Consider the following 69,484-nt stretch of genomic DNA (forward strand, 5'->3'; position numbering starts at 1 on the left):
TTCTCGACCCAAAGTGGTAAAAAAAGTAAGCAACGTCATAGTGCTGCCGAAAACATGCCGATAACGAGACCTCAACGCAGTTACTTCCATACATATCTTTAACGCATTTCGAGCGGCCTCAAGTTTTTTTTTTTTTTAAGGAAGTAGCTCAAGGCCAAAAATAAATGAAAAAAAAAAGTCTGCAAAGTTTAGTTTAGTCTCCGCTATCACAGACATTATCTGGTAACACGTAGTTGATAAGGATGCACGCGCGTGCGCGCGCACACACACACACACACACACACACACACACACACACACACACACACACACACACGGTATAGAAAAAAAACAACCGATTGAAAAGTCTCGGGCACAAAGGGTAGCTCAATATATTCTCGCGGCTCCCCAAGTCACTCTGCGTGCTCCTCGCCGCCAGGATGAATCGGTGCTCTTTCTCGCCGTAAACAGTAGCACTAAACCCTTAAAGGAAGAAGTTATGGCAACGACGAAGAACAGTCGCGGCGATAACTTGCAGCAGAAGAGTTAAATAAGCAGCCGTTCTCTGGCTCCCCGCCCGGACCAGCGTTGCCAAATTATCGTACTCATCGCATTGCATTTTCGTATTCTGACCGATAATTCTAGCAAAAAAAAAACAAAAAAAAAAAACTTCAATATTTAATAGTTTTAACGATAACTTTAATTTTCTATCGTTATTAGTGTGGTTACGACAGTCTTGGAGCCTAAAAATTATAAATGCAATGTTGAGAGTACGACAGTTTGGTAAGGCTGGCCCGAACACTTCCCGCGGTCACTGCTACTAAACAGCGTCTCTTGCCCGAGTCGTCGTTTCTCTCGTAAAGGGTTTTATGAATGAGAAATATGGTGAAACTAAATATCAGGAACAGTAATGGAAGAATAAAGGAAGATTAACGGCTGGGTGAAAAATGGACATGACGGATGTAACAAAAAATTATCCCTTTCATGCGGGAGAAAGATACACAGACATTTATGTACTACGTATGTATGGAGTGGTGTTAACTCCGTAGTAGAAAAATGGCTTTGAATAATAAGTCCTGAAAGATGAATCAGGAAAACGGTGAATCAACACCGAGACAAAAAACTTGAATAAAGTCACACGTTCAAGGCAAGAAATCAACGCTGTTAAGGATCTCGTCACCAGCAGGCAGTGTGACGGTCGCTGTGCACTCATCACTACACAGGAAAATCTTGGGAAATGTTAAAAAAAAGAGTAGATTGAAAAATAAGCTCATCTGGGGTCACGACAACGATGATGGTGATAATGACGATAACTATGCTGGTGCTGCCGCTGATTATAATAATTATGGCAGTGCATAAAGATACTCATGGGTAGAGAGAGATAACAAGGGGCCTGTACACGATACTTCAATAACCTCTCTGTTAACTGGTCTGCACAAACTGCGGACAGGGAAGGAACTAGATTATTAAATTTTGCGCAAGTTACATTTCTTTATCAAACAGTTACCGCGCCGACGCGAGGAAATAACATTCTGGATTTAGTCTTCACGACCGACAGCCACCTCATAATCGCGTGTAAGGTAGGCGAGCCATTTGCAACCAGTGACCGTAACATAATCAGATGCGTTTTAAATATTGAAACAGAAGCACGAGCAAACTCGCTCTTAATACCTAATTATAGTAAAGAAAATTTTATGGACCTAAACAGAGAATTGGCTTCAGTAAATTGGAATCATTTGCTCAACAACGTCAGCGTTCAAGAAATGTATAATCGTTTTACTGCACAAATCACTGCAAGTGTAAATAAATTAATTCCACTCAAGCCACGAAGGACTGATAATCAAAAACCGTTGGGGAGGAATAATTACCTACAAAAAATCATCGTCGAAAAAAGAAAACTGTATAAGCAATATAAGTTGTCATATAATTCACAGGATCATACTAATTGCATCAATGTCAAAAGAGAGTGCGAAAGGAAAATCAGAAAACAGAAACGCGAAAATGAGATGAAAATTTCACTTGATGCCAAGAAAAATCCAAGGTTATTTTTCAGTTACATAAGAAACAAAAAAACTTAAAAATAATATCGGCCCACTACTATTAAGTGGCAATACGATTCGTGATGATAAAGGCATGGCGTCGGTCCTAAATTCAACCTTTAGTAGCGTATTTACAAAAGAGAACATGACATCGATTCCAGCCCCGAAGAAAATTTTTCAAGGCCCTGAAGAACATAAGTTTGCATTGACCGAAATTGATATCAGCGAAGTGCGTGCGTACCTGCAGAAAATAGATCCAAATAAATCTCCGGGCCCCAACAATTTATATCCTCGCGTGTTGAGAGAATGTAGTCAACAGGTTGAATTACCCATAACATTAATATTCAACAAGTCATTAGCACAGGTCAGTGTGCCTCTCGAGTGGAAAAAAGTCAATATTACCCCGATCTTTGAAAAAGGAGATAAAAAAACAAGCCAGTAATTATCGTCCTATCAGCCTTACGTCTGTCCTAATTAAACTCTTCGAAAAAATGATCAGGGATAAAATGATCACTTTCCTTGAATCAAATGATATGATAACTGATAGTCAGCACGGATTTCGTAGTAATCGGTCTTGCCTTACCAACCTATTAACTTTTTTCAATGATGTTTATACATGTTGGGACGCCCCAAGCCCATATGACGTAATTTACCTAGATTTTCAGAAAGCGTTTGATAAAGCTCCTCACGTTAGGCTTATTTCTAAACTGCGTTCCCACGGTAATAACGACCATCTATGTGTGTGGATTCATGACTGGCTCACCGACAGAGAACAACGTGTAGTTCTTAATGGTGAAGCATCGGATTGGCAACCCGTCACCAGTGGCGTGCCCCAAGGTTCGGTCCTGGGGCCAACACTATTCATAATTTACGTGAACGACTTAGAAACTGATACTCTATCAAAAGTAGCCAAATTCGCCGACGACACCAAATTAGGAGGTACGGTAATGAACAATGAAACTTGTGAAAAGATTCAATCAGACTTAATAAGACTTGCCGACTGGAGCGAAAAATGGCAAATGAGTTTTAACGCAGATAAATGTAACGTAATGCACATAGGTGAACAAAATCCTAACTTTAAATATCAGATTCAAGGACATGAGCTCAGCGAAGTAAAACAAGAAAAAGATCTTGGTGTCATTATCAGTAACACTCTTAAAATGAGTGATCAATGTTCTGCAGCGAGTAAAAAAGCCAATATGATGTTAGGATTAATATCATGAAACTTTGATTATAAATCACCCGAACTTATGAAGAGATTATATTTAGTATTTGTATGACCACACCTAGAATACGCCGTTCAGTTCTGGTCACCGAACTATATCGAAGATCAAATTTTGCTAGAAAAGATACAGCGACGAGCAACCAAACAATTAACAACACGCGCACATAATTATAAACAACATAATTTTTAAAGCTCCACAGTCCTTCAATACTTTCCGTTTACGATATTTTTTTTTTTCAAAGGGCCTATAGCTCCTCGATCAGTGCCTTCCGATAATTACAAACGCGTGCACATAAATGAAGAAAAAACACCTATATCAACGCTCTTATAATTCTTCAGTACCTCCAATGCTTTCCAAATCCGATGCCTTTCTATTCAGCGTCCATAGCTTTTCCGTCCCTTCCGATAAGAGGCGCACCTTATGGCCCTAAACTTCAACTTCTCCGCGTTGGTCACCAAACTTTACGCGCTGAGTCATGGACGCCGGCGCACTTATCGAGTCACGGGCGATACGATCAGGCGGTCTGCGCTGGCCGAGACGAAGGAACGGCGGCTTGATACGGATAAAATAAATTGTCCACGGTAGTAATTTCCTGCAAGACTTGTGACACACTCCAGGAGACGGCGAGCACTGAGCCAAGGCAAGATCAATTTCACGTCCTCTTGAACTCATATCCTGACGCGGGATGAGGAACATAGTATCTCTCAGGAGGTTGTAGTAGTTGTTTGTTTTTTTCAGTCTCATAGCAACGTTCTCATGTCTGTTACCCATTAGACGTCTCGCGCAAGATCCCTTTCACGTCATCTGGCTTCATATCCTGACGTGGCAAGAGGTGTCACTATGGCTGGTGTGTTTCTATAAGGCTTTAATTCATCAGTGAAGTCCTTGTGTCCATTATCCATTAGGCGGTTCAAACTCTACAGGCACCACCGCACGAGCCAAAGCAAGATCTATTTCACGTCTCCTTGACCTCATATCCTGACGCGGCATGAGCAATGTATCACTCTGGGGTTGGTATTATAAGACACTTTCGCTTCTAACATCAGCTATTTCTAAAGGTCAAAGAGGGAGGCAATTAAGTTCTAATGAGTGTTTTTTTAGGTTCATGGTACAGAAGAAGGGACAAACTACCATCAGGTCAAAAAACTACTCCTGGAAATGCCCAAAAGTCCCAGAAAAGCCTTGTCAAATAGGTGAACTAAGCGACAAAATGTTTAGTAATACGGCCCTGGATGTCATCTACTGGTTTCTTTCAATTCCGTCATATCATCAGCGACGTCTTCTAGTCCATAGCAAAGGATAGGTATAATGGCCTATCTATTCAGGAAAGGCGATGTAACATAGACATTGGCAGGAGTTCCTCTTCAAACCGAGTCATCCGCTAGTACAACAACCTTCCGGCAGAAGTAGTAAGCGCAGAAACAGTTAGTTCCTTTAAAGATCGCATAGGCCGCCACTTCCTTGCAATTTTAGGAGCAGTAAGTAGCGAGCTTTTTTTTCATATTATTTTCTTCTTCTTTATTACGCCCTTGCACTGTCTCCTCTGCAGTAAAAGAAAAAGAAAAAAAATATAAAAAAAGATTACCAAACGAATTAAGTGCTTTCATTTGCCCTACAAACATGAAGTGCCTGTCGAAATTAAATCACTAGAGCGGGTAACCTCGACAAGGCCAAATGACTTTCTGTTGCCTGGCTGTCCATGTGTCCACGTTTCCTCCCCCTTATCCACTTTTTCCTTTTGCCTCTTCTTCTAAATTACTATCCGCTTTCTCATTCCCATCTCACCACCACCACCACCACCACCACCGCCTCTTGAATCTCATACCCTGCGTCTCCTCCTTGCTTCCTCTTGTCCCTCTTGCACTCCTCCTCCTCCTCCTCCTCCTCCTCCTCCTCCTCCTCCTCCTCCATATTCCCGCCGGCCAGCACCACCACCTTCGGGCCCCGGCTGTCCCTCACCGATGTCAGCTGAGACAGGCCGAGGGAGGCAGGTTCGTTTCAGGCCCGTGCTACAAGACTCCTAGCCGTGTGTGGGAAATGGAAGTGGAAATGGAGTGGACTCAGAAGGAGGAAGGACAGGCGCAGAATCGGGAGGGAGAAGACAAGGAGAAACTGGAGGAGGAGGAGGAGGAAAATGAGGAGGCACAAAAGGAGGAGAAGGAAGAGCCAGGATATGAAGAAGTCAGGTGATACGGAATTAGGAAGTGAAATACAGTTGCTACTTTTCACGAACTAACGAGAGAGGATGAAACGAATGAGAGGATGCAAATACAGAAGCGACTAGGTAACACCATAAGCAAAAACTAGAGAGAGATATATAGCGCAACAGGCACTGATGTATAGCGGCAGTAGGAGGGCTGACTGATGAAGACCCGAGGACGAATTGATAAGAGAAAGAAAAGTAAACGAAGGGGAGATGAAAATTGAAGTGTGAATAATGGAAGGGTGCGGGATAAAAAGAAGACGGAACGAATGAAAGACTGAAGGACCTCTCTCTCTCTCTCTCTCTCTCTCTCTCTCTCTCTCTCTCTTGTTTCAGCAAAATCTTCGAAAAAATCATGGCAACAAGATTAATGGACTATTTAAGTGAACATTCATTATTGTCAAACCATCAGTATGGCTTCAGACCCAAATATAATACAGAATTAGCAATTAATAAGTTATGTCATAACATTTACAACAGCATGGATGACAAGCATTATCAAATAACTGTTTTTTGTGATTTCTCTAAAGCTTTTGATACCATACATCATCCTATTTTATTAAAAAAGCTTGAAGTTTATGGAATCAGGAAAAACTAATGATTGGTTTAAAAGCTATTTAAGTAATAGACAACAGTACACGGTATTTAATAAAGCATTGTCATCTCATAATAAAGTTAATTTTGGCGTACCACAAGGTTCCATTCTTGGACCGCTATTGTTTTTATTATATATTAATGATATTACACGAAGCACAAATAAACTAAATTTCTTACTTTATGCAGATGATACTACATTATTCCTTTCAGGATCTGACATAAATGAAATGACAAAGGTAGTAAATCAGGAACTAATTAGTGTTGCTAACTGGATTAAAAGTAATAAACTTACACTTAATATTGATAAAACCAGCTTTATGGTATCGCATCCCTTAATGTCACAAACTCCCAATTTAATGATTATTATTAACAACATACTCATAAAGCAGGTCAATGAAGTTAAGTTTTTAGGGGTTACTTTAGATAATTTATTGAAATGGAAGTCGCACATAGACACCATAAAGACAAAATTAAGTAGAATATGTGGAATTATGTACAGGACTAGGAATTACATGAACACTGAATCTCGCAAGCAAATTTATTTGTCTCTGGTTTATCCACATTTACTTTACTGTTGTGCACTATGGGGAGGTGCTTATGTAGTAACTTTTATTAATAGTCTTTTTGTTGAACAAAAAAAACTTATTAGAGTAGTGTTTTATTGCCAAAGGTTTGACCACACTAACCCTTGTTTCACAAGTCACAAATTACTAAAACTCCCGGATGTAATTCACCTGCAATCATGTTTATTTGTATACGGAGCCCTTCACACATTTCCAGTACATGAAAATTACTTTATCTCAATAAACCAGAATGAAGGCAGAAATAATAACCTAAGAATCCCTCTCTATAGAACAAATCATGCCCAACAAAGTATACAGTTCCGTGGATCCAAGTGCTGGAATACACTTCCTCAAGTTGTCAAAACATCCACTTCACGAACCATTTTCAAGGATTCGTTGAAGAAAATACTCCTGGATGGTTACTTTCAAAATTAAGTCAGCATTGTAATTAATCATCTTATGTAGTTTTTGTAGTTTATTACTATTAGTATTGTTATGACATTATTATTATTATTATTATTATTATTATTATTATTATTATTATTATTTATTATTATCATCATATAATAACGTGAATTATCGTACTGTGTTGTATTGCATTAACTTATGATTCTATAATTATTTTGTAATTTTTTTTTTATTATTTTTATTGTAATTATATTATTTTCACAAGTTATTATTAAACATTATTCTTTACTGTTTATAACTTATTATTATTATTATTATTATTATTATTATTATTGTTATTGTTATTGTTATTGTTATTATTATTATTATCATCATCATTGTCATTATCTTGTATGCTTTTTCATGATTATATGTATCTACATGTATAGATATAAATATCCAGTGGTGAATGTTTATACCTGTATATATCAATAATTACAATCATAATGATTTTTTAGGATTATTATAAGTATGACTATTATGACTGTGTATATGTGTATGTATGTGTATAAGTGTACATGTATGTGTATGTATGTACATGTATGCATATGTGTGTGTATGTATGTATATGTATATATATATGATTGGATATATATATTTTTTCTTACTGTATTTATTAAGTAATAGTTATATTTCTTGGTAATAAGTGGCGGCTGGGCCACAGCACAGTTCTTATGTACTAATTATTATTTCAGGTCCGTTATAGAGCTTCGGCTCAATGGACCTTGCCTGTTTGTAGTAGTGTTTATTTTATTGTTTTTCCATGTATTGCAAAGTGGCCAATAAATCAAAATCAATCAAAATCTCTCTCTCTCTCTCTCTCTCTCTCTCACACACACAAAAAAAAACAAATAATACTAAGATAAATATGAATGTGTAGATAGAAAAATACAAAAAATGACTCAAATTCAGTAAATTGCAACTAAATACACACACACACACACACACACACACACACACACACACACACACACACACACACACACACACACACACACACACACACTAACATAATACTAAGATAAATATGAATATGCAGATAAAAAATACAAAAATGACTCAAATTCAGTAAAATGCAACTAAATAAACACACACACACAGTGGATCCTGTGGAGTGTAGTTGCAGGCACCACTCTGTGTGGTGCCCGTGGCCACGCTGATGCGCCGCCACACACACACACACACACACACACACACCTCAACACTCCCAGACGCCACAAAAATCCCACGATGAGGAAGAATCTTATCGCCCACACATTATCATACGTCATACAAGCTCGTTCCCCCCAAAACATGCTCCAGAAATGAATACGCCACACTAGAAAACCCTCGCCCCTCGAACCAACAAAAACACCACCTTTTTCAACGCTATACTCCCCTTCCCTCGACCCTCCACCTTCGACCCTCCCTCCACCTTCCCTTCATTTCTCCACGCCATCAAAAAAAACGAAGCATCCATAAGCGTGCGCATATTTCCACACATTTCTAGCTATTCATTGCAAAAGTGCGTGAGCCGTTTGTATTTGCGTCGCTTCTGCAGCACTGTTGGAAATTATATGAGGGTCAGAAGCGTCCATTACCTCGTGTGCAGCGGCAATGAGAGTTAAAGTGTCGTTGATGATGGTGATGGTGACGGCGGTGATGTTGTTAGGAATGATGTTGTTATTATTGTTGGTGGTGGTGGAGGTGGAGGGTGACGGTAACTCAGGTGGTGGTGGCAGCAATGACGGATCTCATTCTTACCAACTGTCTTGATGCTTTTTTTTGGTTTGTTTTTTGTTTTTTTACAGCAGAGGAGACAGTTCAAGGGCGTAAAAAAAAAAGAAAACAATAATGAAAAAATAAGCCCGCTACTTACTGCTCCTGAATTGCTTACGTAGAAGTGTTTGTTTGTTTTTATGTCTCGCCCATGGCACCGTTAGGCTTGCTTGGTAGGCCCGTTGTGGCGCAGGCAAGCGTTTATAGAAGCGCCATCTTGCTTGGTTCATGCTGCCCCCGGAACTGATTTTTTAACCTCTTTTCTTTAACGAGAATCTAGAGTTAGGGTTAATAGTTGGGGTTCAGGACAGCACGTGGGTAGTCTTAGGCCACTCAGCGGTGACTGAAAAATTGCTAGCTTGTATACAGCGGCGGGCGGGACTCGAATCTGCATTCTCCTTCGACCACCGTCTCTTAGTTGAGCTTGTGGTGTGGTAGTGATGGTAATGACGGAGGGACATGTATCAATGTAACTCAAATGTTAAGATGTAAGACTCAGACAAACACAGACAGACAAAATTAAAAAGATGCTGACACAGAACGAGACACAGAAGAGGAAAGATGTCATGCAATGTGAGGGATAATGATGGCCAGATTGCGACGAGAAGAAGAGGAGGTTTTTTTTTGTGTGTGTGGAGGGAGAGAGAAAGGTTGGGAAGGTTGGTAGGCCTGGTAGGGGAAAGGGTTAGGGGGTTGGTAGGCCTGTTAGGGGGATGGGTTAGAGGGTTGGTAGATCTGTGAGGGGGAAGGGCAGCACGTTCCCCTAATGGAATGGCTGGCTTGATGCACGTGATGACACACTAATGACAGGGGCATCCTAACTTTGTGGCTTACTGTGAAATTTGGTCTCTCTCTCTCTCTCTCTCTCTCTCTCTCTCTCTCTCTCTCTCTCTCTCTCTCTGCTTGTGTGTGTGTGTGTGTGTGTGTGTGTGTGTGTGTGTGTGTGTGTGTGTGTGTGTGTGTGTGTGTGTGTGCAGCTTTACTCAGGCTCACACGCAACAGTGAGTGCGAAACGAAATCGAGGAAACGCCGAGAATAACGTTCTCTGGACGGGATACGAACGTGACAATAGACCCCTCACTGAGCCAGAGAATAAGACTAATACTGTCCGCTGCACTAAAGCCTCCAGTCAGTCGCACGGGTGGACGGGTGACCTCAGCCTTGCGCTTCCTATCTCGCATTCGCTGATGAAATTTCTCGGATCTTCAGGATTGCGCTGTGACGGGACGCCGGATTGGAAGGAACGAAGAGAGAAAGGGTGAAGGGAGAAACGCGAGGGGAAGGAAAGAGGGAGGCTGAAAAATGCGAGAAAAAAAATATATAGGCGAGGGAAACCTGAAGGGAAATGGCGAGATGAGGAGATTGAGGGAAAGATAGGACCAGGCCGGGGATGTGCGTCGGAAAAGTTGGAGCATAGCATCACCAGCGACACCAAAACAGGATGAGATGACAGCAGAGTAAACACTGACTACGGACTACATCAGCCAGAGACGAGGCGAGCGTGCCATAGCGAAGCAAGCAATAACACTCTCCAGTTACTGATGCTGGAAAGCTTATATAAATCAAGGAATAGAGAGCAGAATAGAGTACAGAAAACCGCTACGAAAACGCCGTTGACTCGTGGAAACTGCAGAAGTCCTGACTGCGATTGGACAACAGGGCATCGTGGAAATCAATTAACTACTTAAATAAAGACAAAACACCGACTATTAAACTTCATACGAATACCGGGAAGTCTTCATATAAGAAAGAGAGTTAGGCAGAGAGATACCATATCCCCTAAACTGCTTGCTTTGAGGATGTTTTCAAAAAGTTCCACTAGGCAAATATAGGAATAAACAAGAAACCCATACCTTCGTTGTGCCTGAAGAGAAGGCTTGTTTACAATCAGTGCGTTCTCCTCGTCATGGCATCTGGATCGGAGACGAGAACATTCACCAAATCTCTGGAAAGGAAATTGACAAATGAGCAAAGAGATCAATGCTGGAAATCACAATAATGGACAAAAAGATGAGAATGAAAATAGAACAGACAGAAGTAAAATAATAAATCCAATTAAGATCACCAAATGTCAGTGCTCAGGACATATATGTAGGAAACACGAAAATGGACAGAAAGAGTGACAGGCTGGGAAATAACTGTCATAAAAAGCCGCAAGGGAAGACAGACTCAGCAGATGGTGTGATGAAATTAATATGTTTACGTAACGCTTGCTTCGAAAATGGACACGGGAGGCACAGAACAGAACCTAATTGAAACGCCTGTGAGACCTGTCCTACTACTACTACTACTACTACTACTATCTCCACCACCACTACTACTTCTATTACTACCACTGATAATAATAATAAGACAAGCGAGGCCATCAGTTACGAGAGAGGGTGGGTAACCAAGGGGAAAAGGGAGAGAAGGGGGAAGTCTGTGGGAAGTTGAGGTGGTAGCAGGTGGGGTGAGGCGGAGAAGGAGGATATTAGGGTATGAGCAAAGGGGGGAGAAGGATAATTAAGGAAAAGGAGAGTGAGACGGTGAGGCGCGTAATTGCGAGTAAGTGCAAGAACTGGCCTGGAAAACGGAGGAGAGGAGGACGGAGAAGAAAAACGGTGGACGAGAGAGAGAGAGAGAGAGAGAGAGAGAGAGAGAGAGAGAGAGAGAGAGAGAGAGAGAGAGAGAGAGAGAGAGAGAGAGAGAGAGAGAGAGAGAGAGAGAGAGAGAGAGAGAGAGAGAGAGAGAGAGAGAGAGAGAGTGAGAGAGAGAGAGAGAGAGAGAGAGAGAGAGAGAGAGAGAGAGAGAGAGAGGGAGAGAGAGAGAGAGAGATACTGACGGAGAGGGATACAGAGAGAGAGAGAAATACAGATAGAGAGAGAGATTGAAAGTGTGTGGAAAAACGGTAGACAGGAGAGAAAGATGTAGACAAACAATCAGGGAGAGAGAAATACAGATAGGCGGTGGCTGAGTGGTTAGCGTGCTGGGCTCACATTCACCACGCCATGGACAACGTCGGTTCGAATTCCCACGCTACCACCTGGGATTTTTCAGTCACCGCCGAGTGGCCTAAGACTACCCACATGCCGTCCAGAAGACCACCCATCAACCCGAACTCTAGAAGAAACCGTCCAGTGAATCAAGAATGAGTTCTGGAGGCAGCATGAGCCAAGCGTATCTGGCGCCACTATAAAAAAATTGCCTGAAGAAAGCCTACCTGCGCTATAGGCGGGGATATAAAAAAAATAGGAAGAAAGAGATTGAAAGTGTGCGTGTGTCTGTGTGAGTGTGTGTCTGTGTGTCTGCCTCAATCTTTCCCCATGACCCTTTCTCTTCAGACGCGCCGCAGACACCATTAATCTCAGGTTTATGTGTTACCACACACTCTCGGAAGCTTTATTGGGCTTCTGAGAGCACGGCGGGGCGGGGTAGGGCGAGAGGATGAACGAGGAGGCAGCAGCAGCGACTAAGCCAAAAAATGAACCATGTCAACCGTTAATTATATAGCCCTGATCGTTTTGTAAGAGTCTGCCCTGAGGATTTGGTGTGTGTGATCGTTGTGTAGAATAGAAGAGTACACAGATTCTTTTTTTTTGGGGGGGGGGGGGGGAGGGAGGCGGGGGGAGATCGATTTATCATCCGGTAATTTTTTTTTTTTTTTTCTGTTGTTTGTTTTAGTTGTATAATATTTGGTGTGTAATCTCTGTGTAAAATAGAGAAGTACACATTCTTTTTTTTTAGTGGGGGGGGGAGGCGGAGGGGCATCGATTTATCATCCGGTAAGTTGTTTTTTTGTTTCTCTTCTTTGTGATCGTTGTATAAGATTTGGTGTCTAATCTTTGTGTAAAATAGAAAAGTACACGGATTCTTTCTTTACTTTTTTTTTTTTTGGGGGGAGGCGGGGAGATCGATTGTTCATCCGGTAAATTGTTTTTTTGTTTCTGTTCTTTGTGATCGTTGTATAAGATTTGGTGTCTAATCTTTGTGTAAAATAGAAAAGTACACGGATTCTTTTTTTTTTTTTTTGGGGGGGGGGGGGAGGCGGGGGGAGCTCGTTTTTTCCTACGGTAAATTGTTTTTTTTTTTCTGTTCTGTTTTATCGTTGTATAAGATTTGGTGTCTAATCTTTGTAAAATAGAAAAGTACACGGATTCTTTCTTTACTTTTTTTTTTTTTTGGGGGGGGGGGAGGCGGGGGAGATCGATTTCTCATCCGGTAAGTTGTTAGTGTGTTTCTCTTGTTTGTGATCATTGTATAAGATAAAATAGTAGCATTTTTTTTTCTATATTTCCCCGTCGATTTCTCAGCCGGAAAGTTGCTATCTGACCACGTTTTTAACACCTCTCAGCCTCACTGTTTTTCTTCTTGTTTGGTTCACCTAACGTTAATCATACCGCCCTGATCACTTTGCTGGAGTCTGCCCTGGGGATTCGGTGTTTGTGATCCTAGTATAAAATTTAAAAGTAGTTGGATTGTTTTGTTTTGTTTTGTTTTGTTTTGCCGTCGATTTCTTTCTCATCCTGTAAGTTGTTTGTGTTTCTCTTATTTGTGATCGTTGTATAAAACAGAAAAGTAGCCGGATTTTTTTTTCTATAAATTTCTCATCCGCTAAGCTGCTATCTGACCACGTTTTTTAGATTTCCCAACATGCCTATTTCTTTTCTTCTTCTATAGTTTACCCTGCACAAGATTCGCAATGAGCAACATCACGAATAACCAAACGAACTCCAACTACTCTGCCTATGTTCGTTCTGTGCCCAACTACAACGCGTGAGGCTGAGATTGATGCTTTAATAACTGAGGCTCAAACGTCAAGTCTGTAAATGGACATTAAACTTCTCATTACCCTGTTCAAGGCCAGCGAAAGCCAACAGTGCCGTGGAAATGTCAACAGTACCATGGAAATACATAAACAGTGCCATGATGTAGAGGCCTGATAATCTACCTGGAGACAGAGGAAAGCCTTAACACACACACACACACACACACACACACACACACACACACACACACACACACACACACACACACATTATTCTCAAACTAAATCCCCCACCCTCCTCAAGGTCGTCGAACAAAAAGTGATAATGTCGCAGCCGCCACGGACACACCTCAACCCCCTGCCTCGCTCACGCCTTACTGTCATCAAGCCTCGTATGTCATCAAGGCTCATAAGACCGAGACGGCGGAAGCGAAAAAGTATGTGGCCAATATAAGGAGAAAGACCCGATGGAGGTGGAGGTGGTGGTGGTGGAGAATGGATTGAGGGGAGAGAAAGAGGAAGAGTAGAGGGAAGGAGATGGAGGTGTAGGAGCAGGAGAGGGTAGTAGGAGGGGAAGGAGGAGGAAGAATAGGAAGAGGAAATTGAAAAGAAGAAGGATGAGTAACGTCTTCCCCGACAGACTGTAACGTATCACAACGAAATGTTCCTCTTGTGCTTTGGTTGTGCTCATAAGCCTTCCCCTGACTGGCTGGATTTCCGTCTGACTCTCATGGTGCTTGTCTGACAATCACAAATACACTCGTACTACTTGTTTTTATATTATTTGTCTCACCTCAAGTTTCAGACAAGGCAGACAGTTCAAGAAGGGGAGAGTGGAAGAAATAATATCGGGGTGTATGCATTGTCAATCAGGGAAGTGGATAGTGGTTCTAGTTGGGGTTAGGTTCACAGGAGCTGCCTTGTACACCGGCCTCTTGCAGACTCATTATGGTTTTATGTTCTTATAGAAGCCTCTGAGTAATGTAAACGTGGCTGGATATGTCCGTAGAATTTACCGCGTCCATAAAAAGTTAACGCTCCTTCATATGAACAATGTTTTGTAACCATGGAAAAGTTAACGACACTCTGGTGAAAATCTTGCTGAAAATCTATCTTTCTGCTGAATAAGTCAGGCACTAAATATGGCAGGAGATCCACCGAGACTTTCATTCCGTTTATCAGAATTTGTAGCGTAGGCTCAAGAAAACTACTAGAAACTGCGTAGCGATCTGCAACGTTGTATTTCCAAGGAGAGTAGATGCACGATAGACGCTTTTTTGTTTCCATTTATTTTTGCTCTTTAGTTACGTCCTTCACTGTAAAAAATAAAATGTATAAAAAATAGTTTTTTTTTTTTTTTTTTTTTACGTTGTTGCCTATTGTGCCGGTAGGCATCTTCCCGGTGGGGCCTGATGGTCGGCCCAAGGCTTCTTCCAGGTGGGGCTTGATGGTCGGCCCAGCCCGTTCTGGCACAGGCGAGTGTTTATAGTGGCGCCATCTTGCATTGGCTCATGCTGCCCCCCGGAACTCGTTCTTGATTCCCTTGGACGGCTTCCTCTAGAGTCCGGGTTGATGGGTGGTCTTCAGGACAGCATGTGGGTAGTTTTAAGCCACTCGGCGGTGACTGAAAAATCCGAGTGGTAGCGTGAGGATTCGAACCCGCGTCGTCCATCACGCGGCGAATGTTGGTCCAGTACGCTACCAGCTCGGCCACCGCCTACCCTAGATATGGATGTATGGATAAAGAGCCCCTTTTTTTTTGTTATTACAGTAAATGAAGCAGCTCAAGGGCAAAACAAAAAAATAAGTGAGGAACAAATGCCCGCTAATCACTGCTCATATAGAAGAGTGTATAGCTGTATGTTTTATGAATATGAGGCTTGTATGGAGCAACAACAACAACAAAAAAATACAAATACAAAAAAAATCGTTGGAATTACAGAGTCCTTTTTGGATGCATTATGTTTTATGAATATGAGACTTTATACGGAGCAGGAAAAAAAATAACTGGCATAAAAACAACGAAAATACAAATACAAAAATTTTCGTTGGAGTTACAGAGAGTCCTTTTTGGAGGCATTATGTTTTATGAATATGAGACAATACGGAGCAGGAAAAAAAATGGCATAAAAACAACGAAAATACCAGCAAAGACAAATATTATAGATCTTTTTTGAGGAATGCTGACAAGTTTCTCATCTTATGCGCAAACACAAATATGGTCGGAGCACAGAACATCGAAATACAGGAAGGGAACCCAAGTGTAAGTCTATATGGGAAAAAGGAGGAGGGGACGTTGATACTCACACGAAAAGTAAGGCATGTGATCGAGGTAGTGGCAGTGGAGGCTTTGGACTGGGTGAGAAAAATGACGGCGTGTATGATGGGCGAGGGATGGGAACGCGGGGCGGGAGAGCAGGTGAAGGACGCAGCTGGCTGGTTGGCTGGTTTAGACATAAGGATCGCGTCCCCACTTCATCCGCGAAGCAATGTTTGAGTTACATCTATCAATCTGGCGGGCCATCACTCATTCCTTCTGTCGCTCACTCTCTTTCTCTTGCTCCCTTTTACTCTTTCCATATCAAACACTTCAGTCACTCAGTCTCTCTCTTCTTTCTCTCTTTCTCTCTCTCTTTTACTCTCTCTCTCTCTCTCTATGCCAACCACTTCAGTCAGTCAGTCAGTCTCTCTTCCTCTCTCTTTCTCTCTCTTTTACTCTTCCTATCTATCAATCTATCTACCTCACAGACACGTACACACACACACACACACACACTATCACCTCCCACGTACAAATATACACCAAAGGAACACACGAAATACCTCAGTTAGTGACATTAGCCGACAGCACCGCAGACAGGCCAGGCAATCACCACCTCCAATCACCAGATCACCAATCGTAATGTTCACGTCACCGACACACTTACGCTTCTTCGATTCACGTCTCGCCTCGCCCCACGTCAATCAACTCCCGCCCTCTCGCCTTTTATCGCCAGGTGAAATATTCCGAGTTACAAGGAGAGGGAAAGGACTGGAAGCTGCATGAGTGACCTGGGAGTAATATGTCCCCCGGCTGTAAATGTTTACCTTCGCTCCCAGGCATAAAAGTGAATGTTTTCTCCTTGTTTTCCTGGGATTTTCTGATACGTGTCATTCAGTCGTTGCAATGCACCTTTTCCAATACACGCCCTGCCAGTTTTCTCTTAGTCCCACACACTCTTGTTGTTTCATTTGTTTCCATGGCCGATTGGTTGCATGGTAAACTTGTGTAATATTTCTTGTTTCCTTTTATATATCGAAATTGACTTCTTATAGAGGTGTGTGGACTGGCAGATCTTTTTTGAGGAGTGCTGACTATATAGTGTTTTGTCTTCCATGTGCAATACCAAACAGTCCAGTTCAGCAAAAGTCAGAAACGTTTTCATCTGAATTGCGTAAAGACAAAATCAGAAACGAAAAAGATTACCAGACAGACAGACAGGCCGACAGAGAGACAGGAAGATAGACAGACATACAGGCACGCAGGCAGGCAGGCAGGAAACACACACACAGGAAAGAAAAATTGAGGAAAGGATGAAAACGCGAAGTATGAGAATGTCAATAAAGGACAAATCACAACAAACAAGAAGGAAGAAAAAGAAAGAACGAAAGAAAGAAAGAGAGAAAGAAAGACGCAGAAAGAAAGAAAGAATTTAATAAAGAAAGCCAGACAGAGAAAGGAAGAAATAGAAAAAGAGAGGAAAAAAGAAGAAAAAAATGTGAAAGTATGAAAGAGAGAAAACACGGAAGGGAAGGAAACACGAGAAAACAAAAGGAAAAATACTCAAAAGAAAAGCAGAAGAGCAAAGAACAACAGTGGTCAGTTCATCCCCTTCCTGACAGATTACTAAGGAGCGTGGCGGACGAGAGTGGCGGAAGGAAGGATCTGAGGGAGGACAACGAAAAAAAGAAAACTTGCATACAGAAGGGATGAAGAATGTGCCGCAGAGGGGAGCCGAAGGAAGCGCCTCACCAGTAAAAGAACATCACATTGCTTCGCCTAAGAAAAAGGATCCTGAACCTCTTACTCCCCTCCGCGCCGCTGTCATCCGTTCATAGTCTTGGAAGGGGAACGAAGGATAAGGGAAGCTAAAAAGGATAAAGGAAAAGCGGTCTGAGACGTCATGGCGGTTTTGAAAGTGTAGGAATGGATTGTCTGCTACCGTTGACATCAGAAGAAAGGGAGTAGTAGTAGTAGTAGTAGTAGTAGTAGTAGTAGTAGTAGTAGTAGTAGTAGTAGTAGTAGTAGTAGTAGTAGTTGTTGTTGTTGTTGTTGTTGTTGGTGGTGGTGGTGGTGGTGGTGGTGGCGGTAGTTATACTGTTGTTGTTATTATTGTTTTTTGTACCGGTAATGGAGGTGGTGGTGGTGGTGGTGGTGGTGGTAGGAGTAGTACATGTGGTTGTTGTTATTGTTGTTGCTGCGATGATAATAGTGGTGGGGGGGTTGTTACTGTTATGCTGGTGTGGTGTGTGGTTGGTGTTCTCTCTCTCTCTCTCTCTCTCTCTCTCTCTCTCTAAATCTCTCTCTCTCTGCTCAAAACAAATATATGCATCAAAGGCTAAAAATATTAGTTACGTGACTTTGTCCCTAATAAAAAATAAAAGATTTGTCCTCAGTGGTAAAAACAATACCAATTCAGGAAAAAATATCCCATACACAATCATTAGTTTCATAGTCTGTTTTCTCTCTTCTTCGGGAAACTTATATCTGCTCAAAGGAATATATTAATGGCAAAACTATCGAGGTTACGTGAAAAAAAAGATTTATCCTCAGAAAAAAAGCAATACAAATCCAGGAAAATAATATCCCTTACACAATTATTTTCATAGTCTGCTTTCCTCTCTTCTTCGGGAAACTTATATCTGCTCAAAGGAAAATATTAATTACGAAACTACCAATGTTACGTAATTATGACGGCAGGGAATAGAGATAAATGTTTCCTGCCAAATTATGTCTGCTGGAAGGAAAATATTAATTGCAAAACTACCAATGTTACGTAATTATGACTGCAGGGAATAGAGATAAATGTTTCCTGCCAAATTATGTCTGCTGGAAGGAAAATATTAGTTGCAAAACTACCAATGTTACGTAATTATGACTGCAGGGAATAGAGATAAATGTTTCCTGCCAAATTATGTCTGCTGGAAGGAAAATATTAGTTGCAAAACTACCAATGTTACGTAATTATGACTGCAGGGAATAGAGAGAAAAGTTTCCTTCCAAATTAGTCATCCGTCAGACCACTCAGCGGGGGTTGGTAACCGCCGCGCCTCCCCCACGAAAAGGGTTCTCCCCCTCTGACCCGCGGCAACACACCCTCATCAGTGACCGTGCCAGCACCAGCGAGTTTGTACATTTTTCACTCCACACTTTTTGCATATATAATAATCGGCATACATATATTGCAAAAAAAAAAAAAAAGATCATAGCAAATAGTAAATAGAAAAAAACATGATCCGAGGACAAATGAATAGGGAGAAAACACTGGAAAAGCTGAGATATATAAGTAAGTGAGTGGAGATACAAATAATTCTCTGATAAGAACACACGCATCCAAACTTAGGATGGATACAAAGCAGCTAAAGAAACAAAAATAAATACAGAGAAGAGGAGAAATAAATGATAAAATGAGTGTCTCCAAAATACCTTCATATACAAATAACTCTCTAATAAAAACACACGTATCCAAATTTGGGATGAATACAAAAGAGATAAAGAAACAAAAATAAATACAGAAAAGAGGAAAAATAAATTATAAAATGAATGTCTCCAAAATACCTTCAAATATGAATATGTAAACGCGGCAAAGTCGAAGAATAAACAAGTCACTGGACCGAGATTAACGTCATTCTCCTTTTGTATCAACTCTCCACCGTCCCTTCCTCCTCCCCTTCCTTCCATCCTTCCATCCTCCTCCCCTCCCTCCAGCGTACATCCCCCCCTTCCTTCCTCCCCTCTCCCAGCCCATCCACACTCTCCCTCCCCTTCATCCAGTCCCTCCAAATCTCCCTTACCTCCATTCACCGTCCCTCCACCCCTCCCTCCCTTCCATCGTCCCTCCATCTCTCCCTTACCTCCATCCACCGTCCCTCCACCCTTCCCTCCCCTTCGACGCCGACACACACACACACACACACACACACACACACACACACACACACACACACACACACACACACACACACCCCCCCCCCCCCCACACACACACACTCACGGCTGTTATATAGCTTCACTTCCCTGTTCCGTGACCCGCGACGCTTGCAAACAGTAATCCTAAAAAACACTGCTTACGGCCCTGCCTCTTAAGTGCCTCTCCGGTGCTTGCAGAGAGACAAACAGACACAGAGATTTAGATAGATAGAAAGACAGTAAGAGTATAATACGTTGACAAGACAGACACAGGAAAAGACAGGACATACATGAACACAGAAGAGGGCAGAGACAGACAAACAGACATACAAGCAGAAAATGGCAGGACAGAAAATGACGTAGACAGAAAAAAGAAGACAGAGAAAGACAAAAGGAGAGACAAACACACAGCAAAAGGACAAACACAGAACCAAAGACAGACCAAAAAAGAAAACTACAACTAAGAAACCCCCCAAAAAAAAAAAAAAACAACCGACCCAAAAACAACCGAGTAGCGGGCTTTTTTTTATATTATTGTTTCCTTTTTTTTGTGCCCTTGAGCTGTCTCCTTTGTTGTAAAAAAAAAAAAAAAAACGGACAGACAGAGAACCAAACGAAAAGACAACCAAGAAACGCAGACACAAAATGACACACACACACAGAAAGACACGGAAAGGACACATACGAGAACCCAGAAGTAAAACAAAAGACGCTGTAAAGATAAGAGGTCGTAACTTTAACAACTCGGGTCGTAGTCTCGCCGTGAATTAAGGAGGGAGCATCGGGGATCATGTTTCTTAATGGTCCCTCTAAGCGAGAAAAATGAGAAAAAAATCATCACTCCCACAAATCATTTCATAATATATATCAGAGCATTTGTGATCAGTTTATGTATTATCTATTTTGGGGGTTTATATCTGGCACAAATTTGGCCCGTCGCTGCTACACGGTAAAGCCACAAATTTGGTCCGTCGCTGCTACCGGGTTAAGGAGGAGCAGCTGCCGCGTCGATCCGTCAAAGTAAGGCACTCGAGGGGCCACTAGGATTACAGGCACGAGGCGAGACTGAGGTGAGCAAGGAGCGAAACACGAGCCTCTGGAAATGGAAATGACACTAGCGGAGACGAGAAAAGAAGGAGGAGGAGGTGGGGAGAGGGGTTGTGGGTGTGGGTGTGGGGGTTGTTGGGGTGTGGGGGTGAAGACGGCAAGAAGAAGAGAGGTGAGTTTAGTAGACAAAATCTGTATCGGTTTTATATACGGGAAGTATCTTTTTTGAGGAAACGAAAAAATTAGAAAAATGATATATAGAAATAACGTTATGTGAACCTTGCAAAAAAAAACAAAAAAACAAGAGAGAGAGAGAGAGAGAGAGAGAGAGAGAGAGAGAGAGAGAGAGAGAGAGAGAGAGAGAGAGAGAGAGAGAGAGAGAGAGAGAGAGAGAGAGAGAGAGAGAACGGCAAGGTGTGATGTCAAATGTAAGAGACAAATGGCAAAAAAAAGAGAACAGGTGAAGAGAAGATTAAGGAAACATAGAAACATGAAAGATCAGGCAACATAAAACCCGTTGACTTATAAGGAATTTGTCGGTTTAGTAATTTTATCTATCAGCCAAGTACTTAAGTGACTTGTGTAACTAAATAGTGCACTTTATGCCCATACTTACAAGAATGCTTACTTAACTCCTGCCACGGTTAAGTAACGGTTAATATATTGTTTTCAAAGTATATGATCGTTTCACTACATTCTACCGCAGGAACTTGTTGCAGTGGCGGATGACTCGACTCGATAAAGAAAAATCCAAATGTTTGTCATCCATCACCTCGTCATAAATCTACATGCAGTTGTAGCTCTTGCCAGGGTAATAACGTTAATCAGTTTGAGACGTTCTTCCTACAACAGCTGGCTTTTTTTTATAGCGGGATTTTTTTTAGCGGGATTTTTATAGCGGGTTTTTATAGCGGGGTTTTTATAGCGGGCTTTTTATAGCGGGCTTTTATATAACGGGCTTTTATTAGCGAGCTTATTTTGTTTTTGTTTCCTTTTTTTGTACCCTTGACTCGTATCCTTTGATGTAAAAAAAAAACGTATCAAGAATCGTGTCATATTAGCGGCGTGTTACTGAATTATCTCAAGCAATTCAATGTCCTTCCCACGCACAAGCCCACACGAACCCCCCTCCCTCCTCCCCTACGCAACCCTTCCTTCCCTTTACCCCAACCCACATAACCTCACCCCCCAACACACAACTCCGCTCTCACTCCAACACACAACCTCCCACACCCACCCACAACCCCTCCCCACGCCGACAACCCCTTCCCTCCTCCTTTTCCTCCCTATAGAAAGTGACGGGGAGGAAATGGAAGCAGATGAGTTGGAGGAGGAGGAGGAAGAGAAGGCAGAGGAGAAGGGGAAGGAGAAGGAGAGGAAGAAAGAAGAGGAAGATGAGATGTTGGAGAAGGAAGAGGAATGGATAAGAAGAAAAATATGAAAGAAAACAAGGAGAAGGAAGAGAAGGCAGAGGAGAAGGGGAAGGAGGAGGAGAAGAACAAAGAAGATGAAGATGACATGTTGCAGGAAAAGAAAGAGGAAATGGATTACAAGAAAACTATAAAGGAAAACAAGGAGGAGGAAGAGAAGGCAGAGAAGGAGTTGGAAGAATAAAAGGTGACCAGAAGCACAGACGTTGTAAATGCTAACAGAGCGAGGCGGGGGCGTGTTGATACAAGCTTCGACGGTAGAAAAAATAACGCGCAAAAATAAGAGGGGAGAAAAATATAAAAAAAAAAAATCCAAGAGTTATACAAGACCACACCTCACGGCAAAAAGATAAACACATTCACGCAAGACGAAAACAAAAAGGTAAAAAAAAACAGCGAAGTCAAAAAAAGGTAAAGAAAGAACTCGAGGGGAAAATAAGCGGAAGGAGAAGGAAGGAAGGAAGGGAGGGGGAAGCAATGCGCGAGCAGATAAAAAAAAAAAAACGCATAAGAGGGTTTGAAAAGGAAAGAGGAAGGAGACCACAAAGATGAGATCAGAGGAAAGGGATGCGGAAAGAGGATTGGTAATGTGGGCGACAGGAGAAAAATAAGATAGAAAGCAAAAGAGAAAGAAAAATATAAAGACAAAAGCGAGGATATTACAAAAACAGAAGCCCAGAAATACCGCTTATGATAGTGAAGAAGCGGAGGAAGAGGAAGGGAAACGAGACATAAGAAAAAAGATAAATAAAATAGAGGGAGTAACGAGAATCAAAGAATAACATAGACAAATAACGAAGATCTAACAAAAACAGTCCCAGAAATACCGCTTATGATAGTGAAGAGGCTGAGGGGGAGGAAGGGTAGGGAGGGAGACGAGAAAGTATAAGAGAACAAGGAATCCACGCATCATTGGACGAAACAAAGCCAGCGGGAAAGAAGCGGAACAAAACTGGTGATTGCGACGTGATGTAACCTAACGGAGGATGGATGCTGGAGGAGGAGGAGGAAAGAGGCTTGTTATAGAAAGCTCCCCGCGGGAAATGTAACTGAATACTGAAATGAAGAAAGAAAGAGGGAGAAGGAGGGAGGGAGAGGGAGAGACAGACAGACAGGTGGACATATATAAGCAGAGAAGGAGAGATAAATGGAGACAGAAAAAGACAGACGCAGAGAGAAGATAGACCATACAAAAGAAAGAAAAAAAGAAAAAAAGAGAGAGAGGGAAAAAGTGAGACAGACAGACGGACAGAAAGACAAAGAGACAGATGAATATACAGAGAGCAAGAGAGACAGACAGACAGAGAAAGAAGAAGAAAGAAACGCAGTAGAGAAATTATACCTTGCAAAAAAAAAAAGAGAGAGTGAGAAAATAAACCATGCGAGAAAAAAAAAGAAAGAAAGGAAGAAAGAAACGAAAATACAAAGAAAAACAAACAGAGAAACAGAAAGAGAGAGACCGAGACAGATATAGACACAGAGGGAGAGGGAGACAAAGAAAAAGAAGAAGGGAAGAAAGAAAGGAATAAAGGAAGGAAGGAAGGAAGATAAGAAAGGAAGATAAAAAAGAAAGGGAGATAAAAGACAGACACAAACAAAAGAAAGAAAGAAACAGACCAACTTACTGACAGAGAGAGAAAAAGAGACAAAAACAGACAGAGACAGAGAAAGAGAAGGAGAAAGACGCAATAGAGATAAAAATATACCCAGCACGCGAACGAAAGAAGGAACCCAATAACGAAGAGGAAATTGAGTGAAAAGAGACGGGAGATTGAATTAGAAAGAAGCAATCTCCGTCGTCCAATGCATATATATATATATATATATATATATATATATATATATATATATATATATATATATATATATATATATATATATATATATATATATATATATATATATATATATATATATATATATATATATATATATATATATATATATATATATATAGATATATATATATCCAGACTATAGGCCTCTCATTATGGAAAGACTTATAAAATGGAGATAAGAAGAGAGAGAAGGAGAGAGAGAGGAGAGAGGAGGAGGAGGAGGAGGAGGAGGAAATGAAGGACGAGGACGAAAAGGAGGAGGAAAGGAAAAGAAAAAAATCAAAGCAAACGAGGAAAAGAAAAAAGAAACGAAATAAGAAAAGAAAAGAAGAAAATTAAAGAAGAGGAGGAGAAGGAAGAGAAGAAAGAGGAGGTAGTGGAAGAGGAGGAGGAGGGGGAGGAGGAAGAAAAAAAATAGAAAACAGAAAAAGCATGAACAAATAAAAAGGAAAAAACAAATATTAGAGAAGAAGAAAAAGACAACAGAAGAAAAAAAAAAGATTAAAATGTAACTGTCACAGCTTTTACACGAATTCGCTAAGAGCATTAAGTGTCGAAGCAAAAGTCCGTCCCAGAAAAATAAACGCCCTTGGAACAAACAAAGACGCAGGAACAACAACAACAACAACAACAACAGGAAGACGAAGAAGAAGAAGAAGAAGAAGAAGAACAACAACAACAACAACAACAACAACAACAACAACAACAACAACAACAACAACAATAACAACAACAACAAGCAGAACAAGAACAAGAGCAAGAAGACTAACAATACTAACACTAATAATACCACTACCAATAACAGGCAGCGCGGAGGGCTAGTTTTTTAAGGACAGCGGGAGGCACTTCGTCGGGTCCATAAGCCCTCAGATGATTGATGCCAAAGGTTCATATTCTGACACTTATCGGGCTCCCATCACGACCATTTTCTAAGGCCACAGAGAAGATTAACCGGTAACAACATCAGTCGTACCAACCATGTGCGCTGCTGAGAGGAAAAGCTTGTCAAGTCCAGTATTTCCGCATCAAGATATATCTTTTTTAGTGAAGAATTCAGCTAAAAGACAAAAAAAAAAAAAAAAAAAAAGAGGAAAAATACAAAATGAAAGAAACACTATACGGTCAAAGTTACTAAACTGAAGCAGAATTTACATCAACAATTGCTAACAGAAAAAAAAAATGCAAATGGTTGTGTTGGAACAGAAAAGCATAACCCTCACACGTGTATATTTTGGAGGTTATAGTCTCTTTAAATTCTAAATATAGAAAAAAAAGGTCTATTGTATTTAATCTTTTACATTTTTCTACCTTCAATGGACCGTCCTGCAGGGTACAATGGGTTACTGAAGCCATGAATGCGCTGTTTTTTGTCGCGAAATTCATTTTCCTTTGATTTCATTTAAGTTTGATTGACTTTGCATTCACTGGTTCTTGCGTCTAATTTCTCTATTGTGGCTGCGATCAAAGGGCATTACATGGTGGCTGAAAAGACTCATTAGGTTCCATACTTCAAATGTTTGGTCACCGCTTCTCACTGCTCAATAGTTTTTACTCGTGAATCTTGAACAAATTTTAGTTAATCCCGAAGGACAGCCTCAGACAATTTAGCATCCCTACAACATACGTGTCTTGGCTTGTTTGGTCACCGATCCTCGCTGCTCAATAGTTTTTACTCGTGAATCTTGAACAAATTTTGGTTAATCCCGAAGGACAGCCTCAGACAATTTAGCATCCCTACAACATACGTGTCTAAGCTTAAGAACTCCATTGCTGGCGACGGGGGGGTAGGGGTGGGGGGGGGGAGAAAGTAGTGACCTTGAAGTAGCTAGCACACACCTCACAGTATGAAAGAAATAAATAAAAAAGAAAGAAAGAAAGAAAGAAAGAAAGAAAGAAAGAGAAAAAGAAATGTAAACTAAATGAGGTATGGTAAACTATTTAAACTGCCTTCCTGTCAAACACACGACTACATCAGGTAATAAAAATTTCAACTATGTAAGCAAGGTAGAGGAACAGCTTTCCTATGAAGTACACGACAAAAAAACGAAAAACGCCACAAAAAACACAGAATTCACCAGCAGGAACGTACCGTACTCCTCCAAACATATATAAAAATAACGCTGCCCATTAAAACACTGAAATAATCGGGCGCGCAGGCATCCATGATACCTAAACTAAAACCAATTGGAAGAAGCTTAACAACGCTCAACAATTTCCGAACGTAATAACGGGGAATTACAATGGGGTAAAGTCATATACACCGGATGTTTGTTTTGTGGTTAATGCATGCTAGTTGTTGTTAGTGTGTGTGTGTGTGTGTGTGTGTGTGTGTGTGTGTGTGTGTGTGTGTGTTCACGTAGCCAAATATACACGTCATTCAGCATTCACATAGTCAAATATACACGTCACTCAGCATTCACGAAGTCAAATATACACGTCAATCAGCATTCACATAGTCAAATATACACGTCACTCAGCATTCACATAGTCAAATATACACGTCACTCAGCATTCACGTAGCCAAATATACACGTCAATCAGCATTCACGTAGCCAAATATACACGTCAATCAGCATTCACGTAGCCAAATATACACGTCAATCAGCATTCACGTAGCCAAATATACACGTCACTCAGCATTCACGTAGCCAAATATACACGTCAATCAGCATTCACGTAGCCAAATATACACGTCAATCAGCATTCACGTAGCCAAATATACACGTCACTCAGCATTCACGTAGCCAAATATACACGTCACTCAGCATTCACGAAGTCAAATATACACGTCACTCAGCATTCACGTAGCCAAATATACACGTCACTCAGCATTCACGTAGCCAAATATACACGTCACTCAGCATTCACGTAGCCAAATATACACGTCACTCAGCATTCACGTAGCCAAATATACACGTCACTCAGCATTCACATAGTCAAATATACACGTCACTCAGCATTCACGAAGTCAAATATACACGTCACTCAGCATTCACGAAGTCAAATATACACGTCACTCAGCATTCACGAAGTCAAATATACACGTCACTCAGCATTCACGAAGTCAAATATACACGTCACTCAGCATTCACATAGCCAAATATACACGTCACTCAGCATTCACGAAGTCAAATATACACGTCACTCAGCATTCACGAAGTCAAATATACACGTCAATCAGCATTCACATAGTCAAATATACACGTCACTCAGCATTCACGAAGTCAAATATACACGTCACTCAGCATTCACGAAGTCAAATATACACGTCACTCAGCATTCACGTAGCCAAATATACACGTCACTCAGCATTCACGAAGTCAAATATACACGTCACTCAGCATTCACGTAGCCAAATATACACGTCACTCAGCATTCACGAAGTCAAATATACACGTCACTCAGCATTCACGTAGCCAAATATACACGTCACTCAGCGTTCACGTAGCCAAATATACACGTCAATCAGCATTCACGAAGTCAAATATACACGTCAATCAGCATTCACGAAGTCAAATATACACGTCAATCAGCATTCACGTAGTCAAATATACACGTCACTCAGCGTTCACGTAGCCAAATATACACGTCAATCAGCATTCACGAAGTCAAATATACACGTCAATCAGCATTCACGAAGTCAAATATACACGTCACTCAGCGTTCACGTAGCCAAATATACACGTCAATTTTCATATATCACGTGGTTAAGAAAACATGCCACTCATCTTCCTACAATGCAACGATGTACAACAATACCAGAAACACACACCGTTACAGACACACTAGTAAAGGGTGAGTGTTACTGAGCCAAGGCAAATTAGAAGCAGGCAACTGGGAGGAGATTTTACAAGGCTACGAAAATGGAGAGCCAATTAACGCAAGCTATAGCCGATAAAGAATCAATTATTGCACCGAATGGCTGGGTTGTACTTCAGCGGTAATGAACCTTTAATCTCCAGCAATCGTGTTGGCTTCGTGTTGTGCTCGTGTGTCTCCCCGGTAACATTAACGGGAGATTACGACACTGGATAATTGAATTCGATGTTGGGGTTAATAATACCGCGGTTGGTTGTGTTAATTTACTTGGATATATCTCGATCTCTTTCTCCTTATTGCTTCTACTTGCCTTTTCTCTTTCTCGGCGTCTCAAGGGTCTAGGGACTCATGAAGAAGGTGTTTACAGAGCCTGCACACCCCCCTTCGTAATAATAACAATAATCAGGTGCGCTTCTTGGCTCTCCTAAATATTTTTGTGAGGCGTTAAGGGTTGTATTGTGCGTAAGGAATGGTAGGATAGTGCATGGTTCTCTTCATGAAAAGCGGTGTTGGTGCAGAAGTTTGGCTGTTTTTGGATTTTTTTATTTTTTTTTACAGCAAAGGACAGAAGGACACATAAAAAGGAAAAAATAAAAAAAAAGCCAGCTAATCGCTGCTCCTGTAAAGAATCCGAAGAGGTGGCAGAAAAATATCATACCTCGACTAGTAATGATTTTTGTTGCTCTTTCGTGGATGCTTAATAGTTTTTCCTACATTACCTGCTCTAGATTCTTGTCACTTAAGAATCCAGTTCCACTCTCCTTTATCTTTACAAGACTTTAATAGTACAAGACATGTCCGTCAGGCAATGTTATGAACGCACCACACATCTTCTCAACCTCACTGTGACGTATGATGCCTCACTTAATGCCTTTCAGACCTTCTAGCATTGCATGTCGTCAACTAACCTAGCCTAATCTAACACAACCAAGCCTAACCTAATCTAACCATTAACCTAACCTAACCTAACCTAACCTAACCTAACCTAAACTAACCCCTAACCCAACCTAACCAAGCATAACCTATCCTAACCTAACCTAACCTAACCTAACCCCTAACATAACATAGCCGAACCTAACCTAACCTAGCCTAGCCTAAACTAACCCCTAATCTAACCTAATCTAACCTAACCTAGCCTAACCGAACCTAACCCCTAACCTAACCTAACCTAACCTAACCTAATGGAGCTTTTGCGAAGTACGTGTTTCAGATTTCAAAAGTGAGGTGAATGCATTACATATCCATCCATCTGTCTATCTTTGTGAATTAGTGAGTCTGTAAGTGTATCAAGACACCTCTTCACCCGAAACTGACCTCTCTTTTGGCCACTCTTTACTACTTTCTGTTGTGGGAGAGGTGAGCAGCGGGCTTTTTTTTCTACCACCTTTTTGTTGCCCTTGAGCCGTCTCCTTTGCTGTAAAAAAAGTCATTTCTGATATACCTTTACTTTTTCATCATTTGTTCAATTAACTGACTTAAAAAAGCACTTCAAAAACTACTGCTTTTTTATCATTTATACAAGTAACTTACTCATAAAAGCACTTCAAAAACTACTGGATACTTTAGTAAATTCATGGAATGTCAGGCAGTAGAGTATTTATAACACACGACTTGACCGTAAAAAAAAAAAAAAAAATGTATACGCAAAGTCGCTGAAATATGTGATAAAGTAAAAAAAATATATGAATTATAATCTCTCTCTCTCTCTCTCTCTCTCTCTCTCTCTCTCTCTCTCTCTCTCTCTCTCTCTCTCTCTCTCGCCGCCGAAGGAAAAAATCTCATTAATTTCCCGCCACAAGCTTTACCCGGTGCGCCCTTCCCTTCCCTTCCTTTCCTCTAAAGAAATTCCTCGCGTCTTTAATCAAAACGCGGAGAGAAAGTTCCCCGCGATGTCAATAGTCACCACCACCACCAACAACAACAACAACAATAACATCAACAACAATAACATCAACAATAATAATAATAATAATAATAATAATAATAATAATAATAATAATAATAATAATAATAATAATAATAATAATAATAATAACAGCAACATAACAAAGCCACTAGTTACTGCTGCTGCTGCTGACTATGCTATACTTGTTTACTAATAGTCGCAATGCCATCACCTTTGGCCATGGCCTTTCTTTCTCTTTCTTCATTTCTCTCTTTCTTGTTTTCCGTTTTCCTTCCTTTACTCGATCTTTCTTTCTTTGTACCTTATTTTTCATTCATTCTTTCTTTCTTTCTTTCTTTATCTCCTGACCTCTTATTTTCCTTACTTCTCATTTCCTTTTTGTCGCATGGTATATATGACTAGACTTTCGTGGCAATTTCGAGCATTTCCAGGGGTAGTTTTACGAGCGTTCTGGTAGAGTGACCTTTCTTCTGTACCATGAACCTAAAAAAACACTCATTAGAAACCAACTGATCTCCTTTGCGGCCTCTGGAAATAACTGATGCGAGAGGTGGAAGCATATCATAAGAATACCAACCTGAGACTACCCACAAGCTCTCCGGAAGACCACCTATCAACGGACTCTAGATTCTCTCAAAAAAGAGGCTCAAATATAAATTCCGGGGACAGCATGAACGGAGCAAGATGGCGCCGCTAAAACACTTGCCTGCGCCATAACGGGCTGGGGTGGACCATCAGGCCTCACCCAGAAAGCCTACCCAGCCATAGGAGAAAAAACGTATAAAATAAACTTAACGTAACTAGATTTCAAGGAGATCTAAGAGTTAGGGGATTCCCTTATTTCCCTCGAGTTTGTATATTTATTAATACACGGACTACGCTAAGGAAAGGAAGAAGATACGGCGTGTTTCATTCATAATCTTGTTAGCAGAAAAAGTTAAGAATCACTAACTCAATCTCGGGTGTCTTATGCAATTTGTACGTCAACAACATCATCATCATCATCAGCAGCAGCAGCAGCGTGTATCATTCATAGCAGAACATAGGCCTATCCAAAACTTTTCCTTTCGTTCGATTAGCGCCTCTCGTTTTGTTGTTAGCGCTACGCAGGCTTCTTAATTTCATCACATCATCTCTTTAGTGGCATCCCCTTGCGTCTTGTTTTTCCTTTGTAACGGTTATTTTTAAGTCTGTCACTTTTTTTGTTCATCTTCCTTATCGGTTCATCTTTTTTCATTTTGCTCATTTTTTTTCCATTTTGTTTAGATTTTTCATTCATCTTTTTTTTCTTTATTTTGTTCATTTTTTTCATTTTTTCATCTTTTTTTTCATTTTGTTCTATTTTTCTACATTTTGTTTATCTTTTTTTTCATTTTGTTCCATTTTTTTTCATTTCGTTCATCTTTTTTTCATTTTGTTCATCTTTTTTTCATTTTGTTCAACTTTTCTTTATTTTGTTCAATTTTTTCATTTTTTTCATCTTTTTTTAATTTTGTTCTATTTTTCTACATTTTGTTTATCTTTTTTCATTTTGTTCATCTTATTTTCATTTCGTTCATCTTTTTTTTTCATTTTCTTCATCTTTTTGTTCATTTTGTTCACTTCTTTTCATTTTCTTCACCTGCTTTTCTTCATCTATTTTACTTCATCTCCTTTTTTTGTATCGGTTTTTATCTAGTCCGTCACTTCCCTCCATCTCTGTCGTCTCTCCCATCTCTTTCCATCCGAAATTGACCTCTCTATTCTAACCTCTCTTACTAACTACTTATTGCTGGAACAGAGCTTAGAGGGCTTTAGATAGACAGACAGACAGACAGATATATAGATAAGACAGACAAGTAGATAGATAGATACAGATAGATATACACACATAAATATTTTCTGTATAAGTGCAGAACAACCACCACCACAAAGCCAGAAATACAAACTCGTAGAGCGAAGCCACAGAGACACACGGGATTATAGTAATGAATTAGCGAGAGCGGTTCATTTAACTCTCCTTGAAATGCTAAATCGTATATGCAGATTGAGTTACGTTTATTACCCTCGCCACCTGCCGCCCTGTTACCCAGCCCGCGGCCAGAACACAGACGGGGTTGGTACACTCGACAATTTCCACCTCGTAGGAGATAAAGTCTATGGGAATGTCAACCCACGAAGGACACGAAAAAAAGGATGGAGTGAAGAAGAAGAAGAAGAAACATGGAAACATGGAAACATGGAAACGCAGGCAACAGAAAGCCTATTGGCTCATTACGAGGTTGCCCGCTTTGGTGATTTAATCTGCTCGACAGCCTGGGGCCTGGGGAGCAGATGAAAGCACCTCGACATTGAGGAGTAGATGAAAGCACCTCGATATTGAGGAGCAGATGAAAGCAACTCAATATTCAGTTTACTCCCGACGCAGCGAAGTGACGGTCGATTCTATATTTGAAGGAGTTGATAGTATTCGCATTTACTACTTCTGAAGGAAGATTGTTCCAGTGACGGATGACTCGGTTTGAAAAGAAACTCCTTCCGATGTCTGTGTTACATCGCTTAGACTGAATGGGTAAACCGTTATTTCTAGTTCTTAGGTTGGTTTGCAATTCAAAGAAATTGGAGTAATCGACGTTATTGAATTTTTTCAGATACTTGAAGACTTGAATCATATCTCCTCGTAGGCGTCTTTTCTCTAATGTAAAGAGATTGAGTCGCTTGAGTCGTTCCTCGTACGGTTGAGCCCTTAAGGTTGGTATCATTTTCGTGGCGCGTCGCTGAATCCTTTCCAGTAAATCAATGTCCTTTCTGTAATTAGGAGACCAGAACTGTACTGCATACTCGAGGTGCGGTCTTACCATGGAATTATACAAGGATAGCATCACGTCTGGCGTTTTACACTCGAAGTTCCTCGCTATGAACCCGAGCATAGTGTTGGCTTTGTTGTATGCTTTTTTACAGTGATTCGCGTGTTTCAGGTCACTGCTGATAGTGACTCCAAGATCCTTTTCCTCCTGCATCGCTTGCAGAGGTCTCCCATTCATGATGTATGTGTGGTTAGTATTTCTGGACCCAATGTGCATGACTTTGCATTTGCCAACATTAAAAGACATTTGCCATTTTTCCGACCATTCGATAATGTGATTGAGGTCTTTCTGAATGATTTCGCAGTCGGTCTTTGTGAGGGCCTTTCCCCCCACATTAGTGTCATCAGCAAATTTCGATATTGTGGATTTCAGTCCTGATTCGAGGTCGTTGATATATGATGAAGAGAATGGGTCCCAGCACTGACCCTTGAGGCACTCCACTAGTGACTGGAAGCCAATCGGAAGGCTGTCCGTTGAGTAGTACTCGTTGTTTTCTGTCGGTGAGCCAATCTCTTATCCACGCGATCAGATTGGCTCCAATGCCGCCGAGTGCAGTTTCTTAAGAGTCGCTCGTGCGGTACTTTGTCGAAGGCTTTCTGAAAGTCCAGGTATATAACATCACTGGGGATGTGGGCATCCCAGTTCTTATATATACTTTGGAAGAAGTCTAATAAATTCGTTAGGCAGGAGCGCTTGTTTCTGAAGCCATGCTGGGTGTCGGAGATTACATTATTGTCTTCTAGAAACTTAACAAGTTTGTCTCTAATAATCTTTTCGAGTATTTTTCCTGCCACTGATGTCAAACTTATGGGCCTGTAGTTTAATGCAACGCTTTTGTCTCCCTTTTTGAAAATTGGTGTTACGTTCGCCATCTTCCAGTCTTCCGGACCTTTTCAATTGAACAGACTGGTTGAATATGTTAGTGAGTGGCTGAAGTATTTGTTGTTTAAGCTCTTTTAATAACCGCGGGGACAAACCGTCAGGTCCTGTTGACTTGTTCGTGTCGAGTTTATCCAAATACTCTTTCACTTCTTGGTCGCATATTGAGTCAATTTTCAGGGGCGTGATTCCCCTCGGCGGGTCAGGGTTCTCGGGCATGGTTTCGATGTTCTCGACTGTGAATACGGATGCGAAGTTACTGTTGAGGATTCTGGCCATCTGTTTACTGTCCTGAGTTGCAGCTCCAGTCTCGTCTGTCAGGGACCAATATTGGATTTCTTTCTTTTCGATCTGATGTATGTGAAGAATTTTTTGAGTTTGTCTTGATGTCACGCGCTATTTGTTTTCGTAGTTGCGTTTACTACTCCGAATAAGGGTGCGACAAGCTCTGAGGCTGTTGTGGTACTGAGTACGGGCTTCGGCCGTGTCATTCTCTTTCATTAGTTATAATTCCTTTTTTTAAGTTTACCGCCCTTTTTATTTCTCTGGTCATCCACGGTGGATCTACGGCACCATTTACTCGCCTGGGTTTCGTCGGCACTGTAGCCTTTTCTACTCCCAAAACTTATCTTTGAAGTTGTTCCACGTTGTCGATTGTATTGTCGGTTAGGTGAAGTTGGTCCCAGGTCGCAGAGGAAGCAGCTCACAGGCTAGGTTGAAATTTGCTTTTTGTAGTCTGGTATCACTGACGGATTGTCTACGAGTTTGTGACTTATGTTGACATTGAAACGGATTAAGTGGTGATCGCAACCGTTAATTTTTCACCAACTTCACAGTCGCGAATGAGGTCGGGTCGCTTACTAATACCAGATCCAGCAGATTGTTTTCTCTTGTTGGTTGAGTTACAACTTGAGTGAACGAATCCTCCACCATTTCTATAAGCCTGTTACCCTCTTGATCTCCAGTCAATTGTCCCCAGTCAATGTTAGGGCAATTAAAGTCCCCAATTATTGCTTGTTTACTTTGTGTTAAAGAGTGAAGCTCTTCGTACAGGGCAGTGTCATCGGCTGCCTGTTGTTTTGGAGGTCTGTATACGGTCGCAAGTGTTAGTTTCTTATTATTCGCAGTTATTTCCACATAGACAGAGTCGTAATTCTCTGCGTCCTGTTTGTCTATTTTTATGGCAGGGAGCGTAATTTTTAATTATCAAATTAATCCTACTCCTTTCTTGTTCATTCGATTTTTTTGTAAGCTTTAGTACCCGGTAAATGACATTTAATATACTATATTTGCAGAGTTTTCCCAAGTCTCTGTTATTGATACAACATCTGGTTTCTAAGTTGCAATATACGACCTAATTTCGGCCTTTGTGGGTAATATACTGCGTGCATTTGTGTACAAAATGGAAATGTGACTACTGGTTTGGCCGCGTCGTGTTGAATGAGTTCGCTTGTCGGAGGCGTCGTTGGTTACACAGTTTCTTGCAAGCCGCATCGACGCTACGGTTCTGTTGATCAAGGGTTGCCTTTGCCTTGCCCTCGCCTCCAGTTTTTTGAATAGCTATTAGAGAAGCTTTCAACTGCATCGTTCAGGAGCCTTCCTAGCCGCGCCGAACCAACCTCGTTCAAGTGGAGTCCGTCCTCCCAAAACAAATCTGGGCGCTGGTTGAAGTGATGCCATGCGTTCATGAACCCTACGCCTTCATCGTTACATAACTGCTTTAGACTAGTGTTGACGCCGTACGCTTTACTGTTGTTGTATCCGGCGAACGTATTGACTCTCGGTAGAATTCCAGAGACGATGATGTGAGGGGACTTGGTCTTGTATTTCCGAATGACTTGACGGTATTTTGCTAACAGGTCCTGCATTTGAGTTGACTGAAGGTCGTTGGTTCCCGCATGGATCAGATACACTGTGTCGTCCTTCGCATTTACTGAAACTGCATCGACAGCTGATTCAATATCGTCCAGTTTGGCTCCGGGGATACAGAAACGCTGCCGTGTCAACGTATTCCGACCGCAAAACTCCGTAAGTTGGCCTCTCACCACACTGTCTCCAACTAAATTGACTCTAGTAGTTAGTTTGCCCATACCAGGAAACAGCGTCTGGTTCGTACAAGTGACAGCTGGTAGAATGGTCTTGTGATTTCTTCTGGAAGGGCGCGAGGTACAAGAGGGAGCGATGGCTAAGGTGGGTTTGGAAGTGGTGGTGGTGATAGTAGTGGGTGGCTGGGGAAGGGTGGAGGGTGAGGTGTGGGTGGAGGGAGATGTGGTATCAGAAGTGGAGGAGGAGGCGGAGGTTGAGTTCGTGTTGGAGATGGAAGTGGAGGGTGGAGTGGTGATGAGGATGGAGGAGTCAAGGGTGTTGGAGGAGAGGAAGGAGAGCGGGAGAATGGGGAGTGGTACTGTGGTTGGTGGTGGATGGGGTAGGAAGGGAGGTGGATGGAGTAGAAGGAATGGTAAGGGTGGCGGCGGGTTCAGGCGTGGCAGAGGAGATCGTGTTGAAGGTGGAAGGGGAAGATGGAGTGGTGATGAGGATAGGGGAGGAGTCAAGGGTGTTGGAGGGAGAAGAGGGAGTGGGAGTGGATGAGGTAGCAAGGGAGGTGGATGGGATAGAAGGAATGGTAGGGGTGGCGGCGGGTTCCAGCGTTGCAGAGGAGTGGGGTGGTTGAGGCGAGGCAGAGGAGATCGTGTTGGAGGTGGAAGGGGAAGATGGAGTGGTGATGAGGATAGGGGAGGAGTCAAGGGTAGTGGAGGGAGAAGAGGGAGTGGGAGTGGATGAGGTAGCAAGGGAGGTGGATGGGGCGGAAGGAATAGTAAGGATGGAGGCGGGTTCAGGCGAGGCAGAGGAGGAGGAGGAGGTATGTAATTGGGTCAGAACGTCAGAATATGAGTTTGAGGAAGAACAAGAACAAGAACAAGAAAAAGAACATGAACAAGAAGAACAAGAACAAAAACGAACAAGAAGAAGAAGAAGAAGAAGAAGAAGAAGAAGAAGAAGAAGAAGAAGAAGAAGAAGAAGAAGAAGAAGAAGAAGAAGAAGAAGAAGACGAAGAAGAAGACTTGCCAGCAGTTCTCATTGGTACAAGTGTCAGGCCGTTTCATGATCAGTCACATATAAGTTGCTAATCTTTGTGTACATGTAATTTATTTCGGCTCACCACAAAACTAAACAAGTCACGCGTTGGGAGACTTCCAGCACCGAGCCACAGTTTCGAAAGTCATCTTGTTGTGGCCGTTGTAGAGAGGATGATGTATAACAGGAGATGTGACGTCAGGTCCACAGATGGTGCTGAATAAGATGACACTGATCTTGATGCTCGAATGATTAATCTTTTGTTTTTTATGTGTGTTCAGATTATGTGCTAGAACGCAGCACTGAGTAGACCAAGCAAGTTGTCCTAAAATGTTTGATCACGAAAAATTAATAGCCATAGAATCATCGTAACTGAGTGTCATGCGTGGTCTTCTTTATCACAGGAAATGAAATCTCCAAAACAATGTATATATATCTTTAAGTCACTCCCTGAAGGCAGTCGCCACCTAGAGCCACAACGATGGGGAAGCTGCGAGCCGTGCTGCTGACGGGGTCTGTGCTGGTGCTGCAGGTGCTTCTGACCGTTCCGCATCAGGCCGAGGCCGCTTTGAGTGCGCAAATCGTCAATGATCCAGGTAAGAGTTTATTGTTGCAGTAACAGGCAAAGTTCCTGTTCAGTAGCTTACAGTGATCATGTTCTTCACCCTCCAACTGTTTCATTAAACTTAATAATAGTAGGAACAATACATACTCGAAGTTCTGACGCAAGAGAAAGAAAACTTTGGTGTGTACTTTTGACAACAGAGGTTGAAACCTTTTCTTGTCCTTCCAGACCACCCCAACACGTGCCTTATAAGGGAATCTGGCATACGCGTGAAAGAAGGGCACACTTGGCAGACGCCGTACTGCGGGAGGGCAGAATGCACAAAGTATTCAAGTGAAGTCATGGTCATTCGTTACGTGACGTGAGTACACCGCACTTTCCCTAAATCAGTTTCCTCGAGGTTGGGCGTTCTGTATCGTCTCCGCCAGTTCTTTTCCCCCTCCCAAATGTTGTCCATATGCAGGGGCCTTGTATACAGGGGCCTTGTATACAACTCATCTGTAGGGGCTCCACACAGCCAAATTAGACAGAGTGGAGTCAAAGGCTCTTCGTCTCATCAACTCCTCTCTCTTACTAGCAGTTTCCTACCTCTTAAATTACGCCACAATGTTGCTTCTCTTTTTGTCTTCATTGCAAGAGTTAAACAGCATCACTATTTTATCCCTTCCGCTGGTAAACTCTGGAACACCTTCCTTCGTCTGTATTTCCTCCTGCCTATGACTTGAACTCTTCCAAGAGGAAAGAATCAAGACGCCTCTCCACGGGAAATTGACTTCCCTTTTGGCCTCTCGTTCTATTTTTCTTTTGTAGGAGGAGCGTCTAGCGGGTTTTCTGTTGTTGTTGTTGTTGTTAATTGTCCTTGAGCTGCCGCCCTTGCTGTAAAAACAAATATTCAGCAGTCATATTTTAAAGTCATATTTTAAAGTCTTTCTCCAAATGATGATTTCCTCATTATGCAACATTATATCACAGGATATGAATTAATACCTGAAGTATCATTTATATATATATATATATATATATATATATATATATATATATATATATATATATATATATATATATATATATATATATATATATATATATATATATATATATATAAGTCTGTCCTCGGCAGGTGCGCTTCCATCGGTTTCCAGCCAGGCTGCAGACTGATCAAAGACATGGCACAGCCGTACCCGAGGTGCTGCGGGAAGGTGGTCTGCGGCGCCCGCAGTGGATCCCGCCGCCCCTAACCTGCTCACCGTACACCATCGTGCCTGACCTGACCTGAACCAACTCTGACCTGACCTTCTGGCTGACCGAATTTTTGTCATTATCTGTTGTCAAAGATGCCTAATTGTTTGGAATCAGCATCTCTTTCAATGCAGACGCTTTCAAATCATGACACAGCAGTACCACTACAGGTGTTTCAATGACCCTAAAGGTTTGCGGAACTCAGCGAGGTGTTACAGTGCTTGCCACAGCTACGGGAAGGCGAGGACCGTGGCGGTGACGTAATCTAAGAGCCGCTCAAACTTCCTCTTCTTTTTTTCTCCTTTCGCCATTTTTTTTCCTTTTCTTCGTCTCATTCTTCTTCTTCTTCTTCTTCTTTTTCTTCTTCCTCTAATTTTCTTCCTTTTACCTGTTCTGGTTTTAATTGATGTTCATGTTCTTGTTCTTGCTCTTGTTCTTCACTCCAGCCTGCAATATATTATTCTGCCATTCGTGGGTTGATATTCCATTAGACATTTTCTCCGACGTGAAGGTGGCGGTGATGGTGTGAAGCTTGCCGAGCACCACCGACACTGTTCTCTGGCCGCAGACTGGGTCATCATCGGCATCATCATCATCATCATCAACGTTATCATCATTTTCAGAGACAACCCTGTGAGGAGGTCGACTGGGCAAGGTGCCACATGTCCCCAAGGCCGGAGTTGGCGCTCACGTACTATGCAGGTTGTTGGCCTCGATTTAGTCTCACGGATTTGACACAAGTCTTTCCCGCGATTCCTGTAACCACATGAGTCATTTCCCTTCATGATCAGTCAAATAAACGCTTCTAATCTTTCTGTAGATGTAATTTATCTTGGCTCGCCAGTCACGCGTTGTTTGTCAGCGCTGCGCCTCTGTTTCCGAGGTCATCGTGCTGCCACCTTTGTAGAGAGGGTGAAGTACTACAATTTTATAGTGTCATCACGTCCACAGTTGGTTTTGAATTTAGTGAAACGATGTTTCAATGATTAAATTTTATTTTGAATGAGTGTTAAATACGTGCTAGTACGCTGCACTGAGTAAAGCAAGCAAGTTGTCCTAAAACGACTGATCACGAAAAAATGACAGCCAGAGAAGCCTCGTAATTGAATGTCTTCCGCAGTCCTCCTTATCACCGGAAATGAAATCCAGAAAGAAATGTATATATACATATATCTTCCGAGTCGCTCCCTGAAGGCAGTCGCCACCCAGAGCCACAACGATGGGGATGCTGCGAGCCGTGCTGCTGACGGGGTCTGTGCTGGTGCTGCTGGTGCTTCTGCCAGCCCCGCCCCAAGCCGAGGCCGCCGCAACGCGTGAAATCGTCAATGATCCAGGTAAGAGTTTAGTGTTGCAGTAACAGGAAAAGTTCCTGTTCAGGAGCTTACAGTGATCTTGCTCTTCACCCTCCAACTGTTGCATTAAATCAAACAATAGTAAGAACAATACCTACTCGAAGTTCTGACACAAGTGAAAGGACGCCGTGATGTATACTTTTGAGAACAGAGGTTGAAACCTTCTTTTTGTGTCACCAGACCACCCCAACACGTGCTTTATAAAGGAAGTTGGCATACGCGTGGAGGAGGGGCACAGCTTCCAGCTGCCGGGCTGCGCGGAGGTGTCCTGCGAGAAAGTTCCGGGAGTGGGCACGGCCATTACCTATGTCTCGTGAGTACACCGGACTTATGCAGCAGTCATATTTTGAAGCCATTAAAAGTTTTCCTCTATCTTATGATTTCCTCTTTTGCAACATTGTCTCTCACAGAATGAGAATTAATACATGAAGGATCATTTTTATATATGTGTGTGTGTGTGTGTGTGTGTGTGTGTGTGTGTGTGTGTGTGTGTGTGTGTGTGTGTGTGTGTGTGTGTGTGTGTGTGTGTATATATATATATATATATATATATATATATATATATATATATATATATATATATATATATATATATATATATATATATATATATATATATATATATATATATATATATATATATATATAAGGACGCTGCAACCAGGCAGGCGTTATGAAAACAATTTGTCCTGATACCTGAATCACAGAAGATTCGTCAGGAATTGACAATTTCAGAAAAAGAGCCATAAAAGTAATATATATATATATATATATATATATATATATATATATATATATATATATATATATATATATATATATATATATATATATATATATATATATATATATATATATATATATATATATATATATATATATATATATATATATATATATATATATATATATATATATATATATATATATATATATATATATATATATATATATATATATATTGCTAAAGATGATTAATCGTTGTAAATAGCATGTCTTTTTTTTAATACCAGACGCTTTCAAACCATAAAACAACAATACCACTACAGGTATTTTAATGACCCTAAAGGTTTGCGGAATCCAGCGAGGTGTTACGGTGCTCGCCACAGCCACGGGAAGGTAGAAACGTGGTGGTGACGTTAGCTAAGAGCGATCCACCGCCGTCACGCCACGACCTTCACTTCACCTTGACGTGAGGAGGATAGCACCTGGCAAGGGCTACCGGAAGTCGTCGCTGGACAAACACATCACATTTACATGACATCATACTCTCATCATCCCGATGCTGCACCTGACACCTGATGCTTATCTCCACGAGTTTCCTGTTTACTGTCTGGACTCGTAAGACACTCCTCCGTGCTTCACCCACTAAGTGTTGTCGCATATATATCTGTCATCATGGAAGTTAACCCGTCTGCTGCGATTGGCACGGATTTGGTTTCACTGGTATCCTGGTAACATATACTTCCAGGTCTTTCTCTGCCTGTGTGGTGGATAGTGGAGTGTTTCCCATGTGGTATTGCCTGGTAACATACACCTCCAGGTCTTTCTCTGTTTCTGTGGTGGATAGTGGAGTGTTTCCCATGTGGTATTGCCTGGTAACATATACTCCCAGGTCTTTCTCTGCCTCTGTGGTGGATAGTAGAGTGTTTCCCATGTGGTATTGCCTGGTAACATACACTCCCAGGTCTTTCTCTGCCTCTGTGGTGGATAGTGGACTGTTTCCCATGTGGTATTGGTATGCTGGATATCCCCTCCCAATGTGCATGACTTTACGTTTTTCTTCATTGAATTGTAGCAGCCACTTTTTGTTCCATTCCTGTAGCTTGGTGATGTCTTCTTGTAGGAAATCCGCACTCAAGGGGTTAAGAGACCAAAGGGACGCCCACGCAAGTTATGACTGGGGTTAGTCGATCGATCCTTCCGGGAGGGATTTAAGATTGATAGGCCGACTGGACCTTGTTCAAGTGAGTGAGTGATTGAGGTTAGGCGCCGCAAAAGCCAGGGTCGAGCTTGTTCAAGGGGATCGTCAGAAGTATGGGCGGCGAGTGAGTGAAGTGACGAGCCCCCGGAAGTATGCTCCCAGTTAGTAGTTAGAAATTATGAGCCAGAGCGAGGCGGTTCGAATCCCATTGGCGCCGCGTGACGTCAGGAATGGCATCCGGTCTTAAGGTCGTATTTTAAAACATTTCGTCGCCCAAGTTCACATATTTGACATGGCTTTCGTAGGAGCTGTGGGCCTTTCCAGGGGTAGTTTTATGACCCTGGTGGTAGTTTGACACTTCTTATGTGCCATGAGCCTTAAAAAAACACTCATGAAAAACAGATTGATCCCCTCTTTGACCTTTAGAAATAGTTGATGTGAGAAGCGATGGTGTCTTAAATTACGGCCCTTAACCCCCGAGCCACTACCCCTAAGGCATCGACCCTGCGTCAAGGTAAAGGCAAAGTTGGGAGTATATGCTATAACTGCGCGTGGCGGCGGTGCTCATCTCCGTTCCGTTGTCCTGTGGTGAGGGAGAGCCAATTAACCCGATACATGCCCTGAGTAACATCCGGGTGATTTGAAATAAGCATCCTAGTTACCACAATCTATCTTCCACAGGTTTCCCCAGGCACCCATTTATCATTTATCGACCATCCTGAGAGGACAGATAAATAACTGGATGGGCTGCACACCGACTCGTAGTTAGGGACGTTAACCACTATACCGCGGAGGCGAATGAACATTTGTATATAAACATGGGTAAGACCTGTCGACAAAAATCATCATCACTATCACCATCAACATTATCATCATCTGTTAAAAAGTCAGATTCTCGTATAATCTCCTAAGAGGGTGGACGGTCGATGATATGTTTCCAACTACTTCTGCCCCTTGCCCCAGCCTCTCCAATGCCCAATTCTGCCAATTTCTCTTCAACACACTGCCTCCACTCAATGCCCCTTGCCTCAGCCTCTCCAATGCCCAATTCTGCCAATTTCTCTTCAACACACTGCCTCCACTCAATGCCCCTTGCCTCAGCCTCTCCAATGCCCAATGCTGCCAATTTATCTTCAGCACACTGCCTCCACTCAATGCCCCTTGCCTCAGCCTCTCCAATGCCCAATGCTGCCAATTTATCTTCAGCACACTGCCTCCACTCAATGCCCCTTGCCTCAGCCTCTCCAATGCCCAATGCTGCTAATTTCTCTTCAGCACACTGCCTCCACTCAATGCCCCTTTGCCTCAGCCTCTCAAATGCCCAATGCTGCCAATTTATCTTCAGCACACTGCCTCCACTCAATGCCCCTTGCCCCAGCCTCTCCAATGCCCAATGCTGCCAATTTATCTTCAGCACACTGCCTCCACTCAATGCCCCTTGCCCCAGCCTCTCCAATGCCCAATGCTGCCAATTTATCTTCAGCACACTGCCTCCACTCAATGCCCCTTGCCTCAGCCTCTCCAATGCCCAATGCTGCCAATTTATCTTCAGCACACTGCCTCCACTCAATGCCCCGTGCCCCAGCCTCTCCAATGCCCAATGCTGCCAATTTATTCAGCACACTGCCTCCATGTCTCCCTTGGTCTGCCTGGTGGGTGGCGACAGGATGAAGATAGATACCTTTGAGTGCCAGAGTTCCAGAGTAGCTCAAAACACGGGAGGAATCAAAGAAGTGCCGAGGGTGAAGAAAAGCCACCACCCACCACATTTCCGAAACCGCAACGAACGATAGATACCTTCGAGTGCCAGAGTTCCAGAGTAGCTCAAAACACGAGAGGAATCAAAGTGGCGAGAGTGAAGAAAATCCGAAACCGCAACGAACTTATGGGAAAGCGTTGACGTGTAAGACCAACAATACAGAGGCAAGAAGAGGTCCGGCCAATCACGAGGCACCAAGAGACGAAAAAAAAAGTCGTATCACTGCGGAGGGTTTAGACAAATGAAGAAAAAAAGTTACCTGAGAGAAACTAGTATGTCTAGAGGAATACATATTTTTTCAGCGGTTTAGAAGGGGGTAGGAAAGGAAGCAACAACGACGTCAGGCTAGCCATAACCCAGAATAGATTAACCAACACGAACCAGAACATCAGAGTGCAAGACCTTTAGGGGAGAAACAGGGAAAGGAGGGGGAAGGTAAGGGTGGGTTGGGTGTATGTAGTTAAGGAGGTAGAGGGAAATGATGGAAGAGGAAATGGATGAAGGGAGCCGAGCCAGCTGACCCCCAACTTCAAGAGGGGAGCGAACATCAAGACACCTCACCTACCTAAGTTAACCCTCTCTTCTGGCCACTCATTCCGTTTTCTTTTACGAGGGAGGACTTAGCAGACTTTTATTGTTTTTTTTATACCTTTTGTTCTTGTCCTTGAGCTACGTGCCTTTGCTGCGATAAAGTAAACTAAGCCAGAATATTAATGAACAGTGGCTTAGGAGGAGGTAGTGTATATGGTTTACCTAAAGGAATATATATTTTTTCAGCGATTGAGAAGGGGGCAGGACAGGAACCAACAACGACATCAGGCTAGCCATAACCCAGAATAGATCAACCTACAAGAACCAGAACGTGACCTTTAGGGCAGAAACAGGGAAAGGAGTGGGAAGGTAGGGGTGGGAGGGAGGGAGGGAGGAGGAAGAGGGAAAGGAGAGAAACGGAAAAAGGAGGAGCCGAGCCAGCTGACCCCAACTTCAAGAGGGAAGCGAACATCAAGACACCTCACCTACCTAAGTTAACCCTCTCTTCTGGCCACTCATTCCGTTTTCTTATACGAGGAGAACTTAGCTGGCTTTTTTTGTTACCTTTTGTTCTTGCCCTTGAGCTGCTTGCCTTTGCTGTGATAAAGTAAACTAAGCCAGAATATTAATGAACGGTGGCTTAAGAGGAGGTAGTTCTTCTTCTTCTTCGGTGATTTACCCCCTAAAAAGGGGGAACGGGCCTTTGTCTAGCGACGGCCCGTCGCAGGGGGGAGCCCGCCGCTGGCGTGCGGCGGGTGTGGGGAAGCCTCCGCCGCCGCCACAGCCACGAGTAAGAGCCGGCGAGCAGCGACGGAGGCACGGGCTCTCTGGGCAGGCGCCCAGCAGACACCCGTAGCTGACACGTGCGAGCAGCCGACTGGTCGACTTGACCACGGAGGATGACCCCACGGGTCCACCTCGCCTCCGTAGAAGGGCCACCCGGCTGCTCGCCCGAGGAGTGCTGGCGTTCCACTGGGAGAGGTAGTGTGAATATGATTTATTTGGGTTTGAGAATATTAGGCAAAAAGGAGTTATAAAATGCGTTACGAGGTGTTTCATTACCAGATCTGAGTGGTATTAAAACTTTGAGGTTTGACGAAATTGGATAAAAAAAGGGAAGAAAAGGATGATCGGTGGGGGAGGAAAGAAACGATGATGACACCCCTCTCTCCTCAATCCCATCCCTACCCTTCCTCCCTCTCCTTGCCTCTCCCCTTTCCCCTACTCTCTCAGCCCCCCTTCCACTACCCTCTCCGCCCCAACCCCCTACTCTGTTACGTCCCCTCCCCCTCCCCTCTCCCCCCCTCCCCTCCCCTTCCCCCTTACATTCGAACCCACACTTACACCATCCCATCCCTCCACCCCCTCCCACTCTCCCCGCGACTGGACACTCTCCCCCCCCGCAGCAGAGCAGAGGTGAAACCCAATTTATACTTATATCTTATTCGTTCTTAATCTCGATAAGAAAGATGAAACGCGGGAAGTTTTGCCGAAGCCCCCGACATAAATCTGCTGAACTTTTGATAGTCCGTCAGAGTTAGCGCCGTGACCTTTTGGAGGAGGAACAGGGAAGGGAGGGAGGAGGAAGAAGGGAATGGAGGGAAAAGGAAAGGGAAAGAAGAAAGGAAGAAGGAAGAAGAAGAGGAGAGAAGGAGTCAAAAAAGGAAGAAAGGAAGAATCAGAAAGAGAAGAATGGAGAGGAAGCAGAGACAGAATGACAAAAAAGGAACAGGCAAAAAGAGAATCCAGGAAAGCCACGAATCGATCAATAACACAAATGAAGGAAAGTATAAAAAAAATACCCGTGACAAATGAAGATGTGGGTCGCCCTTTGCTAATCCTAATACTGCCACCAATACCTTTATCTGTCACCTCACTGCTTGCCTTGTGTGACGAAAATGAGGTGAGGGAAAGAGAGAAAGAGAGAGAGAAAGGAAGAAAGAAAGACCGGGTGAGTGTGAAAGAGGAAATAAAAGATACAAGCAGACAGAGAGGAACAAAAAAGAGGAGGGACAAAGAACGTTAAGAAAGAGAAGGAAGGAGGAGGAAAATGTCAAAAAGAAGAAGAATACGGAAGAAGGGAGACGGAAACGCGGATATGAAGAAGCAGGATAAAGATGAGAAGGGAAGAAGGGGAGGGAAGGAGAAGGGTGGAAGAAGGGAAGGGTAGGAGAAAGAAGGAAGAAGGGAAGGTAAAAGTGGAGGAGAAGAGCAATGAAGAAGGGAAGGCAGAAGGAAAGAAGGGGAGGAAGGGAAGGGAAGGGAAGGGAAAGGTATTAAAGGGAAGGGAAAGTAAGATGAGGAAAGGGAAGGAAAGGGAAGAGAAGGGAAGGGAAGGGAAGGGAAGGGAAGGGAAGGGAAGGGAAGGGTAGGGTATTGAAGGGAAGGGAAGGGAAGGGAAAGGAAGGGTATTAAAGGGAAGGGAAAGTAAGAGGAGGAAAGGGAAGGAAAGGGAAGAGAAGGGAAGGGAAGGGAAGGGAAGGGAAGGGAAGGGAAGGGAAGGGAAGGGAAGGGTATGGAAGGGAAGGGAAGGGAAGGGAAGGGAAGGGAAGGGAAGGAAAGGAAAGGAAAGGGAATGTAAGGAAAGGAGGGGAAGGAAGGAAAGGAAAGGCAAACAAGTGAAAAAAAGGAAAAAGTAAAAAAACAAACACACACACACACACACACACACACACACACACACACACACACACACACACACACACACACATGCATTCATTATCTTTCATCCTCATTCACACACTCCTCCAAAACTTCAGGATACAAACGAACCTCTTCTCGTTCCTCCTCCTCCTCCTCCTTAAACTTCCTCTTTCCTCTTCTCTCGAATTCGTTGTCGCAAAATTATTCGCCAACTTAAAATTTAAATTGAAACCATTAATAACGTGAACACTGGAGAGAGAGAGAGAGAGAGAGAGAGAGAGAGAGAGAGAGAGAGAGAGAGAGAGAGAGAGAGAGAGAGAGAGAGAGAGAGAGAGGTGTGTGTGTGTGTGTGTGTGTGTGTGTGTGTGTGTGTGTGTGTGTGTGTGTGTGTGTGTGTGTGTGTGTGTGTGTGTGTGTGTGTGTGTGTTTAGGTGTGTGACAAATAGAAAGACAAAGACAAAAATTATAAATGGTGGCAGAGGTGGGATCATATAATTCACACATCCCTAGATACATGATACCTACATACCAGTGCCTTACAAGAGTAGGCGTGTGCGTGTGCGTGTGTGTGTGTGTGTGTGTGTGTGTGTGTGTGTGTGTGTGTGTTTTGCAGATAAAGATGCAGCTCACGGGCAAAACTATAAACGAACAACAAAAATGCCGACTAAGCGCTGCTCCTATAAAGAAAACGGAACGAAAGGCCAGGAGAGAGGGTCACTTCATGCTCCCCTATCGAAAACAGGTCAAGTCGTAGGCAAGAGGAAATCCAGACAAAGGAAGGGCTGCTTCAGAGTTCCAGAGATAAATTAATTAGGAAGAAGTTAAAGAAAGAGATATAATACTGAAGGAAGACGGTAAGGAGATCTTGGCTTGTAAGAACAGAGCAGGGGATATAAGACTACAAGGTTAAGAAAACTGAATTACGACGAAAAGAAGTTAAAGAAAAAGAAGTATTAGTAAAAGAAGACATTTAGATGATAATACAGAAAGAGAAACTGGAAAATGATGATGAGACGAATTAGAAAGACGAAGAAGGGAAGGCGATAGAAATGAGGTGAATAGGAAATGAGGGAAGGCGAGGGTCGAGGGATGTGGACCAAGAGTTAAAAAAAGAGAATGAAAGTGAATTGCATAGTGAAAGTTTGCTGGAAATGAGGGACCTTGATGTGTGTGTGTGTGTGTGTGTGTGTGTGTGTGTGTGTGTGTGTGTGTGTGTGTGTGTGTGTGTGTGTGTGTGTGTGTGTGTTTAAGTGTGTGACAGACAGATAGACAAAAATCATAAATGGTGGCAAGTGGGATCATATATTTCACATTCCTAGATACATGACACCTACATACCAGTGCCTTACAAGAGTGTGCGTGTGCGTGTTTTTCTTTTTTTTTTACAACAAAGGAGGCAGCTCAAGGGCACACAAAAAAAGAAAACAATAACAAAAAAAAGCCCGCCACTCGCTGCTCCTAAAAAAGAAACAAAAGAGGTGGCCGAAAACAAGATCATATACGGGAGGAGAGGTGTCCTGATACCCTCCTCTTGAAAGAGTTCAAGTCGTAGGCAGGAGGAAATACAGATGAAGGAAGATTGTTCCAGAGTTTACCAGCGTGAAGGATGAAAGAGTGAAGATGCTGGTTAACTCTTGCATAAGGGGTTTGGACAGAATAGGGATGAGCATGAGTAGAAAGTCGAGTGCAGCGGGGCCGCGGGAGGGGGGGAGGCATGCAGTTAGCAAGTTCAGAAGAGCAGTCAGCGTGGAAATATCGATAGAAGATAGAAAGAGAGGCAGCATCGCGGCGGAATTTAAGAGGTAGAAGACTATCAGTATGAGGAGGAGAGCTGATGAGACGAAGAGCCTTAGCCTCCACTCTGTCCAGAAGAGCTGTGTGAGTGGAGCCCCCCCACACATGAGATGCATATTTCATACGAGGGCGGACAAGGCCCCTGTATATGGACAGCAACTGTGCAGGGGAGAAGAACTGGCGGAGACGGTACAGAACGCCCAGCCTCGAGGAAGCTGATTTAGTAAGAGATGAGATATGAAGTTTCCAGTTGAGATTTTGAGTTAAGGATAGACCGAGGATGTTTAGTGTTGAGGAAGGTGATAGCTGGGTGTTGTCAAAGAATAGGGGATAGTTGTTTGGAAGATTGTGTCGAGTGGATAGGTGGAGAAACTGTGTTTTTGAGGCGTTGAAGGACACCAGGTTCTTCTTGCCCCAATCGGAAATAATAGTAAGGTCTGAGGCTAAGCGTTCTGCAGCCTCCAGCCTTGAGTCGTTAAGTTCATGTAGGGTGGGTCTTCTATTAAAAGAAGTTGAGTAATGCAGAGTGGAATCATCGGCGTAGGAATGGATAGGACAGTTCGTTTTGGAAAGAAGATCATCAATGAACAACAGAAAAGAGTGGGAGATAGGACAGAACCCTGTGGGACACCACTGTTAATAGATTTAGGGGAAGAACATTGACCGTCTACCACGGCAGAAATAGAACGGTCAGAAAGGAAACTGGAGATAAAGGTACAGAGAGAAGGATAGAAACCGTAGGAGGGTAGTTTGGAAAGCAAAGATTTGTGCCAGACCCTATCAAAAGCTTTTGATATGTCCAGCGCAATAGCAAAAGTTTCACCGAAACGGCTAAGAGAGGATGACCAAGAGTCAGTTAAGAAGGGTAGGAGATCACCAGTAGAACGCCCCTTGCGGAACCCATACTGGCGATCAGATAGAAGGTTAGAAGTGGAAAGGTGCTTTTGAATCTTCCGGTTAAGGATTGATTCAAAAGCTTTAGATAGACAAGAAAGTAAAGCTATAGGACGGTAGTTTGATGGATTGGAGCGGTCACCCTTCTTAGGCACAGGCTGTATGAAGGCATACTTCCAGCAAGAAGGAAAGGTAGATGTTGACAGGCAGAGGCGAAAGAGTTTGACCAGGCAGGGTGACAGCACGGAGGCACAGTTTTTAAGGACAATAGGAGGCACTCCATCAGGTCCATAAGCCTTCTGAGGATTGAGGCCAGAGAAGGCATAGAAAACATCATTTTGAAGAATCTTTATAACAGGCATAAAGGAGTCAGAGGGGGGATGAGTAGGAGGAATATGCCCAGAATCGTCCAGAGTGGAGTTTTTAGAAAAAGTTTGAGAGAAGAGTTCGGCCTTAGAGATAGATGAGACGGCAGTGTTGCCGTCAGGACTGAGGAGTGGAGGGAAAGATGAAGAAGTGAAGTTGGAGGAGATGGTTTTGGCTAGATGCCAGAAGTCACGGGAAGAGTTAGAGAAAGCAAGGTTTTGGCATTTTCTATTAATGAAAGAATTTTTGGTTAGTCGGAGAATAGATTTGGCACGATTTCGGACAGAAATGTAAAGTTCATAATTAGCATTAGTTTGAAGGCTCTGGTACCTTTTGTGAGCTACCTCTCTATCGTTGACAGCACGAGAACAAGCGTGATTAAACTAAGGCTTTTTAGCGTGAGGAGTAGAGAAAGAACGAGGAATGTATGCCTCCATTCCAGAGACAATCACCTCTGTGATGCGCTGAGCACACACAGAGGGGTCTCTATCCTGGAAACAATAATCATTCCACGGGAAGTCGGAAAAGTACATCCTCAGGTCGTCCCACCGAGCTGAAGCAAAATGCCAGAAGCATCGCCTCTTCGGTGGGTCCAGAGGGTGTACAGGAGCGATAGGACAGGATGCAGAAATAAGATTGTGATCGGAGGAGCCCAACGGAGAGAACAGTTTGACAGAATAAGCAGAAGGGTTTGAGGTAAGGAAGAGGTCTAGAATGTTGGGCCGATCTCCAAGACGGTCGGGAATACATGTAGGGTGCTGGACCAACTGCTCTAGGTCGTTGAGGATAGCAAAGTTGTAGGCTTGTTCACCAGGATGGTCAGTGAAAGAGGATGAAAGCCAAAGCTGGTGGTGAACATTGAAATCTCCTAGGATGGAGATTTCAGCGAAGGGAGAGTGGGTCAAGATGTGCTCCCTTTTAGAATTCAAATAGTCAAAGAATTTTACATAGTTGGTAGAGTTAGGTGAGAGATAAACAGCACAGATGTATTTAGTAATAGAATGACAATGAAGTCTTAGCCAGATGGTGGAAAATTCAGAAGAGTCAAGGTCGTGGGCACGAGAGCAAGTGATGTCGTTGCGCACGTAGGCGCAACATCCAGCTTTGGATTGAAATTTAGGATAGAGATAGTAGGAGGGAACAGAGTAGAGATTGCTGTCAGTAGCCTCAGAAACCTGTGTTTCGGTAAGGAAGAGAAGGTGAGGTTTAGAGGAGGAGAGATGATGTTCCACAGAATGAAAATTAGAGCGAAGACCGCGAATGTTGCAGAAATTGAGAAGAAAGAGGTTCGAGGAGTTATCAAGACACCTCTCGGGTCGGCAGCCAGAAGGGGAGTCCTCCCTGGGGGAATTTGTGGTCCCCGAGGCTTGGTGTAGGTGCGCCATTTTGAAATTTTAATTTTGGGAAAAGGTGTATATGTTGTGTGAATGTAGTGTGGTGTGGATAAAGAGAGGATCTGTCTTTAGAGAGCATGCTGAACTACTCTCCGGTGTTGGTGAGACAATAGGGAAACAGTTAGTGAGGACATGGGAAGGGTCTTTGGAGGGCTTCAGCTCCCTTCTCACCTCCCATATATACCTCACCGGGAGTGGCTTGCGCCCGTTCGGTAGGGGTGTGTGTGTGTGTGTGTGTGTGTGTGCAAGAAACAGATAACAGCCGCGTCAAGGTTCACGGCTGTAATGCTAATGCGGACATTCATCTCAATAAGCGAGATTAAACGCCTGCCTAGAAGAAATAATAACATGACGGCGTTCAACAAATTTGGGCGATCCAGGCATATTTATGGGCGGATCATTAGCGCGGGGGATTGATGAGTGCACGAAGCCCCAACGCATGCTGGGAAGAGATTACCCGCCGCTGATACACGACTGAGGGGGAAAATCTACAAGCGAAAATATCATCTCAGGGTTAACTAAAGGTGACTGGCAGACTGTTTTGTTGTACCTTGTGTCCTCTGTAGTGAACTCTATGCCCTCAATAACTGATAGAATTAGGGATGTGCTGTTGATCACGACAATGGTTAACGACAAAATTCTCTCTCTCTCTCTCTCTCTCTCTCTCTCTCTCTCTCTCTCTCTCTCTCTCTCTCTCTCTCTCTCTCTCTCTCTCTCTCTCTCTCTCTAACTCTTTTTAAATATGTCAAGACGAAGGCAAGGAAATGATCGTTGCAATGGTTAATGGTCAATGAAAAAGAGTTCCTATTCCTCAAACTATCGGCTTCTAGCTTTACCTTTCTGTCTCTCCAAAGCTTTTGAACCTATCTCTTTGTCTCTTCTCCTACATAATTTATGTTGAAATGGAGGCGACTAAATGATCGTGGAAATGGTTAATGGTCAATGAAAAAGTTCCTATTCCTCAAACTACCGGCTTATAGCTTTACCTTTCTGTATATCTAAAGCTTTTGAACCTATCTCTTTCTCTCCTTCTTCTACTGTGTTGAAATGGAGGCGAGTAAATGATCTTGGTAAAAGTTTAGTGAGAATTTTTTTTATCTCAGTGTCTCTCTTCAACATGTCTAAATGGAAGCAAATTCACGAACCAACATAATTACACAGGAGTAAGTGTTCCTCTTCACTCACGTTCTAAAGCTGATGAACATTTTCCTGATATGCGACGACATTAATCATGAGAAGTTAAGAAAAACGAGGAATTTAATGGCTCGCCTAACTATTCAAATTGGAAATGAACTCTGTCTGCACTGCTCTAAGTTTTGACGAAATTCATGAAAGACAAACCTCATCTAGTTTCTTATATCGCCTACCAACATTCTCGTGCCCACAGATTTGGAAACATAGACAAATACAGATACAGCCAAGATAGAAAAATAGGTTAACAGATAAGATAAATAAATGTATAAGTTGGAAAGTTTCGTTTAGTCGGCGCAACATCTGTGGTCATATGCCGGAGAGAGACAGAAGGGGAAGGAATTATAGGAGAAGGGAACAGATCGATTAATACCTGGTACCCATTCACTGCTGGGTGGACGGGGGCGTAGGGTATCGGAAAAGCCGCCCAAATTTTTCCACTCCGCCCGGGAATCGAACCTGGGCTCTCTCGGTTGTTAGCCAAGTGTGCTAACCACTGCACCACGAAGCCCTCAAATAAATGTATAGTTAGATAGATAACCAGATACATAGATGGATAGATGGAAATGACAATATTGATAAGTGAGTTCTGCATTTTTATAAGGTTCGATGGACAGTATATAATTCAGGAAAGTCAAACCTCACGTACGGTCTATTATCACGTACTGACAAATAAAGATAAAGAGATAACCAGATAAACATGATTAGAAATATAAATAGATGGATGTGTAAATAAACTGATATATAGTTGGATAGATACAGGCAAACAAAACACAGGAAGATAAAAACATATTTACACAACAAAACAGAAGAGGGGTCAACATTCTCGTGTCCGTCAGTCAGGAAAGATAGACAAATAAAGATAGATAGACAGAAAACAGGTAAACAGATAAGACAGGTAGACAAACACAAACAGGAAGATAAAAGCATATTTACACACACAAAAAAAACAGAGGCAGGGTCAACGTTCTCGTGTCCGTCAGTCAGGAAAGATAGACAAATAAAGATAGATAGACAGAAAACAGGTAAACAGATAAGACAGGTAGACAAACACAAACAGGAAGATAAAGACATATTTACACACAAAAAAAGAGGCAGGGTCAACATTCTCGTGTCCACCAGTTTGAAAACATAAACAAAGATATAGCCTAGACAGATAAACAGGTAAGCAGATAAGACAGGTAGACAGACAAACACAAAATAGGAAGATAAAGACATATACACAACAAAACAGAAGCGGGGTCAACATTCTCGTGTCCGCCAGTCAGGAAAGATAGAAGCCTCCGCGTTAAGACCCCAGGACGCACGGACGGCCAGGAGGGGTGAGGCTTGGCCGGCGTGAGCTGCATCGCTGACCAGGGAAGGTCCTCACTCAAACCTTTGCTTGTGATGAGAACCAGTAAAGCTGTCGACCCCGCATTGAGTTACCCTTCTGACGATCATCTACTAAGGATTTCAGAGGCTGTGCGGCCTCGTTTTTTGGGAATAATATCGTAACGAACAATCGTATCGGTACGAGATTTTGCGACAGTGTATTTCACACACTGCCTTAATTTTTAAGGGTATCGCCAACCGCCACAAGTAGAGAATAAAGGCACTTGTCCCTATACCAAGAGGGTAAAGTCATCAGTGTCAGGCAAAGATACGAACACAACTACCAGAGGCTCCGCCCACCTTGTTCCTCTTCCCTCCATCTCCCGCCTCCTCCCTTCTCCCTCAATCTCTCTCTCTCTCTCTCTCTCTCTCTCTCTCTCTCTCTCTCTCTCTCTCTCTCTCTCTCTCTCATGTAGCTTCGTAACTATAATGAATGAAAGGCATGCATTAATTGTAGTGGCGTTATATACTCTTTCTAATACTGATAGGCATCCTTTAAATAAAGTTGAGAGTAGGGTAACGTGTTACTTACATAGCCTAATTACCTCCGTAACTATTGGTAGCGTAGTGGTTTGGTGGTTTATGGTGTACGTTTTCGTAGGGCTATTGTATAGCATGTACCTACTGATAAAAGTAATGGTGCTCTTATCGCCAAATTATAGTGGTGCTATTAATTTTATTGTCAGGGAAGAGCTGAAAGTATGGTAACGGGAGGAATTGCGAAGGTATAAAATGTTTGAGGTAGTACTAAAAGTGAATCACTGAGTGTGGATGAGGGACACTGGGTTATGAGGCTTATATTAAGGAACTTTATACAATATAGTGATGGCAAGGACACTCTTGGTTTACTAAGGATACAAACAAGAATATTCAAGACTTTAATCTTCTTCACAACTTAACACTAAATCCCCATCATCATCACTGTCACAGTCAAGGTTAATAACGAGAGGATCGACACTTTCATGGATATTATCCGTTGTCCAGTAGTCGTCCTCAAAGCCGCGAGTCAAAGTCAGGTGACGAAGAAAGGCAGCAAAGAGGAAAACAACAAAAAACAAACGAGAGAGAAACAAATACAAGCGAGCAATCGTTCTACCATCAATCATGGTAGTCATCATTTACCACCTCACCCTACTCTCACATGTCATTACGTCCACGGCCCAGATGTGTATCACTATGCTCAAAATTAAAGTCCCAGTATCACATCAAGCATGCCTTAATTGAAAAAAAAAATCATTCTCGAGTATGTATGTATCTTCCAGAGAGAGAGAGAGAGAGAGAGAGAGAGAGATTGAGGAAGGGAGGAGGAGATGGAGGGAAGAGGAACAAGGTGGGCGGAGCCTCTGGTAGTTGTGTTCGTATCTTTGCCTGACACTGATGACTTTACCCTCTTGGTATAGGGACAAGTGCCTTTATTCTCTACTTGTGGCGGTTGGCGATACCCTTAAAAATTAAGGCAGTGTGTGAAATACACTGTCGCAAAATCTCGTACCGATACGATTGTTCGTTACGATATTATTCCCAAAAAACGAGGCCGCACAGCCTCTGAAATCCTTAGTAGTCTTTATTTCTACAGCAAAGGGAGGCAGCTCAAGGGGAAAAACTGAGATAGCAACAGATACAGCCCGCTTGATGCTGCTCCGAACATCAGCAGAAAGAGCGAGAGGTCAAAAGCGAGATCAATTTCGGGTGGAGAGATATCAGATACTCTCCTCTTGAACGGGTAGTGCTTGCTTTAAATGTATTCCCCGGCGAGTATGTGGTGAGGTATTGTTTTGAGTTTGGTGTGTGGCAATGTTATGAAAAGAGGAGAAAAAAAAAGAAGCATTAGTAGTGTGTTTTAACTTATGATAGGGAATAGTTTGGTTGTTTTTAGTGTGTGTGTGTGTGTGTGTGTGTGTGTGTGTGTGTGTGTGTGTGTGTGTGTGTGTGTGTGTCAGTATATATGTCTGTCTGAGGAGGAGGAAGAAGAAGAAGAACAAGAACAAGAACAAGAACAAAAATAACAAGAACAAGAAAATAAGAAAAAAAGCAACACAGAATAAGAAACAAAAATAAACAAACAGAAAAAAAAGGGAAAAGAAAAAAAAACAGGAATAAAACCAACAACCTCGACACTAAATCCACAAAACTCCACATCACCTCCCCCCCCCCCCCCACACACACACACAAGTAAGTACGATAACATAACAAGAAAACCCCCCCCAAAAAGAAAAGGAGGAAGAAGATCACGAACCCAAATAACAACAACAACAACCACAACAACCAGGACTCCAAACCCACAACTCCACCACATCACAACCTTCCCAAAAGCCCCTCAAGGAAGATACGAGTAATTCACCAAACCGCCCGATAAGATATGATGGAGCGGACCAGGCATGTATTTGTTTCCGCGGCCCCCTGTTAATATCACTTTGCAGGCAGACTCATTAATGCCGCCTAACCCATTAATCGGGAGTGACATAAATCAGCCAGACATCGTAAGGCCACTCGGGGCAAGGGATGGAGGGTCAATATTTGCAAGTGACCGTCCGGGCTTCAAATTAGGACAGCAAAGCGGGCCAGTGGTAAAGTAGTGTGAGGTTGCTTTGGTTATTGTTGAGATGCGGTCAGAATTCTCTCTCTCTCTCTCTCTCTCTCTCTCTCTCTCTCTCTCTCTCTCTCTCTCTCTCTCTCTCTCTCTCTCTCTCTCTCTCTCTCTCTCTCTCTCTCTCTCTCTCTCTCTCTCTCTCTCTCTCTCTCTCTCTCTCTCTCTCTCTCTCTCTCTCTCTCTCTCTCTTTCCAATTCTTTTCATTTTATTTTTCTCCTTTTCTTTTCTCTTCATTTCTGTTTTCTCTCTTCTCTTCTCTTCCTTACCCTTCCCTTCCCTTCCCTTCCCTTAATTTCCCTGTCCTGCCCTACCCTTCCCTTTCCTTCCTTTCCCTTCCCTTCCCTTCTCTTCCCTTCCCTTCCTTTCCCTGCCCTGCCCTACCCTTCCTTTCCCTTCCCTTCCCTTCCCTTCCCTGCCCTGCCCTTCCCTTCCTTTCCCTTCTCTTCCTTTCACTTCCCTTCCATTCCTTTCCCTGCCCTGTCCTTCCCTTTCCTTCCCTTCCCTTCCCTGCCCTTCCTTCCTTCCTTCCTTCCCTTCCCTACCTTCTCTTCTTCCCTTCGTTCCCTCGCCGTTCTCTTCTCGTCTTCCTACCCTTCCTGTCTTCCTTCTTCCCTTCTCTTACTTCAGTTCTCTTCTCCCTTCTTCCCTCTTCTCTCCCCCTCACGAACTTGTTCAAAAAAAAAAAAAAAAAGCATACACAAGCCATACTTTTTTCCAACCCACCCACTCCATTAATCAAGCGAGTGAAAAGGGCAAGAGGCGAGCGACGAGGAGCGAAAACACAGACACAGTTGTTCCCTTCAGCGGCGATGAATTGCACGAGGAACAGGCAAATAAGAGCAAGCCAAAATGGCCCACGGCACAATACTAGCGGAAACACTAACTGGGCTGGAGGAGGAGATGGCGTACAAAAACACACACACATACACATACACGCACACACACCCCACTCACCACCCCACCCACCCACACACATACACAATCATCATATTTGTTTTGTACAGCAAGGGAAGCAGCTCCAGGGCAAAGACAAAACACAGCAACAAAAACTCCCGCTAGACGCTTCTCCAATAAAGGAAATCAGAACGAAAGGCCAAAAAAGAGGTCAGTTTTTGGTGAATATGTGTCTTGATCCTCTCCTCTTCATCAACATCGTCTATCATCATAATCAACAGCCTTTCCCAATGTTCTTTACCTCCTCGGTCTGATACCTGTCTACTCATTCTCCCGTCCTGTTCCGGTAAAGGCTCTAATTCCATTCCTCCGTCTGGTATTCATCTGTCTCTCTTAATCTCTTTAAAAAAAATTATAAACATCATCTATCATCATCAATACACTTTCCCAATATTCTTCACCTCTTCGATTTGATATTTGTCTACTCATTCTCCCGTCCTCTTCCGGTGAAGGCTCCAATTCCATTCCTCCGTCTTGTTTTCATCTGTCTGTCCTAATCTTTTTAAGCTGTCCATCCGTCATCACTTCTACACAGATATGACCCGCCCTAGCCCATACATCATTCCTAACAAAACAATGAACTGTCATTTATTCCGTAATGAATGCACCATTGCGACACGACACTGTTATTGTAGTTTAATAAAAGTGACCGTTCAATCCACAATGATGGCCCGGAAAGTTTTTTGGAAAGTTTCGTTTAGTCGGCGCAACATCTGTGGTCATATACCGGAGAGAGACAAAAGGGGAAGGAATTATAGGAGAAGGGAACAGATCCCAGGAGACGGGACACGACCCCCGATTAATACTTGGTACCCATTCACTACTGGGTGGACAGGGGCGTAGGGTATCGGAAAAGCCGCCCAAATTTTTCCACTCCGCCCGGGAATCGAACCCGGGCTCTCTCGGTTGTGAGCCGAGTGTGCTAACCACTGCACCACGAAGCCCCCGTGCGGGTCGTGGCTCACAATCTAACCACTTAATCCTCTTCTAATTATTCCCAGTGTATATCCCGGCAAAATGTATGACGATTTCGTGACTGTATTACACCCAACCTAGCAGTATCAGGACACCTCTTCTCACGTAATTGACTGCTCTTTCGGCCACCTCTTCGATTTTTTTTTACAGGAGCAGCGAGTAGCGGGCTTTTTTTATTGTTTCCTTTTTTTGTGTGCCCTTGTGCTGTCACCTTTGCTGTAAAAAAAAATGGGTCGAATTCTGAACTTATTTACAGTGCAGGAACATGCGGGCCGGAAAGAGCATCAAACCGTAGCATGGAGAGCCTAATGCTGTTGTATAGTTGACGCGCAATGTGTAAACTTGTTATTGTCGCGTGCAAGCCGCCGTGTTTTGGCCGTACGGTTCATCAGGCCGCCGTGCACACCCAATCAAAGTGTCCACGTCATTGTATGGGAAAACAGTTCATAATAATAATCATCTGCCCACCTGTGAAAGCTGTTGTTGTTGTCGTTGTTGTTGTTGTTGTTGGTGGTGGTGGTAGTCATTGTTGTTGATTTGCTGTCCTGTTGTTTTTGTCATCTTTGAAACTCTTGTCGTTATTTTCTTTTGCTGAGGTGAAAAAAAAGGACAACAGAATTAATATCATGGCTAATTAATGTCTATTGAACTTATTACAGATAAACAATGAATGGAAGCAAGGTAGATTGATATGTGTAAGTCTAAAGGTCTCTCATTATCTATTTACCAGTATCTATCTATCTATCCATCTGTGTGTGTCTTTTACCATATAGGAGGCAGGTCAAGGAGAAAAAAAAAAAGAAAAAAAAACTCCTGCTGGCGCTGCTCCTTAAAAAGTGTAGCTACATTGAGAGATTCCCAGAAGACAAGATTCGAAAAAAGGTGATGAGGTCGTGGGCGAGAGGAAAGACGGACGGATAAATGCTGAAGAAGTGGAGATTATTTAATAGATATAGACAAACAGACAGAGACAGATAGATAGATAGATTGATAGATAGATAGATATAGATATTGATATAGATAAAAAGATAGGTAAGTACGCGCAAATATAATAATAAAGAGGAGAGAGATAACAAAATAAAGAAAAGGGAAAGAAAAGGAAAATATATAAAAGAAATACGAAGAGAGAAAGAAAAAGGAAATAAATAATATATAAAACAAAGAAGAGGAGAGAATGGAGATAAGAATATGAAAAAGAGAGAAAGGAAGAGCATTAGAAAGAGAAAAAAGAGAAGGGAAAATATGAAAAAAGGGAAGAAAAAATAGAAAGGAAAAAAGGAAACGGACATCAAAAAGAAAAAAAAGAAAAACCAAAAAAACAAACCGAAACAAATAATTGAGGACACGAAGAAGTAGCTTGATTAAATCCACAGTGTAGCCGGGCAAAGAAAGATACATATAACATATACGAATCATTTGATATACTTACTTTGGTATGGTTTGTGGGGATAAAAGAATCCTCGCGGTGAATGGCCCGGACCCATGTGGTCAGCTGCTCTGGATTCTTCGGGAAGGAGAAGACACTAACACGAGAATCACTATTATAATTTCCTCTGCAGAGAGGCACGGAGCACTTCCCCGGCATTGTGTTGTCTCTATTATCACAGATTTATCCTAAAGTCTCGGCAATATGGTGTAAAATATGCCGCAGTAAATCAGGCTCTCCTCACGGGTCACGAGCAATCCTCGACTGGTCATCCCGGTCGCGACCCGCTCGCTGCCAGATTCTCCAGATAGCTCCCGAGTTGCCATACAAGCAGGCCGCTATCCATGGCCCAACCCCCGTGACGTAGGCTGACGCCACGCCCCCTGTGCACAGGCCTTCTCCTTTTAGAAGGCCTTGTGTGAGCTGCCGCGATGACGTCACAGTTCACGCCAGTCCCCGACCAATCACAAGCCTTCTTTTCATCCAAACCCCGCCCTTGTGATCTTAGGGTTTGATATTTTACAAGACTATTATAATTAAGTTTTTTTTCATATATCCTTCGTGTGATTTTGATATATTACAAATAGTTACAGGAAGAACACTGTTGCTATTGGAAGTCACGTGGGCTGCGGTTTCTATGGTAACGAGATACACGAGCTTAAAGAAAACGAGAGACATGTTCTAGGGAATACTATCTCAAACACGCACACACCTGAACTATTCTTTACTTCAGTGACAGACTAACCAAAGCACAGATATCATAGTTATTTCTCACTCCGCGGGGCTTTTTTTTTTTTTTTGTTGTTGTTTCTCTCTTTGCGTGTGTGTGTGTGTGTGTGTGTGTGTGTGTGTGTGTGTGTGTCCTTCCTCATCACGAGCTTTTTTCTTTTTTTTGTATGTATATGAGTTCGCTTTCCCATCACGGTAGTTCAGTAATGCCGTAAATGTATTGGTGCCGAAGACGAGGCGGCGCTACGACCAACTATGCCGTGGTGGAACGTGCGTCTACAAGTGTGTCTCTGAGCGCACAAACTCGTCACGGTGGACACTACATTTGCCTTGCCTTCCGTCCACTCCACTCGCCTAGCGCTCTACCGATGGCCAGTGGAATGTGTGGGTGTGGGGTGTGTGTGGGTGGGTGTGGGTGAGTGGGTGGGGCTGTGAGTGTGGATGGGAGGAGGGGAAGGGGTGAATCCATCGAACAAATCTTAAGTCAACCAAAACCTCAAATATTCTCTTCAGCATTATGGAGCTTACGAAGTCACCCACAATACCACCAGTCTGTTTTCAGTTAGTAAATTACAAGTCCTATCGATTATGGGGTACTTTAAAAACACATATTCTAAAAACTATATATTCAACTTTTCCCTCCAAACTTTTTACCAGTGAATGCAAGACCGCCGACAGCATAACAGCTCCAGCCTGACAGTAACCCGCTGCCAGTGTGCGAGGGAGACGAGCCTCGGGCAGACGTGAAGGGGTTAACAATGTTAGGGTCTGAGGCAACACGCAGACATGCTGGAGCTGTTTGGCTGGGAGGGAAGCCGCGAGGAGAGAGGAAGCGTTGTGAGCCTCGCCAGTCAATGCGGTATACAACTTTTGTAATTCTTTTCCCTTATGCTTGCACGGCCGTTATGTAGATTTGTGCTTACTGTCTGTTATTTTTCATTGGTTTTGTTGAAGGAGGAATATTTTTTGTTATTTTTCATTGGTTTTGTCAAAGGAGGAATATTTTTTGTATTTTTGTTATTTTTTCATTGTTTTGTTAAAGAAGGAATATTTTTTGTTATTTTTTTTTGTTATTTTTCATTGGTTTTGTCAAAGAAGGAATTTTTTTTTTCATTATTTTTGTTAGGAAATGAATATTTTTTGGTTATTTTTTGGTTATTTTTATTGTTTTTTGTTCTTGTTTTTTATGAATATTCTTGTTAATTTTAATGCTTTCGTCGAGCAAGGAATCTTTTTGTTATCTTTTATTGTTTTTGTTAATTAAGGACGGCATATGTTTGTTTGTTTTTGTTATTTTCTATTGTCTTTGTTAAGGAATGAATCCAAACACTAAATAAAATGGCAACAGCATCTCTCCATAACCACATCTCACACTGGGCATATGGTCTTCCCAACACACGCTCAAAGGCCAACGCGACGGAGATGAGCACCGAGGCCACGCGCAGCTGCACCGTATGACCCCCAAACTTTGCCTTTGCCTTTCCATCTCCTTGCACACAGAGAGGGTCGTTCATGCGCTGACTACTCGCAACAAACATCAATGGTTCATCGCAGCCTCTGCGTATCTCTCCCAAGTGTAATTAACAGTCAGGCGATCTTAGATTGGCTGTTGACACTCTATCATTACCTCGCCTAACCCTGTCTACGGTCCCCCTCACACTCCCACAGACCTGCCTTACCGCTGTGTGCCTGGACGCAGCATCATCACCTGTCCCTTCCTTTCCCTCCCATCTTGAAGTGCCGATAATTACCTACCTCTTAAAGAACTCACATATGACTACTTAGTTTATGTTTGTAATAGAGCGTTGCATGTTTTCTGTCCCCATGGTTGTCCTAGATTCAAGCAGCATCCACAATAAAATCACTCAAAGTCTGTTAAGGGTTTGATATGATAAACAACGGAGCTCGCAGAATCTGACTATTACAACGCCCTCAAACATGCCTCGATTGTCTTCTTCAGCATGCAAACTCATACTAAGGCAATACCAATAACTTGTGAGTTGTTTGATCTCCTCCGCGTTTGTTTTTGGAGCACCAGTAAATACACAAACTTATACATAATTACGCCGATAGAATTTGTTATTTTGTAGCTTATGTAACACTAATATTACTACATGAAATATATTTTGATTTCATTTATATATATATATATATATATATATATATATATATATATATATATATATATATATATATATATATATATATATATATATATATATATATATATATATATATATATATATATATATATATCCGTTAAAGCATGAACCTCGTGGCATTTTTTACATTATTGGAATGTCCTCAAACTAAGAAAAGAAAAAAAGTTTCAGTTTTTTTTTTTTTTTTTTGGCGCTGCCGACAAAAATTCATCAGTTGATTTTTTTTTTGCATTGAGAAAAAGATTTTCGCCATAATTCTAAAACATATTCTGCCCTTTTATGTTTTCTCGGCACCAGGCAACCGTATGAAGCGTCCTGTGTGCATTTTATCCCGGCACGAATATCAAATATGGATAAATTAATTAAAGTATGAATAACAGCCAAGCTCTGCAAATTGGAGCTTAAACACCCGGCAATTATGAACACTAACGGAAATGTATCGCAGCAAATATTAATAACGACAATAAACGAAAGCCGGGATTTATATATTATGAAAATGGAACATACACGCCACCAAATCCGCGGTTGAGGTCACAGTGAACGGGAATGACAGTTTTACGCACTCATTTACGACCCTGTTAGTAAAGGAGTGGATTGCCTAACACCAAACTAACCCCACACGGTAATACTGACGGTCATTTACACTCCACGACACAACACAACCAACCAAGACACCACCACGACTTAACAACAAACCTTTGCATGATACTTTTACACACTCATTTACCACCCTGTTCAGTAGTTGAGTGGATCACCTAACACGAGACTGGCCTCAAAGGATACCACGGGCGACCTGCGGCCTGCTCTCTACAACGATATAATGGACCTTAGCATAACACTTTCACACACTCCGCTACGACCTTTAGAGAAGAGGACGACCTAACACCAACCTGGCCCCACACGGTAATAGAGAACGGTCCTATATACCCGATCACTCCCACAATGCCTCAAGCCTAAGCATAGACAGGCCTCATACGGTAATACGGACGGTCCTTCGTACTCGTTCTTCATCACGCTGGCCTCAAATGGGGATACTGACGGCCATACCCATCCATTCCCACAACATAAACGGTAATACGGGCGGGCGGCCACTTCCATCCACTTCCCACCACAATACATCGAGAGCAGGGAAAGGCCGGCACAGAGGAGAAACAGGAGGAAGAGACAAAGACACAAAGGATTCTGGCAAGGAGGCTAAGACCTAACTCAGGGATGGGATGATGGCTCCTTTCGATTGTGCAGACACGCATATGCAAGCCTCTATTATCCGCCTTGGGGAAGCTGTGTTGACGCTTACCTATACTGGACTACACTGGACACATAAAAACTCACCAACAAGCATTTATAAGTAATTAAACATTCTTGCCTCATCAAAGCTGTTTTTATAGGAAATATTAGGAAATTGAAAATAATGTTGTAGTATAGTGCTCAGAGGTGATGTGTGCGAGTGTTTTTTGGTGCAGTGTTAAAATTATCTATACTGTAATTGAAGTATTCCCAATAGGCTCTTGATGCAATGTTTTTTTTACAACGAAGGAGACAGCTGAGCTGTCTCCTTCGTTCCTTTTTTATTATTCGTTCCTTTTTTATTATTGTTTCCTTTTTTGTGCCCTTGAGCTGTCACAGCTCAAGGGCACAAAAAAGGAAACAATAATAAAAAAGCCCGCTACTCGCTGCTTCTAAAAAAAAAGAATCAAAAGATGTGCAGTAGTCATCTAGTGAGGTCAGCAGCGTGAGCCCGTTACACCACCTCTCACTCCTTTTTTATCTTTTGAGGCAGACATGGTGGATTGGGTGCTTGTCTGGAGACCCAAAGGCTGCGAATTTACTCCAATTAACGAATTCACTCTGCGAATTATCTCCAGGTTTTTCAGTAAGAGTGCTCTCAGTAGCAGCGCTCCCTCGTAACCTTTGCAGAGGTGTATGGTCTTAATTGCCTAGCTCGGAGGTATAATTTCATAGCTACACTCACCACCACCACCACCACCACCACCACTAAAGCACTATCAACACTTCTCTTCATCACCACCAACAACACCACGTCTGCACCTCGCCTACATCACCTCGTCTTGACCTCTAATTCACCACCTCGAACGGATCTCTCCATCACCACCACCACAACACCACCACCTTCAACACCACCACAACACCACCACCTTCAACACCACCGCACCTTTTCTTTATCCCCTCGTCCTCACCTCCCCTTCAACACCTCTTTCGGACCTCTCTTCATCCCCATCACCACCATTACTACCTTGTCTTCCCCTCCCTTTATCACCACCACCTCTTCGTCACCACCCCACCACCACCACCACTATCACCACCACCACTGGTTCGCCCGCACCTCCCCTTCACCTCCTCGTCCGCAGCCTCCAGTATTCCATCTCGCAGGCCATTATTCTCCTCCCCTGTCTCCCTCTCCATAAATTGCTTTCATCTGTCATTTTTACCTTCACTTGGATTGGCTGGCTTCTGTCGCTGCCTTTTCTCTCTCCATTGGACAATTCTACCTCGAATTTCCTTCTCGCGAGCCTGTCTGTGTCTGTGTGTGAGTCTGTTTGTGTGTCTGTTTCTCTAGGCCATAGAGGGACAGAGTGAAGCCAATGTATAGGTTCAATATAAGGAGGAATGCAGTTAGATGTCAACAAGCTTCCATAGGTAATACAGAGTCGGATCCAATTCTACGCTTTCTTGCACTCCCTGAAGGCACACGCAATATATTTTTACCTGTCTCCTCTCCCACACGAAAGACAGTAAAATATTTTCCTCCGTCTCCTCTTCCCCCTCTTCCTTAGTTTATGTGGGTTTGTTAAATAAGGGAAGGTAGCTGTGGTGTAATTTGTGATGTGGCCTTGTTAGGTAACTGCCGAGGACAAGCAGATAGAAAAACTTGACCAGGTATTCTTATTTTGCAAGTGTTCCTTTTTCTTTCCCTTGTTTTCTTTTTCTTTTTTTGCTTCACCGCCATCTTCACTTTTGTTTATCTCCTTCTCCCAACATTTTCTGACCATCTCTTGTCCCTTTCTTTCGCTTTTTCATCCTTACATTTTCTAGTTTTTTTTTTTTCACTGTTCATTTCCGTGTATTTTTCTTCATTTTTAGTGATTCTTTCCCCCAGCGTCCCTTTAGCTTTCTTCTTTCCTTCTCTCTTTCTGTCTCTCATGAGTGTTCTGTTTCCTCTCAATTTTTCTTGTTCGTGCACTTTCTCGCTTCTTTTTTTAACTCTTTTCTGCTTTTTCCTTTTAGCACTTTTATTTTAGCACTGTTCTTTCTTTCCTTCTTTTTCCCCTGACGACTTTTTCGACTTTTCCTTTTGTTTCTTCTACCTTCTTCCTCTCTTGTTCTTATTCGATCTCCTCTCTTCCGAGCAGCACTTTCTATTATCTTTTGCCTTGTCTATTTCTATTTTCTATTTCTTTGTAACATTTTCTAGCTTCATCTTTCCCTTTCCTTTTGCTTCATCTACCTCATTCCCTTCTCTGCTCTTACTCTTCCTCCTCTTCCTCCCTCGCAGGACTTTACCTTATCGCTAAACTTCTATCTTTCTATTTCTTGGCAACATTCTCCCGCTCTTTCTTTCGTCTTATATATTTCCTTTTCTTCTGGGACGGTTCTTTAATTTCTTTTGGGATGAGTTTTGAGGTCAAAGTTTTGGGGCGAGATTAAAGGCATTCATCACGACATCCTTAAAAAGGTTTCTTCGGCCAAAAGTACAGCGGCCGCGAAGGTTGACTAACGACACCAATTACAGATTGTCGACTTGGGAACAAAGACCGACGAGGAGACTTTCTTTCTGAACTATGTGTAGAAAAAGAGGAAAACGTAGTCACTGGATTTTTGAGGGGCGAGAGAGGGGGAGGTTTGTGTGCGAACGTAAGCGGAATAAAGTTTACGAGTAAGATAAAGTTTGTTTCCTCAGTTAGTACAGTTTTGAGAGTGAGGCAAAAGGAGGAAGAGGGAGAGAGCGATGCATTGCACTTGTTGTTTTAGGCATCAACAAAATACCGTCAGCCAGATTTTTTTTTTATTATTAAAGAAAATTGCGATTTTTCAAGATTGCAAGACATTCTTTTTCTTTTGTTGTTGTTGTTTGAAAGATATTTTTCAGAGTAAAAATTATACATATATGTTTACTTATCATACTCACTGGATAAGATTAAGAAGACGCCGCTCGTTTTATGCATTGCAGCGGGTTTCCAATTCCATTTTTAGATTGCAACTTGTTACTTTGGTTCAAATACATATTCATGAACTGCCGCAGGCTAAAAATACTCAGCTTTTCTATACAGTGCATCGGGGTCGATACAGCGATTTTTATTTTAGATTGCCACAATGTTATTCATACACTGTGACACGTTTTGTATAATAGTTTTGTATAACGTTATATTGCACTAGGTTTGATAGGTGTATATACTTCATTTATAAATAGCAACTGGTTACAATACAACTATACATTTTCATATCCTACATTGGAATGAATCTGGTATAAGTATTTTTGTTCTGACTGCCACAAAGCCTTTTCTATTTATCCAGGTAAGGTTCATCGAGCAATTGTCGGGGCGTGGCGGGATAGGGAGGCAGGTCGTTGTGGTGCCTCGCGTGACTCGGCGTCAAACAAAACGAAATAGTTACCGTCGAGCGAGGTGATATACACTTCCCCGCTAGGCATCCTCACCTGTACACCTGACAGGTAAGTGACAAACAGCCTGAGGCGCCCCCACATGCCAGACACCCACCGCTCACACCTTGACATGTCTCTTCTCTCTCTCCTCCCTCCCTCCCTCCCTATTTTCCTCCTCCGCGCTCCTTTCTCCCTCGTTACACCCACACGACACCATATATATACCTATCACCTTGCTGCCTTGATTGATACCTTCTCTTTTCCCTCCCGTCCCTCCTTCCCTTCTCCTTGTTCGCCTTTACCTAACCTCCACTCTCCTCCCGCGTTACACCCACACGGCCTCACACATCTACCCACCACTCCAATACCTTGACACTTCTCTCCTCCCTTCCTCCCTACTCCCCATCCTCCTCCACCTTACCTCCACTCTCCTTCCTTCTTCGTTACATCCGCGCCACTCCACATATCTATCAACCACTTTTCTTTTCTTCCTCCTTCCTTCTCTTACTTCCATCCCTCCTTTTCTCTCTACTCTTCATCCCTTACTTTGTTCGGCACTATATTTTCCTCTTACTTTATTCTCCTTTTTTTTCGTCTAAGTTTTTATACATCGTTTTTTTTTCATGCGTCTTCTTCTCTATCTTCCTCTTCCTTTTCTTTCATCTCTTTATTCTTCTTCTCCACATTTCTCTCCATCCATATATTTTGTTTTAATCTCAGGTATTTCTCCATTTTGACATCTCCATTTTTTCCCTTTCTCTCCTTTCCCTATATTTCTTTACCTTCTCTGTTCTTTTCTTTTGTTCTTCATCATTTCAGCGGCACAGTCTGACAGCTATTTCCTCCCCTCTTCATTCACCCTTTCATCATCTTTTGCTTCCGTTATCTCGCCTTCTTTTTCTTCTTCCCATCATTCTCCTTCATTTCCCTTGGCGTCATATTTTCCATCTCCTGGCTCGTCATTCCTATCTTCCTTTTTTTAAACTTTTTCTTTACTTCTCTTATCGCCCCTGAAGAAGAAAAAAACTATTGTATCCCTTTCATATTTCATTTTGATTTTCTGTTTATCACCTTGCGTCTCTTTCCTCGTCATTCTTTTCTGCTTCTGTTCTCTTTTTTCTTTCTTGATTAAACCTGCATCTCTCATCTCTTTCACTCCCATAAACACACACACACACACACACACACACACACACAAAGAAATCTGCCCCATTCATTGATTCCTTCGTATTCCTGTTTATAATTCTGCGTCTCCTTCTTGCCCTTCTTTTCTACTACTATCCGTCTTGTTCCTCTTCCTCTTCCTCTTTATCCTTTACCATTGCTACTCCTCTTTCTCCTCTTTCTCGTCCTCTTTATCCGTCAGTGCCTGTTCGCTCGCCACCGCCTCTGCTTCCTCAAGGACAATAAGTAAACAAATTCGTCCCGCGCCTTCAGAAGAACGTAAACAAGGTCTTACGCAGTTTGTTGTCGCTGTCACTGTTGTTGTTAATGTTGTAAATTTGTCTTCGTTCTTAGTTTTGTGTTTCTTGTTGTGTTGTTGTTGGTTGATGTCTTTGTTCTTGTTGTTGTGCTTCTGTTATTGTTGTTTATTTTTGTTTTTGATGTTGTTGTTGATATGGCACAGGTAAATTGTTATACTCCAGCATCCTTACCTGTCCCTTCACTTTCCCTCTCTTCTCTCTCCTCTCTTCTCCTGGCCGCGGGTGAGAAAGGGGAAGGAAGGGAAGGGAAGTGAAGGGAAGGGAAGGGAAGGGAAGCGAAGGGAAGGGAGGGAAGGGAAGGGAAGGGAAGGGAAGGGGAGGGAAGGCAGAGGGGAAGAAGGATATGAATATCTTTAGTAGGGGAAGGAAGGGAAGAATGATTGACAGATGGACAGACAGATAGACAGACAAACAGACACACAAACACACACACGGACAGTCAGAGAGTCAGAGAGGAAGAAAATCAGAAAAAAAAGTAAGTAAGGAAGGAAGGAAGGAAGATAAAAACGAAGAGAAAAACTGGAAGGGAGCGGAAGGTGGAGGCAAGAAACAAAGAGATGGAGGAAGAGGAGGAGATAAAAAAGAGGAGATAGGAAGGAAGGAAAGGAAAGATGAAAGATTAATGATTCTTTGGGATGCGCGCGTGACCAAGGAGGGAGAAACTATAATGGCTGGATGGATTATATATGCGCTCATTTTTATTCAATTAGCTATTTTGTGTTCCAGATATTATTTTGCAGTAACTTTGGGTAGCTCTACTTTATCTTTTAACCTCGATATAATTATAATACGCCAATTCAGTGTTCACCTATTTAATCCTTTTTATCAACTTCCTCATTCAAGTTTAATATTATCCGTACCTCCTCCTCCTCCTCCTCCTCCTCATCTTTCATGGTCTCCTCTCCAGTACCCTTCTCTTTACGATGCTTATTCGTCTTTTTCTCCCTCTCA

The 69,484-nt window shown here is 42.5% G+C and overlaps 1 protein-coding gene across 1 annotated transcript; it reads left to right on the forward strand.

Annotated features, from left to right (window-relative positions):
* Nucleotides 1–37,005: 37,005 nt before the first annotated feature.
* LOC126990617 (uncharacterized) lies at nt 37,006–40,093 on the forward strand. The gene is made up of 3 exons (XM_050849300.1): nt 37,006–37,161; nt 38,251–39,703; nt 39,902–40,093. The coding sequence occupies exons 2-3, from the start codon at nt 39,589–39,591 to the stop codon at nt 40,036–40,038; spliced, it is 252 nt and encodes an 83-aa protein (XP_050705257.1). The 5' UTR covers nt 37,006–37,161; nt 38,251–39,588; the 3' UTR covers nt 40,039–40,093.
* The last annotated feature ends 29,391 nt before the right edge of the window (nt 40,094–69,484 follow it).

This window comes from Eriocheir sinensis, unplaced genomic scaffold (assembly GCF_024679095.1).
Source record: "Eriocheir sinensis breed Jianghai 21 unplaced genomic scaffold, ASM2467909v1 Scaffold181, whole genome shotgun sequence".
Classification (NCBI taxonomy): Eukaryota; Metazoa; Arthropoda; class Malacostraca; order Decapoda; family Varunidae; genus Eriocheir; species Eriocheir sinensis.

Coding starts and splice junctions, on each gene's coding strand:
- LOC126990617 (XM_050849300.1), top strand. CDS start 39,589: ATGGGGATGCTGCGAGCCGTGCTGCTGACGGGGTCTGTGCTGGTGCTG. Junction 39,704..39,901: donor TGAAATCGTCAATGATCCAG/GTAAGAGTTTAG, acceptor TTGTGTCACCAG/ACCACCCCAACACGTGCTTT.